The 62842-nt window shown below is 42.1% G+C and overlaps 5 protein-coding genes across 5 annotated transcripts; 3 read left to right on the top strand and 2 right to left on the bottom strand.

Annotated features, from left to right (window-relative positions):
• Positions 1 to 4080: 4080 nt before the first annotated feature.
• Positions 4081 to 6501, top strand: LOC119723455 (beta-4C adrenergic receptor-like). Its single transcript, XM_038194120.1, has one exon. It carries the CDS (start codon positions 4153 to 4155, stop codon positions 5161 to 5163), a length of 1011 nt encoding a protein of 336 aa, XP_038050048.1. The 5' UTR covers positions 4081 to 4152; the 3' UTR covers positions 5164 to 6501.
• Positions 6502 to 10435: 3934 nt separating this feature from the next.
• LOC119723454 (UDP-glucuronosyltransferase 2C1-like) lies at positions 10436 to 13819 on the bottom strand. Its single transcript, XM_038194119.1, has 4 exons — positions 12672 to 13819; positions 11903 to 12125; positions 11186 to 11405; positions 10436 to 10725 (listed from the first exon to the last, which is right to left on the bottom strand). The coding sequence occupies exons 1-4, from the start codon at positions 13611 to 13613 to the stop codon at positions 10449 to 10451; spliced, it is 1662 nt and encodes a 553-aa protein (XP_038050047.1). The 5' UTR covers positions 13614 to 13819; the 3' UTR covers positions 10436 to 10448.
• A 4741-nt stretch (positions 13820 to 18560) lies between these two features.
• Positions 18561 to 23508, top strand: LOC119723451 (UDP-glucuronosyltransferase 2C1-like). Its single transcript, XM_038194115.1, has 4 exons — positions 18561 to 19582; positions 19849 to 20071; positions 20744 to 20963; positions 21701 to 23508. The coding sequence occupies exons 1-4, from the start codon at positions 18641 to 18643 to the stop codon at positions 21957 to 21959; spliced, it is 1644 nt and encodes a 547-aa protein (XP_038050043.1). The 5' UTR covers positions 18561 to 18640; the 3' UTR covers positions 21960 to 23508.
• Positions 23509 to 27217: 3709 nt separating this feature from the next.
• Positions 27218 to 31293, top strand: LOC119723452 (UDP-glucuronosyltransferase 2B20-like). Its single transcript, XM_038194116.1, has 4 exons — positions 27218 to 28242; positions 28509 to 28731; positions 29188 to 29407; positions 30140 to 31293. The coding sequence occupies exons 1-4, from the start codon at positions 27301 to 27303 to the stop codon at positions 30396 to 30398; spliced, it is 1644 nt and encodes a 547-aa protein (XP_038050044.1). The 5' UTR covers positions 27218 to 27300; the 3' UTR covers positions 30399 to 31293.
• Positions 31294 to 31814: 521 nt separating this feature from the next.
• Positions 31815 to 48214, bottom strand: LOC119723453. Its single transcript, XM_038194118.1, has 4 exons — positions 48130 to 48214; positions 47672 to 47747; positions 36430 to 36543; positions 31815 to 33087 (listed from the first exon to the last, which is right to left on the bottom strand). The coding sequence occupies exons 3-4, from the start codon at positions 36541 to 36543 to the stop codon at positions 32425 to 32427; spliced, it is 777 nt and encodes a 258-aa protein (XP_038050046.1). The 5' UTR covers positions 47672 to 47747; positions 48130 to 48214; the 3' UTR covers positions 31815 to 32424.
• Positions 48215 to 62842: the final 14628 nt, after the last annotated feature.

Genomic DNA, 62842 nt, shown 5'->3' with positions numbered 1-62842 from the left:
CAGCCACAAAATAGGGGGCCCTTTTTGAAACTGAACGGACATTATCTAAGGACATAATGGGACTTGACGCGATTGAAGAAGGGGCTTTTGTAGCCGGCCGGCCCTCGGAGTAATTTCGATGATGGCTTGGGGAAATGATGGTCAATCTCTGTTCTGATTGCTACTAGAATAATGGACGGACCTACCCGCTTTTACTTTCAGGGTTAAAGCATTTTGACCGAGGCTCCATCGACAAATTCAGATATTAAACGTTTGTGACAGCAACTTTAAATTATGGCTCATAATAATTATTGTATGCTGGAGAAAGTACTGGTCTACATCATAAATAAACGAGTTATTTTTTTCATAGCATACAGGGTGGCCTGAAAAAAACACCGGAACGGCATACTTCCACTACCTTGAGACTCAAACCACCTGTACCAATGGATGGAGAATCTTTTTCGAAGAAATATGATACCAAGATCTCCCGTTTCGGTTGGTCCAGTAGTTTTGCTGCAGAGCCTATATTTTGTGAAGCACACATCTTTTATGCAGGCATTGTTACATAACAATTAATCCCTCCATCCAATTAAGTCAAATTCGGTTAGTAATTTATCGAGACAACTGACTCCTAACTTTTTTTCCACAAAACAGGCTCTAGATCAAACTTGACCGAATCGGGCGATCTTTGTATTTCCCATGCATTGATATAGGTTGTTTGGTCTCATGTAGGGTAGCAGAAGTTCGCCGTCCCGTATTTTTGGGCCATCCTAGCCTTTGACGTCATGTGATGCATAGGCCTATTGCTATGATATCGCTGTACTCTGTGGACTCCCTATAAACCATGTTAAAAAATTGTTTACAAATCGGATGTTGTTATTACGTCATGCCAACGTTCAGTCCTCTTTTGCACATGACATCTCGTAAGATGTGATTGGTGTAGAAGTGGTGACGTAAAAAGTTTAATGTGGGCAAATTAAACAACATGCAAAAGATGCTGGTCGGTTGCCCGTTGTGTATGACGTCACTGGTCTACATACAAAGAGAGAAAGCCAGAAAGTTAAAGGGTTTATTAGCAGATGTTTGCCTTCAGAGGCGGTCCTTTCGAAATTCTTGAGCAAAATATCTACTATATTAGATCCCGCCATCAGTTTGCGTTCTCTTCGTGGTCGTCAGATTATTTTCTTAGCGATATCGTTCCTGCTTGCGGTGCGTGTTCGTCATAAAACTGCGGAATTAACGTGAGCCAACTTTATTGAAGGCTGTTTCTTCCGTAAAGCGTTTGCATCAGTCAAGACATATAGGCCCTAATGTGTGTGTGAGAAAAAAATATGCTTCATTTGTGCTTAATCCCGCAATGTGCATGTACTCATCCAATCAAGCGAGGAACCTTACTTGAAGAATGCATTCTTCCTCGCTTGATTTGAATGTGGGTAAATAAATAGATCGGAAGATTGCTCAAGTAGAAAAACTGGACATCACATGATTCCAAAAATCATGGGTTAAGTTGAAATCGATGTGGTTTGTTGTTTGGCTGTTTGTTTGTTTGTTCACTTGAAATATTTTTGGCCTGTAAGTTAGTTCCTCCATTGTCATCTTAAACGTCCGCCGTCTACGAGAAGTGTTCAGTAAATGAGGCACTCACAGCTCCGCCCCGGATATAGTGTGCCATGGTTTGATCATGGAGGAACAAGCATTTCTCCATGGTTTGAGAGTTCTCGTGTTATCTTCAGAATCATCGCATTCGCAAGAAAATTTATATGAAGACGATCGAGGCGGTGAATGGTTGCCTCGTGTAGGTCATCCAACCAAGATAAACAGCTCGCATCTGTTTGCTTCCAGATAATCAATTATGGTTTTTGTTAGCCGCAGTCGTTGATATCCGGAGCTTCTGAGAATATGCCGTCATTTTTTTAAAGAATCTGCTAGGACTGTTTTGCACACTCACTTTTTTTTCTTTCGCAACAGCCTGTCTCCATCCCGCCTCGCAGCAGCTATTCGTACGTGGTGTAGGCAACTTCGTTTTCATTATCAACGTGGCCAGCTCGCTTGCATGTTTTGATAACACTGGGACCCATTAATTTCGTCGAATATCTCGAAGCAAGCCTTCCGCAAGAATACACGTACAATGATGCATTGCCACATCACGACAGTTTGTTCAATGGCATTTTAAATTAATATGGATTTATCGAAAACTAATTATTTAGTTTTATTTTGCTCCTATTATAATTTATATATACAGTGTAAATATATCAAAAATGTTCTGTTTTGACATTTTTGTATAAGAACTAGAAACATTTTTTTTTTGGGGGGGGGGGGGTCTATAACAATCACATTGTATATAGTAATGCGCTGACTCTGAGATGGCGCACATTTTATTAACACATAAGTACGTGCTGGCTTTCTTGTCCCAACCACCGCGCAGACCTATTCTATCCTGATTTTATTACTAGCCCGTAATAATAGAGTCGACCGTTAAAAGCGATGATTCACGGCAGCAATGTCTTTGAATCCTGCAATAGTCACGGATAGAAATCAGAATGCAGCGGCACGTCAAACAGGAGGATATGACTTCGTCATCAAAAGCTTCCGAGAAAACAGCCACCCCTCAAGACTTAGGGAAAATGGCGATGCCGAGCCGAGCGTTGTGTGTTTGCCTTGGGGCATAGCTTGGTGAACAATGGGGTGCAACTTTCACGGACCTTGGGAACTACTTCACGTGCTTGTATTCGGGGACCCCTACTGTGGAACCGTCTCGCCTCTTCTTATGGCTGGCGAGTGGCTAGCGGACAATCAGATGATGTTTAATCGATGGAGAAGCACTAAAGACGAGGAAGTTTTTTTCTGCTATTCGGATTAAGTTGGATAATCTGTGTAAATGGTCCGAAGATTATCTATTATGCTTGTTTATCCGGGGGCGTTTTTTTTGGGACGGCTGGGGGATAATGGTCAGGCGGCGAGTAGTATATGGTTACTAATTCCATGCAGCTACTTTTTTCTCCATGTGATTCTGAAGACAAAAAAAGTTACAAAAGGGTTTCATTTACCTGAATCAGCAGCCCACCCCACAACAATCGAAATCGTTACTGGTCTTTGAAAGGCATGGATAGGGAATGACGTCAGCTTGGTCTCGTGACGTCAGAAATGACAGGCCACATAATGGCATCACGACATTTGAGATTTTAATTTTTATGTAAGACAAAATTAAGTAGAAGAACTTTCCAAACCGTGTTTCTTTTTTTAGAACATCGTGCACTCGTAATCAGTCATAATCTGTGATTCTGAAATCTTACAAAATACACACATGTACATTTTTTGTCTTCACAAAAAAAGGGGAATAAAGCCCATCCAAGAAACGTCCCATAGTTTGGCAATTTTCAGGATATTGCCATGCATGCATTTTCCATTTAGGGAGAATATTGATCAAGAAAAAATGCCTTTATGCATGGCGATGGCAGAAATAAAGGCTTTATGCAACTAACCAATTTAAATACAATTTAGACATCAAGTTCATTTCAGGCCCATTGCAACTGGCGTCGAGTGCGGCTGTAATAAGCAACACGCAACCGTTGCAATAAAGCAATTATTATATGAAATTGCACGGCAGATGGGGACATCAAATACTCCGATAAAGTAATTTGCTACAGACTGTGTCTCTCTACAGTGCTCGGCATTAATCAGTTGGGACAAATGAGAAAGAAAACAGTCCTGATTCACCCTACTCGAACTCCCCGAATTCATATTAAAATTTATCTAGCTTTCTTGGAAGACACAAAATAACGTGTGAGCCGCAAGAACAATTTCACCTCAGCCAGAATCGTTTATTTTTCTTGTAAATAAATTGCCTGCATAGTGCGTTGCAAATATAATGGCCGTCAACATCACTTTATCGACCGGCTTCCCATGAAAAAGAGCTATCTCTTTCCAAGATCTACTTCCGATCTAAGCGGTAACAAGACTTTTTTGTTGTGATTCCGCGGGTGATGACGACATAACTGATTATCAGACCCTAACAGAAGTGTGCACATGTAATAAAGGGGCGTTTATAAACAAGAACCAACGGAAACGCCGCCACATGGGTCAACTACAGCTTACTACACACAGGAGCTCTTGCTGATACCTGTTGCACACAGTAATGTCAGTTTTGTGTTACTGTGGGAGTTGCAAGGAAACATGATGAACGAAACAAACTTAACTCTAGTCGAGGATGATGTTGGCTTACGAGTGATAGAAGGCATAGCCTTCGTGAGTATAACTCTCCTGATTCTCACCGGGAACTGCCTTTGCCTCCTGGTCTTAAGACTCGCCCGGGACATGAACCATGTCACCCGGGTGCTACTCATCTCACTGACCGCGGCAGACCTGCTCATGGGGACGGTAGTCGCTGCGCCGGTGCTGGGTACTGTCATCACCCACGGCTGGCCGTATGGGTACGTCTTCTGTGCCATCTCAGCCTCCGGGAATCAGATCTGCGCCACTACGTCTCTGTTCTCGCTCCTCCTGATCAACGCCGAGCGGTATATCTGCATCTGTCGCCCGTTGAGGTACCCTAGTATAGTCACGGTCAACCGAGCCCGGGTTGCTGTCGTCTGCGTGTGGGTCTTTGCTCTGTTCCTTGGTCTCTCCAACTGCTTCCTCCCCGGCAGAATTGCCAACTATCATGAGTACCTCCACTCGTGTTTCTTCGACCCTTTGTCCGGTGAGCCGGACGTCATGGGCACGCTGTGTGTAATTCTCTTTGTCTTCGCGCCCTTTCCAGTCCTCATCTTGATGTACATCCGCATCTTCGTGATCGCTCGTCGTCACGCTAAGGATATGGAGGCTCGAGCCATCGCCATGTACGAGCAAGCTCAGCGACTCAGCCTACAGGAGAACGGCCGGGTCAGCTTGGACCAAGGACGACGGAGATTCTTCCCCGAATACAAAGCCGCCAAAACATTCGGCATCATTACTCTCACGTACGCAATGGCATGGATGCCTTTCTTCAGCATCGTCATCTACGAGAACCTCACAATGACAAAAGCCCCACGAGGTTTAACCGTTACAGCATCGTGCATGGCGTTATCTAACAGTTGGTTAAACGTTCTCGTCTATTACGCCCGCAATGCAATTTTCCGGACAACGGCAAAGAGAATGTTGTCTGGACGTCGTCACCGTTATTCAGCTTCTAGTAATAGATTCTGACATTTTCAGTGTACGTATATCAATTTCAGACTGAGCATTTTAAATATTTAGAATTCATAACATATATTCTTCACTTCACCGATATATCTGATTGTCGACTTCTGAATGGCCTCCTTCACTCTCCTTGACAAATTTGTTTTCAGATGTGTCCGTTTGGGTTAACTTCATGACAAAATAGATGCAGTGGATGCAATTGGTTGTTTTCAATAGTTATTTGAAGAAAACAAAATCGGCTTCCGTACAGTATGTATATGAGACAATGCAAAATATGTGACAATTAACTGCTTGGTTTTCAATAGAACTAAAGTTGCTTTGACCAAATTAATGTTTACTTACAAGCCAGGCTGTTCAAACATTAAAAAGACGTAGACCTAAATATTATCTCGATGTATATCCCAACAGAATAACAAAACTTGAAAACCAAACAAAAACACCTCCCTAAAGAGTCAAATTACTCTACCATTTAGCCTGCATTGGATATTTTGTGCATGGTAAATCGTACCTAATGCGGTTCATTGACGAGTCACAGGAGGTTAATAACGTTGTACTTACCAAGGTTACTTTAGATTGGCTTCCTAATTCGATTTTGATTAAATATCTTGTTAGGTAATTTAATGGACATGATTGTGTTATTCTCTTAAATGACTCAGTGCAAGGCCCATTACTGTGATGACCCGCTCATTTTGGTCAGGCTTTTACCGAGCTAACGTGGATGTCGCACCCGCTATATAAAAAACATACATTTTTCGTAAACTTTTTTTCCTTTCTTGACTTATTCAAGTTACGCTGCCTGGTAACTTTAAACAAAAGACTGGTATCATCAGTAAACACAATATACTGTTGAACCGTGTAGGATGATATTCTGTGCATGTAAATGTTAAACAAAAATATTCCCATGGCGATCGAACGCTTCTTTTTACGTGGTTTTACCTTTGCAAACTGCAAGTTTATGATTGTCAGTTCTGGTATTGTATTGTGGCTAGCTATCTGATACAGTTGTACAGCGATCGGCGTAGGCATATCAGTAATAATACATGACCTCTACACCTGATAGCTGTTGACAAGAGATACATATTCCTGTTTTATTCGCAGAACAAAACTAAAGATCATAGTCATTGTCGTAACAATAATACTACTGTCCTTTGTTGGCGTGTTCAGAAACAGCGAGTTAGAATTGATAAATATTTAATACCGTACTTACTATGGTGCATTGACTCTGAAACTTATCATCTGTCACAGATGTGGTAGTATTTTTGCTCTTGATAACATTCTGTCTTTTTGGTTTTTACTGGTTAGGCCCTATTGATTTTTGTTGTCAAAGGCATATTTCTTATTTAATAGCTTCACAGAGTTCAAATTGTTCATCAAGATTATTTTTAAAAACAAGCTTCAGTACAATTGAAGTTTTAAGTATCGATATCAAATTCTGACTACCTCGTTCTGGGATACAACAGTAATATATCTTCTTGAAAACATGTTTTTAAAGTAGTTTCTGTTGTCTGAATATTTCGGTTTTAACTGCATTTACCCAATTTTGTTTTTACTGACATGTGAAAAATGATAACTCGTTATTTCCGTTTCTATACGCCTTTTAAAAGATGACAGATTACGTCCTTGCAAATTTTGTGACTCGAGGTTCTATTTGCAGCATATCCGGCTCTTCCTCTCATTACACCAACAGCCGGTACTCTTGTGAAAGCACAAACGGAATTCTGAAAACAAATATTCCATCGGCAAGCATTCCAAGTGATTACGGCACACAGGTATCTAATAAATGTCTGTTTTGTACCAAACGTCTTCAATCAAAGAACGGGGAATATCCGTCCAAAAACAATATTCTGGCCCATAATATCCAATGGGCACAGTAGACGCTGTGTGCCTAGGGCGCCCACGAAAAATTCGGGGCCTACGAAAAATTTGAGGGCCTACGAAACATACCACACCGTGCCAACAGGCTTTTAGGATTGTACCACTTTGGACTGGCTTGCTTAATTAGTACAGCTTATCATCATCGTGAAGTTTACGCCAGTTCGGACAATTAATCTGGCCCTGAAAATATTGTGAAGGAAAAGCAAAGCATCGTGGGTATAACTTGCTGCCAAGATCCATGCCATATACACTCCTACAAAAACGGGAAAATATCTTTCCCCACCATGACAAAAATGACTATTTTGTTTGATCTATTCGAAACAGCTGACAGATTTGAAAACAATTATCGTAGGCCTCCCTTAATTGCCCAGAATATCATCAGCCTGAAAGCTTCAGTGGTGCATGGTTTCAATTTGCCGGCTATTTCCTGGTCTCAACGAATGAAGTGAACGCAATAGACAAAACATTATTTGCATTTTGATTGCAATTATTGCCCGTAATTATGTTGACTGTTACATTTTGCCTTAAGGAGCCAATTTATAACACAAAAGCCACCTTAATTGATGACGGGACATTGCGTCAATACTGATTGAAAATACTTTGCCACTTTATTATGTCGAGCAATTTATTCTACACCTCATAATGAACTCCAAATTAGTCTACGTCGAACACTAAAACAGAAGAAGCTCCTGCTCTATACATTTACTCTGTGATTGAAGCCAAGCAATTTCGCCTCAAGCGTCTTTTTATAGCACTTCTCCAATGTGATTGGTTGAGGGCGCTACAACCGAAGGCCGGGCTGCATGAAGACCGCTTTGCGACAACAAAAAGGATAGGACACTGAACTTAGTAGGCAAGCAACCCTCATTTTTGCGTCATATTTATGCACTAGTGCGTTATGATTCAAGGCCATTCTGTGTGTCCAACAGCAAGTAACGGTTGCCACAACTCTCAATGGACATAAGGAGCTTTCCTCTTCCCAACAGCTGCCAAACGATAGAGGGCGCTAATAAGCAATTTGACTTTAACTTCTTTTGACGGACAGAGGGAGTGGTTGTTTCTTGTATTTGTTTATAATTGAAAAGTGAATGTGATATCGCCAAAATACCGATTCTTCGTGAATTTGCGTTGACCTGATTGTTGGGTCATAACTGTGTTGCTATTGACCCTACACAGTTGACACTGTAATAAGTCACACTAATAGACCTATTCGAGTCCAATCATGCCCCTTGTGTTCTCGAACAATGATTGTCACGGCAACGTCTCAAGGAGTTGTCTGGATGATTGGGATGATGTAGGAAGAAAAATCGATGATCATTAAGTCAGTATCAGACAAGTGGTGTTAAAAAATAAATGGATTTTGGGTGACACTCAATATTTGTCGGATCACTCGTTTGGAGAATTTGCAGACCAAGGTTAATGTCCTCATAACATGTCGCAGAAAAGTAATCGTGCTCGCGTGAAATTTTAGTTAGTTTGTAGGGATCGAGGTATGCATTCTTGCACTTAATTCTGGCGTCGCATGAAACAGCCGTATACCGAACTCATTCACACTGAGTAACACCATGGAGCTATATAGCTCCATGGCTACACATACAGACATATTCAAAAACTTCACCCCAATCCGAGCATAATTTTCTTTCACCAAGCCGTCGAGAACAGATTTGCACAGATGTTCGTTAATGCGACACAGCCCCGGGGAAAGTTCCGGGAATTATTCCATCAAACACGCCAATAGTTCATTGAAATCTGTTTTTATTACTCGAGTGAATAAAACATCAGTCCAGCCAGGGGCGGATCCGGGGGGGGGGGGGCGTGGGGCGCACCCCCTTCCCTTTTCATTAAAACAAACAATTAAAAGGGCAGTTGGTGTCAGACCGTAGCCTGCTAGGATTAATTGCACATAAGACAACAATCGTTATTGGGGTCTATCATACTTTCACTCAAATTAGAAAGCGGCGGGACAAAGATAACTGCGACGGGACAGAGGGCGCACGCCACGAGACAGAGGGCGCGCACGACGAGACAGAGGGCGCAAGCGACGAGACAGAGGGCGCAAGCGACGAGACAGAGGGCGCAAGCGACGAGACCAAAAAGGAAGCGACGAGCGAGAGGAGACCTATGCTGTAGAAATTAATATGCGGTATATTACAGGAAAATGCACACAGACTCCTGTAGCAGGGCGGCGTGGGTGGGCACGCCTTGGGCATGGGTGTCTATCGGGGGGGGGGGGGGGGGGGGGGCTTTTTGTCGTGTCCCCCCCCCCCTTTTTTTCGTCCCCGAATAAATGTTGTAGGCTTCAGTTTTATGATAATTCAGGGTAGCTGATTCTATGACTCCAACTCAAAAATGATGTTTAAATGATGATCTTTTGCTCAAAAAATGGTTAAAGTCGTCAGATATTGCCTGAGATTGCACCATAGAGCATCTAGAATCCAAAAATCGGACCCCTCGCCGTTAGGGCTTCGCGCGCTACGCTCTCGCATTACTTTCAATGACATTATGCCCCCCCCCCCGGCCTTCGGCGTAGGCGCCACAACTTGCCCTGACCACGGCTGCATGTCACATTTCACGCCCCCTCCCCTTTTGGAAAATCCTGGTTCCGCGGCCTGCTAGCGTTTATTAATGGAGAAATCATTCAGCCTAATAGGTTATGTGTACACGCAAGAATCTGAAGGAGGAAGCGTGGGGGAAGCGCGGGGAAGTCACAACCCCAGGCAAACTTTTATTAGTGGAGTTTTGTTCTGGGAATTATACAAACAAACACGCAAATAGTTCTTTAAAATCTTTTTTTATTACTCGAGTGAATAAAATATCAGTCTAGCGTGGATAAGATGGAGAAATCATTCGAACACTGCTAGTTTATGTACAATGTGTACCCGCAAGAATCTCAATGGTACACTCATCAAAAATAAAAGAAAGTGTTTGAAAGCATGTCATGCAGCACTGATTTTGTCTACCAGCAAGTTCGGTTCAGTGTGTAATGGGGGAACCAGTCAAACGGGACACAGGCTACTATAACCTGTTCAAAGTCAGGGTACCATACAAAAATCGCGCCACGCTTGGATTTTATATGAGATGCTATAAAATTTATTGCCGCGGCCAAGAGGGTTAAGGGCCGCAGCAAAAACAGTTTATGCTGTCTACAGTGCGTAAAGGTATTGTAGCATAATTATGATGTTGTAAGAGGCAAAAAGCCATTCTATTGTCGAATTTCAGTACCGAATGTTGTCATTAGTGCCATATGCCACTGTGTGGCATGGATATTTTAAGTCATTGGTCCTCTGTTTCAATGACAAAATTTAAATTCATCTTTTCGTCTGTGGACTTCATTCCCAATTTAATCAATTTAAACGAGCAATGATGTATCGAAAAAAAAATACCCAAAAAACTTCATCAAATGTATTTTTCAAGTTCTATTTCTTTATTCGCACTTCTTGGCACATCTTTCTGCCTAGACCACAACACAATTTGGTAAGACACCAGCATATGGCGACCGCCATTGCGACAGTGACGCCAATTACGTCCAGCAGGTAGTACTGAACGGACGACAGGTGCATGGAGCGTGGCTTGAGATGATCGGTGCCGTGTCGGACGGCGTACTCCACCCAGTAAGCGACCTCTTCCAGTGGGGTCATCGGCATGACGCGGTCACGAGCAATCCCAGATAGATGCAAGGCTGCTAATTTGTACCTTTGTAACCAAATTAGGAAGAAGAGATTTCAGTTGCAAAGATAATATGTCATATCAAATATTGTTGTGCCTTAATCTCAAGCAGTTGCATATAGCGAGACATTGTTTGCTGTGAGGGGAACGTTACTTGAGAAAAATCATAACTTGTTCTGACCAAGGGCGGATCCAGAACACATTTTTTTGGGGGGGGGCCAAAGAAACTTTTGGTCCCCAAAAAGTGGGTCCAAAAAATTACAGAGTGGGGTTCGGGGTTCTGACGACAACAAATTAAGCGAAATTGGTGTTACGCCAACGATCGCAGATATCAATACTTCAGAATATTCAAAAGTTTTTGCGGGTCTAATTTTTAGTGAAGCTTTTTGGGTGCTTATTTTGACGGATTTAAATAAATAACAGAAAATTTGCAACGGTTCAAATGCATTGTCACAAAACTCTGCTTTGTAGTAAGCCTTCAACTCACGTTTCGTTATAAATGACTTCCACGGCAGCGTCATATATTGAACGTTCAGTCAGACGACGAATATCGACAAGAACCGCCATCCCCTTGGCGCGTAGTCTGATGACGTTATCGGTTTGGTCACCAAAGACTGGGATTCCCACGATCGGTACGGCGTGGTAGATGCACTGATGAAGGCTGCTCAAGCCGCCGTGGGAAATAAAAGCCCGCGTCTTCTGGTGGCCTGTAGATAGAAAGGAGAGGTACAAGGTAATTTGGTGCACCGAGTGCTGATCAGACATTGCAATCAATTAACTACATGTAGTTATAACCCATACTAATTAGTCATACTTGGTAGTATGGTTAGTAATATAACAGTTAACCATAACTAATTAGTTTTAAAAAGTATTGCAAATACGATATATTAATATTTCGTTATGATACTTTTGGTCACCTTTGTTACATTGAAGATTATTATGAGCGTGGTATAATTTAACCATGGGTAGGCTTAAACCTGGTTACTGTCTGGTTGACAACCACTTAAACTCCGCAATCTGCGTAAGTTAATTACTTCACCATATTTTCCAGCTTATTAATAATGGTTAGTAAGAGCTACACCATAACCTTTCCTACCATATAGTTTTGGTATTCCAAAGATCAATAGTCCAGAGCAAAACTAACCTGTTAATAAGTTACCATTTTATTTTTATTTAAAGTTACGTTAGGCCTACATGATCTTACCAAGCAGGTCGTTTTGCGGCAGCCATTTGACAACCTTGGTGTTGTTACCGAGAGCCTTTGGTAGTTTACCGCCGTAACTCCAAGCCACCTTCTGAGAGAGTAGAGCCAGACTGGAGGCGATGTTCTCAGCTTGTTGCTCCGTCAGTTCATCGTTGATGAGAGTTCCCAGTGCTAGAATGACTATGCCGTGGTCGCCCGAGCTATCAACAAACGACTGCCACTCCTTCCACGAAAGTAATACAATAAAATATTGATACAACTATGCATAAATTATACAACTAGCCTCAAATATAAAGCAAAGGGCAATTAGGCCTAGTTCGGATTAATTAGGAGACATATCATCAGTACTTGGTATAGAAGTAAGACATGATTCGATTTAAAGACGTGAAAAGTCAAATGAGACTCCGTGGGTTCCCTATGGGCCCGAGTCCACTTTGAACGCTCCCGAAACTTGGACTCGCGCTCCTCCAATTTTCAGCGGAGGACGAGAGAAACTTCATGATCCGCATTTTCTCAGCTGATAGTTTAGCACTCGTTTTTGTTGCTGGCTAGCACTGCTGTGCAACCGGCCCTGCCCTAGCCAACGGCGCTGGACACCTCAATTTCTTTCTAAAATTTTATGAGGGAAATGCTGACGCTCAACGCATTATTTACCGCCTATCCCGATGACATACTGCTTGCTCTATTGCGCCGCGTCGCCATCTAACGATTACTTCCAGTCCTCTAAACGATACCTTGAATCGTGGCATATAATATTCAAGTCCAATACCTCATTCAGTGGTTTCGACGGACCCGTGAGGACACCCCCGACGAACTTGACATGAGGACTCAGAGGCCGGGGGAATTCAAACGCGAAATCCTCGTTGAAAATCCACATGGCGGCCTCCGAGAGAAGCTGCCCAAAGTTCGCATCTGGGCGGATGTTCCGCTTTTGGAGGACCTCGTCCATCGGCGTCAGCATGAACTTGTAGTAGAAGTAGCCGGTGATCCAGTACAGGAGTGTGTTTTTCCTGCGCTCTTGGAAAGTCATGGTATCGGTGAGAGAGCTGAGACGCTCGGGGACGTAAGCCGGGTGGATCGGATTAAAAGCAAATCGGTCGTGCTGCGATGGTACCATTGAAGTGAGCCCAAAATTAATGTACGGTACCTTAAGAACCTGACTAAGAAACACTTGATATAAAGTCACCACATCACCGATGATCATATCGAATCCTACTGTCTTTAGCTTCTCGATGAGTTGGGTGTTTCCCAGCATATCATCGTTGACGAAACTGGACGCCTTGAAGACGTCCACTTTCCGTCCAGCCACGCGTGCTTGTATCTCACGATCCTCGGCTTCGATGCGGTATTGCAGGGCCGTGTTGGCGCGCTCGTCTCGCAACTGTTTGGAGACGTACCGCCGGAGGAACGTGTCGCCATCTTTGTCGGTGAGAGAGGTCTTGAAGAGCGCGAAGTGTATCTGGTCCGGGATCTCCATGCGGCCCTGCACGTACAGGCGATGGGTCTCCTCATTCATGACGACCCATACCTTGTTCCCTCGCGAGGACAAAGTTTTGGCGATTTCGATGCCCGAAATCATGTGGCTGCACATTCCACTTGTAGCAGCCACCAAAATCTTGCATCCCAGAACCGGCTTGAGGTGCAGCAGCATTATCATGCTTAAAGCAAGGAAAACTGATACCCCAAAACATCCCATTTTAAGTTTATTCATCAGTTCAAATGAGGACCAGCAACTTGAATGTCTTGGATGCAGATATGCCCATCCTAACACAAAATTCTCTTAGCGATGGCTTTAGCTTTTGTAAATATTATATTTTATAGATTGTGTTTTTATGATCATATTTATTGCTGGTAGACCCTTAAAGGGAGTGTCAATAAATGTGTAAAATCATATCTCAGTTCATGATTATGCATGGATTAGTATCCGGTTCGTAATTGTGACGTCACTTTCGTTAGTAAACCACGTCCACTGCATTAGCATTGGAACCACTGGAATCGGAAGGATAGTGCAAAGTTGCGTGTTAGCCAATGGGCGCCAGTAATCAGTGGTGCGCGCGCGTGTATGACGCAGTCACTTTACGAACTGGATAGCCAATCAAATTAAAGGGGAGGCGCGACCCAGCCATGATACACAGCAACCAATAAGATAATAGAAGCACCAGGCCATTGCCCGTCTTCAAATACTCGTGTGCTACTGGTCAGGTCTTCAATTTCAATTCAATTCAGTTCAAACTCACATTTATTTCCGTACCCAATAAGAAATATATTAGCAGAGAATACATGAATAAGTAAACGAATAAGTAAAAGTAACAGTTCAAAAGGTGTACGAAGCGAAATTTTATACAGGTAGGTATGGAGGCATTCTCTAGAAGCCTAGGCTTGTGGCGAGATGCCTTGGATGGACTAACACAGAAAAGAAACACTTAGATCCAAGGGCGGATCCAGGGGGGGGGCGGCCAAAGGGGGCCATGCCCCCCCCCCCCCCCAAAAAAAAAACGAAACCAATTTTTTTTTTAATGTGACATCGCAATAAAGGCAGGCATTGAGTACACCACCATCTTTTCCTCAAAAAACATTGGTTAAAGTGGTCCGAAATTGCCTCAGATCGCACCACAGAGCATCTAGAATCCAAAAAATTTTCGGGGCCCTTAAGCGGGCCCCGAACCCCACGCCGTAATTTTTTTGGAACCACTTTTTGGGATACCAAATTTTTTTTGCCCCCCCCCCTGATTTTTTGTGTTCTGGATCTGCTCTGCTTAGATCAAGTATACACGAACAGTTGGACCAAGACAAAAGCTAAGCATGAAAACCTACGGATAAACCAGAACAGTACACGTATTGAAAGAGAAAAAATGCTGATAAACAAAACAAATGAGAAGCAAGCTTTGGCAGACTATATTTGGAGATTAGAGCTGTTTTACAGGCATGTTTGAATCGACTCTCAGTCTACCTGATCTCTAAATTCATAAGAGTGAAATTAGGGACCGGACGTTTTAGAGTGAAAATCACCCTCATTTTCGATTGAAATAGTCTGGAAAAAAGAACCACTTAATCAGTCAAAGCTCGAGTGAAAACTCGATCTTTACGATCGAAGAAATTTCACTCTAAAACGTCTGGTCCCTAGTTTCCGACTGTGGGAGTGAATCTTCAACTCGAAAGGAATGAATTTTCACTCTTCAGAATTTAGGGAGTGATGTTATGCTTCTCATAGAAGCTTGCCTATACAGGTTCATGTTTATTTGCTGGAGTAGGCTGCGATACGTAGTACAGAAAAGGATGAATTAAACGCCCTGTCTAGATTGAAGAGGACACGAGGGGATTTAGGGGATTAAGCTGACGGAAAGGGGGTTTCACAGGCCGATTTAAAAACTCTCATAATGCACCTTCGCGCTATCGCATATAAAAGACGAGCTCGCGCTCGAAGATTGATCCCAGGGGCATCCTACGACCGTGTTCACTAACGTATCTCAATTTTAATCAATCTGAAAATAGAAATTGGTAGAAAAAAAGTATATTTAGTGGACGAAGATATAAATTCTGCGCGACGGCTGTTTCATGTTTGCTTTTATATGATTTAACCCTTTGGCTCCCAGGGAAATAAATTACTGATGACTCTCCGGTACCAGGAGCATTTGGAGAAAAATTTTTAATTGTGTATAGCGCCCTCGTACATGCATGGAGGACAGAGCCCATTGCTTGCCCAGCAAATGTAAACAATATGTGAACTATTAAACCGCCTGCATGTTTATTACCCTTGATGTGTTTGCCATGATTATGTAAACGGACACGCGCTAATGCAATCTATTTAGGAACTACATGTAGTTCAAGCCCCCCCCCCCCCCAGTTCAATGTTGTTGGAAATCGGGCGTGCAGGCAAACTGGCCAATTCCCCTAGCAACATTGCAATGGGGGGGGGGGCGGGAGGAATAATGTTTATAATCACATAATTGAGTAGTCTGTTTGATATGCTTCAACCATGGAGTTAGATACACAACGCATAATAGGAGACATTTCGTCGAGAGGAGGCGCTATTTACATTGTCGCAAAATGCAGAGTGGCTTGGTGCCAAAAGGAAGAAGTGGCGTTCGACTTTTGGTGCCAAATGGCAAGGGCGGATCCAGGGCGGGGGGGCAAAGGGGGCCATGCCCCCCCCCCCCCCCAAAAAACGAAACCATTTTTTTTTTTTATGTGACATCGCAATAAAGGCAGGCAATGAGTACACCACCATCTTTTCCTCAAAAAAACATTGGTTAAAGTGGTCAGAAATTGCCTCAGATCGCACCACAGAGCATCTAGAATCCAAAAATTTTCGGGGCCCTTAAGCGGGCCCTGAACCCCACGCCGTAATTTTTTTGACCCACTTTTTGGGGGGACGATTTTTTTTTGGCCCCCCCAAAAATTGTGTTCTGGATCCGCCCTTGCCAAATGGAGCCCATGGAAGTGAATGGGTTAATGACACAGCAGTCATGGTTGAGAGCCCTATATTTGGAATGGTATCTATGCTATGAGTTTTATCTTGAACATGTTTCATTAATTTTTGTCGGTTCCATCATTTATATCACCAGGCACACTGGTGAATTCACCAAAAAGATGTAAAGTGTCAAATAATTATGTGATCTAAAACACTTCGGAATGATGGGCAAATATAATGCAATGTAGAAAAAAATCCTTATAAAGGGATATTGTCCCAAGTCTGTTGGCAGCCGCGGTACTCCGCCCTTTTGCGTCAAGTACGTGCTTAGTCTCAAATTAGTCGCATGCGTTCATAATTATGCAAAATCTGTTTCCTGTCCTGCTGAACATTCACGAGGCTACCTGTAAAAGTGCAGGTACCATAGGCTTTCAAACAAATCACAACACTATACTTGCAAGAACAGCTACACTGAAACGCAATGTAGCATCAAATGAGAAAACCAAGATTTTGATTTTTTTTGCTGGTAAATCAACGTGATGGTAATCGCACAAACTACAAGGCGAATATTTCGATTACTTAAGTACAAATCAGTGAACACTAAATTTCATCATCAGATCTTAGAAAAAAAAATTTTGAGGGGGGTTGTTTTCGCAACTTGCCGCCTTACCCCCTCCCCGTACAAATACAAACAATCTTACCACGCATAATGAGCTAAGCTATCACCGACACCATGAAGTACTACACTCCACGTGTTAAACCACATTTTTTTCCCGGTTTTCATTCATCAAGGCCTGCCATTGCACGAAATTTTAAAGCTTCAAGAGCTTTACTTTAATAATTACGCTTATTATCCATGGCAACTTTTGCGCGAAAGTGACAATTTTCGTTTTCACCATTGTAATGCATGGCGCGCACTCTGCTCAAATGCTAGTCTTGGTTCCAAGACCTTCGTTGAATACTTTTTCTCCCGGCGTGCGAAAATTATATTGCACTAGTACAGGCGCAGCCCGCGATGAAAAACTGTTATCGATTCTGCAATGTACTCGATACTTATTCACTGTGTTTATTCAACGAGTATCGATTCTAGCGCAAACGATTCTGTACTTCTGTAATGTACCGCGTCAACCTCGTCCCCAGGGTGTCGAGCAGTACGCGCCCACCACTACCTGCTCTCTCACCCTGGTATTGGATCATTTGCATTTGCAAGATTTTTGAACATGTATGCAAATGAGGAACAGTCTGGTGCCTGGATATGCGTTACACATTAGCGTTTGTTTTTGTATGCGGTGTCTGGGGTAAAAACAGAGTCAATTCGTAGCAGCGCGAGCACGGCGTGAGTTACGAAAACACGATTTTTGAAATCAAACTGTAACGATCTTATCGAGACAACATGCAGTATCATATTTCATATAAATATGAGCAAATTGGAAAGGAAATTAGTATTTTCGAGAAGGCGTGGACGAATGATCGCAAAAACACGTACTGCACGTTGTGAATAATAGCACCAAGTACACGGTAAAAATCCATTACTAGCCAATTGCAGTATCCAATCAGGATACAGGAAGAACGTTTACTATCCAGGGTTTACTACTGGAAACGCGGTTGGAAATAAAGCACTGGGGACGAGGTTGGTACCGCGTATAATATATCGTCCGTATATGCGCGTTGTGGTCCTGTGAAGTGCGCCCTCTGTTGAGTGAAAACAATTGTTTTACAAAAGTATTCATTGGTATGATTACACACGTACACAAACAACGCAGATAGTAACGTCTTGGAACCAAGACTACTCAAATGCGAGCAAAAGCGTTTTCACGAAGAAACACTCATCTTGTTCAGCGCGCGCGCGCTGACCTCCGTTTCCACGAAGTAACACTCTCCTAGTGTTGTAATACATTGAAGCGTGCTACTTCGTGAAAACGAAACAATTTCGCAGCTTTTTTTGGTGTTACGAACTAGCACTAATTTTTTTCTATTATTCCTTTTTGTTTTAATATACAAACGGGTCAAAAACAGCAAATTTAATAACATAAATACATCAAGTGTCCACAACGAGAAACCCAACTGAAAATACTCAACTTTAGATGCCGTTTTCTCCGATTGCTAGTTTTTACTGGTATGTACATGAGTGTTACTTCGTGGTGTCAATGACGTTCAAACATTCTTTACCTAATTGTTAGGCACTGGGCAGCAAAATGACGAGGCTACCAGCAATAAAGGTGATTAACGACCACTTCTATGTTATATAAGTCAACACTTCGAGCATCTCATGATAAGATGTGCATATCTGGTGTCGAGACATCAATTGACGGACCTCACTCGCACTAATGGATAAACCTAAAATGGGATGTTTTGGGGCATCAGTTTTCCTTGCTTTAAGCATTATAATGATGCTGCACCTCAAGTCAGTTCTAGGAGGCAATATTTTGGTGGCTCCTACGACTGGGATGTGCAGCCATATGATTTCCAGCATCGAGATCGCCAAAACTTTGTCTTCGCGAGGGAACGAGGTATGGGTCGTCATGAATGAGGAGACCCATCGCCTGTACGTGCAGGGCCGCATGGAGATCCCGGACCAGATCCACTTCGCGCTCTTCAAGACCTCTGTCACCGACAAAGATGCCATCACGTACGTCCGGCGGTACGTCTCTAAACAGTTGCGAGACGAGCGCGCCAGCACGGCCCTGCAATACCGCATCGAAGCAGAGGATCGCGAGATACAAGCACGCCTGGCTGGACGGAAATTGGACGTCTTCAAGTCGTCCAGTTTCTTCAACGATGACATGCTGGGAAACTCCGAACTCATCCAGAAGCTAAAGACAGTAGGATTTGATATAATCGTCGGTGATTTTATCTCATGTCACCAAGTGTTTCTGAGCCAGGTTCTCCAAGTGCCATACATTCATATTGGTCTGACGCCAATTGCGCCGTCGCAGCACGACTACTTTGCCCACACGCCGAGCAATCCAGCCTATGTTCCCGAGAGATTCAGCGCGCTCGCCGATACCATGACCTTCCGGGAACGTCTTAAAAACACCTTATTGTACTGGTTCATGAGTTACACCTACCAAAAGTACATACTGACGCCAATGGATGAGGTCCTACAGAAGCGAAACATCAGGCCCGATGCCAACTTTGGTCAGCTGCTGTCGGAAGCTAAACTGTGGATCTTCAACTCCGACTTCGTCGTGGATTTTCCACGTCCGCTGAATCCACAAGTCAAGTTCGTTGGTGGATTTCTGACTGGTCCCGTCAAACCACTAAACAAGGTTATTTTCGAAACCTCATTTGACCAAACAATCAATGTAGAAACAAATAGAGCTGTAGTCAAGTTAATCACAATTATGGTCAAAGGAATATAATAACAGGACGTCTCGAAGACGAGACGTCCTGTAAGGACTCGACTGCAACACTGGAGACGAGTGATCAGTGTTTGCCTCTTCAGATCAACACAACGCAAAATAGATGACGAAATAACAATAGTTGTTATAATCATTATGTTTTAATATAAAAAAATCTCTTTTCCCCAACAAAGGAGTGGCAGTCGTTTGTTGATAGCTCGGGCGACCACGGCATAGTCATTCTAGCACTGGGAACTCTCATCAACGATGAACTGACGGAGCAACAAGCTGAGAACATCGCCTCCAGTCTGGCTCTACTCTCTCAGAAGGTGGCTTGGACTTACGGCGGTAAACTACCACAGACTCTCGGTAACAACACCAAGATTGTCAAATGGCTGCCGCAAAACGACCTGCTTGGTAAGATGAATAGTAAATATATTTTACAATAGTTTTGAACAATAGTAAGTTGGCAACTAGTTTTACTATGCATAACAATGTACAGGTACCGATGTACCAAACGTATAGGCATAGTGGTGGATTTACTCTCTAAATTTCAAAGAGTGAAATTAGGGACTAGACGTTTAAGAGTGAAAATCACTCTCATTTTCGATTGACTCGAAGCTCGAGTGAAACCTCGATCTTTACGATTGAAGAAATTTCACTCTAAAACGTCTAGTCCCTAGTTTCCGAAAGTGGGAGTGAATCTTCACTCGAATGGAGTGACTTTTCACTCTTTAGAATTTAGAGAGTACCTTTGTCAAATATGACAGCCGCAAACCGATCGGCTTGATAAAAGCCCTATATTAAAAAGCCAGTAGGCCTATGCTTTGCATTTTTAAAAACTTAAAACTTACGCAGGCTGTACGTTACATGTTAAATTCGTGAATGGGGCACTGGACTTTAATCATTCGGCACCTATAGAAAGGCAGCATTCGGCGAGCTTCAAAACAAACACTTATTTACACGTTGTAAAATATCTGTAACAGTGCTTTATTCCGATACAGTTGTAACGTAAATGCAAGCAAGGTCTCATAGATTGTTTGTTTTCTTTCTTTTTTCTTCTCAAACCTCGACTTTGTCCCCCTTTAGGTCACCCGAAGACCAGAGCTTTTATTTCCCACGGTGGTCTGAACAGCATCCATCAGTGCATCTACCACGCCGTACCGATTGTGGGAATCCCAGTCTTTGGGGATCAGAAGGATAACTTTATTCGTCTCGGCGCCAGAGGAATGTCCATCTTACTCGACATTCGTCGTCTGTCTGATCGTTCCATCTACGACGCCACGGTGGAAATCATTTATAACAAAACGTGAGTTGTAGGCTGAATTCAAGCCCATTAGAAACGGTTGCTGTTTCTTTTAATATCGTGCGCTCGCTTTCGCTTTAGTTTATACGCCGCGCAAAACTTTAGAGGTAAAGTGATCAAATTGATTTCCATTGCAATATTTTTGTTAGAAATTGCTTAGGCCCAAAAAAAGTCTCCGGTTTCTGGTATGGAGCTTGCCCAAAAAGTGGTGCGGCGACGTGGCTTTTTTTCTTTTCTTTTTTACCTGATTTTTTTGCTTCAAATGTCGACTGATGACCGCAAATGGCGCCCGACTAAACTTAGTGCAAATATATGGGAGTCCAGAGAGGCCACATAAAGCTTATTCTCGACCATAACCCAATCTAAAAACACGTTAGAATTGTGCAGCAGCAGGATTCCAGTCAAACCAGTGAGTTTGGCGGTTTTGAGACATCATCTTTTATTGAAAAACAAACTTTTTCATTTTGCCGACGCGCATGGCTACGGCGACGCGCGCGCATACCCGAAACCGGAGACTTTTTGGGGGGCCTTAGCGTCTTGTTTTTTTATCCGTGTAGTCAAGTCCATCACAAGTCCGTTTCAAGTCCAGTCACAAGTCAGTAGGAGAAGATAATGAACAATACATAGAATGCCTTTGAAACGTCTTTTGTGACTTGACTCGTTACTTATAATCGATGACTTGTGACAGACTTGAAAATTACGTGAGCCAAAAACATGTCTTTGCGTCCACCATGTTACAGGTACAAAGAGGCAGTCGAGCGTTACTCAGCGATTGCTCGCGACCGCGTCATGCCGATGACCCCACTGGAAGAGGTCGCTTACTGGGTGGAGTACGCCGTCAAACACGGCACAGATCATCTCAAGCCACGCTCCATGCACCTGTCGTTCGTTCAGAACTACCTGCTGGACGTAATTGGCGTCACTGCCATCATGGCTGCAGCCATATATTGGTGCCTTACCAAAATCTGCTGTGGACTATTTAGAAAGTTAAGTCCATAAATGGGTTCATATTTGTAAGACTGAGACAAATGTAACAATGATGAACAGTGGAAAAACGATGAACATCGAAGACGGTATTATTACTCCCAACATTTCAGTCAGAATCGTAGGTTCTGCGTGCACGGGCGTCGCTGAATTAATTCAAGTGTGGGGTTGGGACCGGGAGGAGGGGGGACAATGAAATTTTCCAAAGACGGGTCCGGGAGGGTGGTTATGATAGCCAGGCATTTCCCCCGTTTATTTGGCCGCCGCGAAATCGAAACGCTGGGGAAGGGCGCTTAGGGGTGTATAGGGAGGAGGATTTTGACATTAGCTGACGAATGGGGGGGGGGGGCTCTATTCAAGGCGGACAGGACTGGACGTCTTACAAAAGTTGCCGCTAGGTGGCGCTGTTGAAAGCGGTTTATTTCCCGACACGATTTTTGTCGACAGGACAATATTATGCCAGCTAAAATGACTCACCCCCTCTAGTGACGCCCCTGCCTGCTCGAGAAGATAAGCTTCGAATGTTTTAACCGTTGATTTTCCAGAAAAATTCAAACGTAGGATCACCATATGCTTATCTTGTTATTAATCAATTAACGATATTAAATACCGGATTATCCGAACATAATGCCTAATGCCAACGAAGCATTCGAGAATATACGGATTAAAGCTTAAAAAAAAAGAGAATATTAATTTAAAGATGTGAGATTACAGTTCTTATTTCTGCACCTTTAAGTGCATCCTATCTTCAACTTCATTTAGGTCAATAGAGGGCGCTATACGCGCACCAAGATGGTACACCGTACAACCATCCACTAGGATTATTATTGCCAGTTTGTTGATGCGTGAGCCTGTCATTATTAGTAATTAAGGGGAATGTTAATTCCCGGGTGTATGCGGGTATAGCAACGTACAGAAGATTTGTATACGAGCAAGTCAACGGACTGAACTTACTCAAGATAACACAATTTTTTTATGTATTCTATAAAAAAAAATGAAAAGGGAAACTCCGGAGGTTGCAGGTTTAAACCCCGCTTTTCAATTACTTCGTTCTCCAACAAACAAAAAACCATAAAATCTTGGAACACGTATAAAATCAGACGGATGCCTCGGGTTTTTTTCCTCAGAAGTCAAATCATTTTATTTCGCAGAATTTCACAAAGTCTAGCAGTTGATATTTTGTGATTTTTTTTTATGTTCAAATCGGATCTGGAAGGAAAAAATAATTTACTTCCATCTCTTGATTAAAATGCTAGCATGGAATGCATTTTTTTGTCTTTATTAATCTATCCTTTCTAAGGCATTTCATGTTTTTAAGATGTCCACTAACATTTGCTTTCGACACATTGATTTCACACAACAGGTTGGTTTTTTTTCTTCTGGTAATTACAATAAAGTCCGACTAGAATAGGATTATTGTCTCGTAACCGACTTTAATAAAAATCATCAAGCCTAAAGTAAATACACTAAATCCTTCTTGATATTACTGTTGTTTGCTTTAACACCTTCTACTGTAACTATTATTAATGAAGTAAATAAATACAATTGGATGATTTGCCAGGGACCGGACGTTTTAGAGTGAAAATCACCCTCATTTTCGATTGAAATAGTCTGAAAAAAGAACCACTTCAGTCGAAGCTCGAGTGAAAACTTGATCTTTACGATATTGAAGAAATTTTACTCTAAAACGTCTGGTCCATAGTTTCCGACTGTGGGAGTGAATCTTCAACTCGAATGGAATGAATTTTCACTCTTCAGAATTTAGGGAGTGAAGTAATACTTCTCATAGAAGCTTGACTATACAGGTTCATGTTTATTTGCTGGAGTAGGCTGCGATACGTAGTGCAGAAAAGGATAAATTAAACGCTCTGTCTAGATTGAAGAGGACACGAGGGGATTTAGGGGATTAAGCTGACGGAAAGGGGGTTTCACAGGCCGATTTAAAAACTCTCATAATGCACCTTCGCGCTATCGCATATAAAAGACGAGCTCGCGCTCGAAGATTGATCCCAGGGGCATCCTACGACCGTGTTCACTAACGTATCTCAATTTTAATCAATCTGAAAATAGAGATTGGTAGAAAAAAAGTATATTTAGTGGACGAAGATATAAATTCTGCGCGACGGCTGTTTCATGTTTGCTTTTATATGATTTAACCCTTTGGCTCCCAGGAGAATAAAGTACTGATGACTCTCCGGTACCAGGAGCATTTGGAGAAAAAATTTAATTGTGTATAGCGCCATCGTACATGCATGGAGGACAGAGCCCATTGCTTGCCCAGCAAATGTAAATAATATGTGAACTAGTAAACCGCCTGCATGTTTATTACCCTTGATGTGTTTGCCATGATTATGTAAACGGACACGCGCTAATGCAATCTATTTAGGAACTACATGTAGTTCAAGCCCCCCCCCCCCCCCAAGTTCAATGTTGTTGGGAATCGGGCGTGCAGGCAAACTGGCAAATTCCCCTAGCAACATTGCAATGGGGGGGGGGGGGCGGGAGGAATAATGTTTATAATCACATAATTGAGTAGTCTGTTTAATATGCTTCAACCATGGAGTTAGATACACAACGCATAATAGGAGACATTTCGTAGAGAGGAGGCGCTATTTACATTGTCGCAAAATGCAGAGTGGCTTGGTGCCAAAAGGAAGAAGTGGCGTTCGACTTTTGGTGCCAAATGGCAAGGGCGGATCCAGGGCGGGGGTGCAAAGGGGGCCATGCCCCCCCCCCCCCTAAAAAAAAAAAACGAAACCATTTTTTTTTTATGTGACATCGCAATAAAGGCAGGCAATGAGTACACCACCATCTTTTCCTCAAAAAAACATTGGTTAAAGTGGTCAGAAATTGTCTCAGATCGCACCACAGAGCATCTAGAATCCAAAAATTTTCGGGGCCCTTAAGCGGGCCCTGAACCCCACGCCGTAATTTTTTTGACCCACTTTTTGGGGGGACCAATTTTTTTTTGGCCCCCCAAAAAATTGTGTTCTGGATCCGCCCTTGCCAAATGGAGCCCATGGAAGTGAATGGGTTAATGACACAGCAGTCATGGTTGAGAGCCCTATATTTGGAATGGTATCTATGCTATGAGTTTTATCTTGAACATGTTTCATTAATTTTTGTCGGTTCCATCATTTATATCACCAGGCACACTGGTGAATTCACCAAAAAGATGTAAAGTGTCAAATAATTATGTGATCTAAAACACTTCGGAATGATGGGCAAATATAATGCAATGTAGACAAATCTCCTTATAAAGGGATATTGGCAGTCTGTTGGCAGCCGCGGTACTCCGCCCTTTTGCGTCAAGTACGTGCTTAGTCTCAAATTAGTCGCATGCGTTCATAATTATGCAAAATCTGTTTCCTGTCCTGCTGAACATTCACGAGGCTACCTGTAAAAGTGCAGGTACCATAGGCTTTCAAACAAATCACAACGCTATACTTGCAAAGAACAGCTACACTGAAACGCAATGTAGCATCAAATGAGAAAACCAAGATTTTGATTTTTTTTGGCTGGTAAATCAACGTGATGGTAATCGCACAAACTACAAGGCGAATATTTCGATTACTTAAGTACAAATCAGTGAATACTAAATTTCATCATCAGATCTTAGCATTTTTTTTGAGGGGGTTGTTTTCGCAACTTGCCGCCTTACCCCCTCCCCGTACAAATACAAACAATCTTACCACGCATAATGAGCTAAGCTATCACCGACACCATGAAGTACTACACTCCACGTGTTAAACCACATTTTTTTCCGGTTTTCATTCATCAAGGCCTGCCATTGCACGAAATTTCAAAGCTTCAAGAGCTTTACTTTAATAATTACGCTTTTATTATCCATGGCAACTTTTGCGCGAAAGTGACAATTTTCGTTTTCACCATTGTAATGCATGGCGCGCACTCTGCTCAAATGCTAGTCTTGGTTCCAAGACCTTCGTTGAATACTTTTTCTCCCGGCGTGCGAAAATTATATTGCACTAGTACAGGCGCAGCCCGCGATGAAAAACTGTTATCGATTCTGCAATGTACTCGATACTTATTCACTGTGTTTATTCAACGATTATCGATTCTAGCGCGAACGATTCTGTACTTCTGTAATGTACCGCGTCAACCTCGTCCCCAGGGTGTCGAGCAGTACGCGCCCACCACTACCTGCTCTCTCACCCTGGTATTGGATCATTTGCATTTGCAAGATTTTTGAACACGTATGCAAATGAGGAACAGTCTGGTGCCTGGATATGCGTTACACATTAGCGTTTGTTTTTGTATGCGGTGTCTGGGGTAAAAACAGAGTCAATTCTTAGCAGCGCGAGCACGGCGTGAGTTACGAAAACACGATTTTTGAAATCAAACTGTAACGATCTTATCGAGACAACATGCAGTATCATATTTCATATAAATATGAGCAAATTGGAAAGGAAATTAGTATTTTCGAGAAGGCGTGGACGAATGATCGCAAAAACACGTACTGCACGTTGTGAATAATAGCACCAAGTACACGATAAAAATCCATTACTAGCCAATTGCAGTATCCAATCAGGATACAGGAAGAACGTTTACTATCCAGGGTTTACTACTGGAAACGCGGTTGGAAATAAAGCACTGGGGACGAGGTTGGTACCGCGTATAATATATCGTCCGTATATGCGCGCTGTGGTCCTGTGAAGTGCGCCCTCTGTTGAGTGAAAACAATTGTTTTACAAAAGTATTCATTGGTATGATTACACACGTACACAAACAACGCAGATAGTAACGTCTTGGAACCAAGACTACTCAAATGCGAGCAAAAGCGTTTTCACGAAGAAACACTCACCTTGTTCAGCGCGCGCGCGCTGACCTCCGTTTCCACGAAGTAATACTCTCCTAGTGTTGTAATACATTGAAGCGTGCTACTTCGTGAAACGAAACAATTTCGCAGCTTTTTTTGGTGTTACGAACTAGCACTATTTTTTTTCTATTATTTCTTGTTGTTTTAATATACAAATGGGTCAAAAACAGCAAATTTAATAACATAAATACATCAAGTGTCCACAACGAGAAACCCAACTGAAAATACTCTGCAGTTTTGGCGCAAAGTGTTGTTCTAGAAGGCATTCAACTTTAGATGCCGTTTTCTCCGATTGCTAGTTTTTACTGGTATGTACATGAGTGTTACTTCGTGGTGTCGATGACGTTCAAACATTCTTTACCTAATTGTTAGGCACTGGGCAGCAAAATGACGAGGCTACCAGCAATAAAGGTGATTAACGACCACTTCTATGTTATATAAGTCAACACTTCGAGCATCTCATGATAAGATGTGCATATCTGGTGTCGAGACATCAATTGACGGACCTCACTCGCACTAATGGATAAACCTAAAATGGGATGTTTTGGGGCATCAGTTTTCCTTGCTTTAAGCATTATAATGATGCTGCACCTCAAGTCAGTTCTAGGAGGCAAGATTTTGGTGGCTCCTACGAGTGGGATGTGCAGCCATATGATTTCCAGCATCGAGATCGCCAAAACTTTGTCCTCGCGAGGGAACGAGGTATGGGTCGTCATGAACGAGGAGACCCATTGCCTGTACGTGCAGGGACGCATGGAGATCCCGGACCAGATCCACTTCGCGCTCTTCAAGACCTCTGTCACCGACAAAGATGGCGACACGTTCCTCCGGCGGTACGTCTCCAAACAGTTGCGAGACGAGCGCGCCAGCACGGCCCTGCAATACCGCATCGAAGCCGAGGATCGCGAGATACAAGCACGCCTGGCTGGACGGAAAATGGACGTCTTCAAGGCGTCCAGTTTCGTCAACGATGACATGCTGGGAAACTCCGAACTCATCGAGAAGCTAAAGACAGTAGGATTTGATATAATCGTCGGTGATTTTATCTCATGTTATCAAGTGTTTCTGAGCCAGGTTCTCCAAGTGCCATACATTCATATTGGTCTGACGCCAATTGCGCCGTCGCAGCACGACTACTTTGCCCACACGCCGAGCAATCCAGCCTATGTTCCCGAGAGATTCAGTGCGCTCGCCGATACCATGACCTTCCGGGAACGTCTTAAAAACACCTTATTGTACTGGGTCATGAGTTACACCTACCAAAAGTACATACTGACGCCAATGGACGAGGTCCTACTTAAGCGAAACATCAGGCCCGATGCCAACTTTGGTCAGCTGCTGTCGGAAGCTAAGCTGTGGATCTTCAACTCCGACTTCGTCGTGGATTTTCCACGTCCGCTGAATCCACAAGTCAAGTTCGTTGGTGGATTTCTGACTGGTCCCGCCAAACCACTAAACAAGGTTATTTTCGAAACCTCATTTGACCAAACAATCAATGTAGAAACAAATAGAGCTGTAGTCAAGTTAATCACAATTATGGTCAAAGGAATATAATAACAGGACGTCTCGAAGACGAGACGTCCTGTAAGGACTCGACTGCAACACTGGAGACGAGTGATCAGTGTTTGCCTCTTCAGTTCAAAACAACGCAAAATAGATGACGAAATAACAATAGTTGTTATAATCATTATGTTTTAATATCAAAAAATCTCTTTTCCCCAACAAAGGAGTGGCAGTCGTTTGTTGATAGCTCGGGCGACCACGGCATAGTCATTCTAGCACTGGGAACTCTCATCAACGATGAACTGACGGAGCAACAAGCTGAGAACATCGCCTCCAGTCTGGCTCTACTCTCTCAGAAGGTGGCTTGGAGTTACGGCGGTAAACTACCAAAGACTCTCGGTAACAACACCAAGGTTGTCAAATGGCTGCCGCAAAACGACCTGCTTGGTAAGATGAATAGTAAATATATTTTACAATAGTTTTGGCAACTAGTTTTACTATGCATAACAATGTACAGGTACTGATGTACCAAACGTATAGGCATAGTGTAGGATTAATAACCTTTGTCCAATTTGACAGCCGCAAACCGATCGGCTTGATAAAAGCCCTATATTAAAAAGCCAGTAGGCCTATGCTTTGCATTTTTTAAAACTTATACAAAGACTACGGGCAGCCGAAGGCTGTTACATGTTAAATTCGTGAATGGGGCACTGGACTTTAATCATTCGGCACCTATAGAAAGGCAGCATTCCCCGAGCTTCAAAACAAACACTTACTTTACACGTTGTAAAATATCTGCAACAGTGCTTTATTCCGATACAGTTGTAACGTAAATGCAAGAAGGTCTCATAGTTTGTTTGTTTCCTTTTTTTCTTCTCAAACCTCGACTTTGTCCCCCTTTAGGTCACCCGAAGACCAGAGCTTTTATTTCCCACGGTGGTCTGAACAGCATCCATCAGTGCATCTACCACGCCGTACCGATTGTGGGAATCCCAGTCTTTGGGGATCAGAAGGATAACTTTATTCGTCTCGGCGCCAGAGGAATGTCCATCTTACTCGACATTCGTCGTCTGTCTGATCGTTCCATCTACGACGCCACGGTGGAAGTCATTTATAACAAAACGTGAGTTGAAGGCTGAATTCAAGCCCATTAGAAACGGTTGCTGTTCTTTTAATATCGTGCGCTCGCTTTCGCTTTAGTTTATACGCCGCGCAAAACTTTAGAGGTAAAGTGATCAAATTGATTTCCATTGCAATATTTTTGTTAGAATCTCTTAGGCCAAAAAAAAGTCTCCGGTTTCTGGTATGGAGCTTGCCCAAAAAGTGGTGCGGCGACGCGGCTTTTTTTTTTTTTTTTACCTGATTTTTTTGCTTCAAATGTCGACTGATGACTGCAAATGGTGCCCGACTAAACTTAGTGCAAATATATGGGAGTCCAGAGAGGCCACATAAAGCTTATTCTCGACCATAACCCAATCTAAAAACACGTTAAAATTGTGCGGCAGCAGGATTCCAGTCAAACCAGTGAGTTTGGCGGTTTTGAGACATCATCTTTCATTGAAAAACAAACTTTTTCATTTTGCCGACGCGCATGGCTACGGCAACGCGCGCGCATACCCGAAACCGGAGACTTTTTGGGGGGGCCTTAGCGTCTTTTTTTTTATCCGTGTAGTCAAGTCCATCACAAGTCCGTTTCAAGTCCAGTCACAAGTCAGTAGGAGAAGATAATGAACAATACATAGAATGCCTTTGAAACGTCTTTTGTGACTTGACTCGTTACTTATAATCGATGACTTGTGACAGACTTGAAAATTACGTGAGCCAAAAACATGTCTTTGCGTCCACCATGTTACAGGTACAAAGAGGCAGTCGAGCGTTACTCAGCGATCGCTCGCGACCGCGTCATGTCGATGACCCCACTGGAAGAGGTCGCTTACTGGGTGGAGTACGCCGTCAAACACGGCACAGATCATCTCAAGCCACGCTCCATGCACCTGTCGTTCGTTCAGAACTACCTGCTGGACGTAATTGGCGTCACTGCCATCATGGCTGCACCCATATATTGGTGCCTTACCAAAATCTGCTGTGGACTATTTAGAAAGTTAAGTCCATAAATGGGTTCATATTTGTAAGACTGAGACAAATGTAACAATGATGAACAGTGGAAAAACGATGAACATCGAAGACGGTATTATTACTCCCAACATTTCAGTCAGAATCGTAGGTTCTGCGTGCACGGGCGTCGCTGAATTAATTCAAGTGTGGGGTTGGGACCGGGAGGAGGGGGGACAATGAAATTTTCCAAAGACGGGTCCGGGAGGGTGGTTATGATAGCCAGGCATTTCCCCCGTTTATTTGGCCGCCGCGAAATCGAAACGCTGGGGAAGGGCGCTTAGGGGTGTATAGGGAGGAGGATTTTGACATTAGCTGACGAATGGGGGGGGGGGGGCTCTATTCAAGGCGGACAGGACTGGACGTCTTACAAAAGTTGCCGCTAGGTGGCGCTGTTGAAAGCGGTTTATTTCCCGACACGATTTTTGTCGACAGGACAATATTATGCCAGCTAAAATGACTCACCCCCTCTAGTGACGCCCCTGCCTGCTCGAGAAGATAAGCTTCGAATGTTTTAACCGTTGATTTTCCAGAAAAATTCAAACGTAGGATCACCATATGCTTATCTTGTTATTAATCAATTAACGATATTAAATACCGGATTATCCGAACATAATGCATAATGCCAACGAAGCATTCGAGAATATACGGATTAAAGCTTAAAAAAAAGAGAATATTAATTTAAAGATGTGAGATTACAGTTCTTATTTCTGCACCTTTAAGTGCATCCTATCTTCAACTTCATTTAGGTCAATAGAGGGCGCTATACGCGCACCAAGATGGTACACCGTACAACCATCCACAAGGATTATTATTGCCAGTTTGTTGATGCGTGAGCCTGTCAATATTAATAATTTAGGGGGATGTTAATGAAGGCCTGCGGGTATGAAAAACGTACAGAAGATTTTCATACGAGCAAGTCAACGGACTGAACTTACTCAAGATAACACAATTTTGTATATATTCTAAAAAAAAAATTGAAAAAGGAAACTCAGGAGGTTGCAGGTTTAAACCCTGCTTTTCAATTATTTCGTTCTGCAAAAAAAACCCAAAAAACAAAAACAAAAACAAAAACATACAATCTTGGAACACGTATATAATCAGACGGATGCCTCGGGTTTTTTTCCTCAGAAGTCAAATCATTTTATTTCGCAGAATTTCACAAAGTCTAGCAGTTGATATTTTGTGATTTTTTTTATGTACAAATCGGATCTGGAAGGAAAAAATAATTTACTTCCATCTCTTGATTAAAACGCTAGCATGGAATGCATTTTTTGTCTTTATTAATCTATCCTTTCTAAGGCATTTCATGTTTTTAAGTTGTCCACTAACATTTGCTTTCGACACATTGATTTCACACAACAGGTTGGGTTTTTTTTCTTCTGGTAATTACAATAAAGTCCGACTAGAATAGGATTAATGTCTCGTAACCGACTTTAATAAAAATCATCAAGCCTAAAGTAAATACATTAAATCCGTCTTGATTTTACTGTTGTTTGCTTTAACACCTTCTACTGTAACTATTATTAATGAAGTAAATAAATACAATTGGATGATTTGCCAAATATGTGCAATTTGCACTTCATAGTTTATCCAAAGTACGCAAATAAAGAAGTACTTTATCATCACATAGCTATAACATAACTCCCGAGTAGAAACACTATTTAAGGGATCTGAAAATTTGGCGAAAACTTTAAAAGGAAAAAAGAAAATATATTTTGGTCATAAATTTTAATGACCTTTCTTACAAGAAATCTTCGTCATTTTCTAGTATAGATTGTAACTGTTATCTTTATTTACAAACGTATTCCATGGTCAACTGTTTAGTTTTCTCCTTTTTTTTCTCTCTCCTGTATTAAATGTCCCTTGACAGGGCTAAACTATTTTAAGGCTAAAAACTGAATGACCAGCATTCTGGTCTTTTCGTAAAAACATAAACCAGTGGTCAATCAAACGTGAGTTGAAATAATAAGAATAATAGTGAATCTGTTACAAGTGTTGGGTATGCGATAGGACGCCCTCAGTGTTCTATCGTTCACCCGCCCGCTTGCCGAAGGTGAAGCTGGACAGACCGCTCCGCTTGCCGAACGAGAAGCTGCTGCCGAGGGCGCGCTTGTTGTCCTGCAGGAGGGCGTCCTCATCGGCGAATCTGTCCACATCCGGGACCCCTCTCTTGCCGAAGGTAAAGCTGCTGCCGAGTCCCGCGCGTTTGCCGAAGTCGAAGGAGGAGTAGCCACGCTTGCCGAAGGCAAAGTTGCTGCCAAGGGCCCGCTTGCCGAATGCGTAGGAGCGGAACAGATCGGCTCTCTTTTCCGGGCTCCACGCGTCTTCACGCTTGCCGAAAGTGAGCGAGCGCAGCCCGCTCATGCTATACGGTCCATTGGACCGTTTGCTGGCGTCAAGCTCCTCCTCCAGACCGGTCAACTCGTCGTCTCGCTTGGCTACGCTGTACGGGTTGACCTCATCTAGTTCCCGCTTTTGATACTGGTAAGGGAGGAAGAATTGCCCTCTCTTGCCGAATACGAAGCCGCTGGGCCGGCCCGGTACGTCTGTTCTCCTGCCGTACGGGTAGAATGGCTGCTGCGCTGCCAGATCAATCTCACGTTGCCTGTCGCTAACATCTCGCTTGGTGGCGCTGTGTAGATGCTGGTCATCACTGTCCCTGATTCCTTTTAAATTGTCAAAACCATTCTGCAAAACAAGGCACACACAAAAAAGAAAGCATGAAATAATACACGTCAATCAACAGGGTCAGATTTTTGGAAGAGGAAAGCAACTTTACGCACGATTACCGGGGAGCTAAACCATTTTTGTCCAGTTCCCCGACTTCAAACTGATATTTGCAGTTTAACCGGCATCCCAGGTACCGTATGTCACCAGTCTATTGGACGTCAATTGCTATCCAAAAAGAGCTTAAATTCATCACGTTTTGCGCAACACTTCAGAACATTAACGCAGTTTGAGATGCCTATCACCATATTTTATCTGTACAGTATGGACTGTGTTATTTCACCGTTATACTTGCAGTTGTTCCTTCCGCATTCTGCTCTGAAATAGTTATAATTATTCGTTGGTATCTGTCAAGCCCTAAGCGGTTCCTTTTATGTGACGAGTAACTGTTTTGGTGTCGGTCTATCAAAGCCCGGATGTGTTGGCTAAACCTGAGGGAGCCAGACTAAAATAATGGCGAATGTAAAATGAGTCCCAGGGCCTTTGTCGCTTATTAACTTCTCTCGCAGTCAGTACTTATGCCGAAGGGTACTTTAGCCGACGAGGTGTAGTACGTGTTCAGCTCGTCAAATAATTCTTATTGAAAAAAAACCCGGATTTTAACAAACATTCGAAGGGTGATAAGAGCGAGTTCTGCCGCCTGAGGGCGTCTGAGGCGCTCAGTGTTTCTGAGGACTCCGGAATGACTTGATTAAATTTCGGAGCAATCGACAATTGTTTTGCTTTGGAGATAACCTAGATGATAGCAGTAAATAGGAGGGATAGCTTAAATAATAACACGTTTTTGCCCCCTCCAACACCCACGGCATAACGTTATTACTATAACACGCCGATCTGTTTTATAATGACTCGCGAATAGTCGTCTGGTCTAGTGGGAGTTTCTCCACCCGGGGCCCCTCGGACCTCGTTGGGAATCGCCGGGAAATTACACGCATTGCCCGGGCCGCGCCGCCGCACCACGCCAATTAAAATCAACACAATATCCGTCTGGGCCCCGCTGGATGCTAGCGGTGCTTTGAATTAGCCTCCAAACCTATTTTCATTTGATCAGCAAGCATCCTAAGGTAAATCCTGTTCCTCTAGCTCTAGAACGAATGCTTTTAAAGGATGTGGGCCTATAAGTAGAGAGAGGAAGTGACCCCAGTTGACCCCACTCCATGGTTAAAAGTGGCGGCACATCAGTGAAGCAGTCGACAGCTGTTAATAGCGCACGTGTGTTTGTTGCTTGATATCATTGGAATGAATTGAATTCTTCGCTGGTCAAGATGGCAAGAGTGGCCAATAACATCACAATTTGACTTCGGGGAACCTGACCAAGATGCCGGAGGTAAGGACAATCAATTAGGTCCAAAATTACTTCCGCCGAAAAAAAATATATATTTACTTACTTTCTCTATCTAGGGATAAAGATTTTGTAATGACGAAGGGGCGCAGAGATACATCTCAGCTTTAATAATAAACAGTTCTTATATAGCGCATAATACATTAAGTCTCTATGCGCTTCTGGTGAACAGGTGAGTTTTAACAAGTTGTTTGAATTGATCCAAGGTGGGACAGGTTTTGATATGGTTAGGGAGATCATTCCATAGTTTGGGAGCAGTGAATTGAAAGGCACGTTGACCGTATGATTTGGTGGTAAATGGGTAAGGAGTAAGAAGATCTATGGAACTATACTAGCGGAGGGTTCTTGTTGGTTGATATTTGTTGATTAATTCTTGGAGGTAAATTGGTGCTAATCCATGTATGCATTTGTAAATCAGAACCAGTAATTTGAAAGTTGTCCGGGATTTAACTGGTAACCAATGCAGCTCATGTAGAACTCATGAAAGTGGGTTCATGCAAGCGTGTGAAGTGTGTTTATTTGTTTTGTCTACATCATGGAGTAGACCCTGAACGTACCCCACCCCACCCCTCCTCTTCTTTAAGTGCAGATAAATGGACGTAGGGCTATTATTAAGGGAAAGTTTACCCAAACAATTTGAAAGTGAATGTGTCATGGACACCATGGTCACTTTTAAGTGTTTGTCCCCGGCTGGAAGTATGCATAAGAGCACTTATCATTGGTTTCATTGGCGATTTATTCACTTACTTCCACAGTTATTAGCGCCTGTACGCGCCGCTAGGCTTCCCTGGCTAATAGAGAGTATTACAGAACAAACACTGAAATGATATAGGCCTAGGTTCATTCTGTTATTCGCTACCTTCATCCTTAATACGAGTATTATTGCTCCTTAATTGGAGAAATATTAGTTACTGTCGCCGCTGAGAAATAACGACATAGGACTGGTCTAATTTGTTCCAGACCAACTGTTTTCATTTAGCTTAGTTAGTGAGTCCACCCACATAATTATTTTCATTAAATTTTGGCGCATTACAGTCGCCCTGAATCATTTAGTCTGCCGGTGTGAATAATTTGTGACGATTAAAATGTCCTTCAAGGCTTCAAGAACTACTAAATTAATAAGAGATGAAAGGATTGTTTTCCTGATTGAAACTGGAAAGAAATTAGCACTAATCGATGTGTTGTGGTCGCGGATTCAATCGAGGTTTTTTTTTTCTGGCGTGGGCGATCGACAGTGAAACAATAGAGATTAAAACTAATAGCGCATCTGGACCGTTATATTATGTGGAAAGATTAAAGGGTCAAGGGGAAAAATGTACCATGCGCAGTACTTCTCTGGGAGGGACTGCCCCTACTTTCCCCGAGAGAGATCCGTATTCGACATGAGATCTGCAATCATTCCTGAATGACCCTATCACATATCATGCCTCGAGTGACTATAGAGAGCCATTGGGGTGATTATACACACTCCACCGAAATGTCATGGCGCGTTGAAGTGATTAGTACACTGTTATCATATCATCGATGGATAGGCAGAAGCAACTGTCTTGGTTTTGCAAAACATTATTTTGTCCGTGACTCGACCAAATGCAATTTCGATTGTGTTTGCAACCATTAACCAACGATTTCACAATTTCTTTCGACATGGGAGAACTCTGAGCTTTCTAATCGAATTTAGCACGGCTAAATGTTCTGCAATCACCGCATTACTTTTATACTACATGTGCCCATAAGACCCTTTTAAGCTAATTAGGTGATTTTATGTTATCCCACTTCTGACACCAATTGCGATAAAGGTTTGTGAGCCTTCAAAGTAAAGTTTCCCGGTCGCAAAAAGATCTCTGCTGTTATAGACCGCATATAATTTGTGTGTGTTGTGTGTACTACTTCGGAGGACCTGTTCTTGTCTATTTCACATGCGAGCCTATTATATCAAATCCCACTTCTGACACCATCCTTACCGTCCTCTCAGCAGGGTAAAAGTCTTCTTGTTCCTCCGCGTTTGCAGCATCCTGACCGGCCGACTGGCATACTAGCAGACTAGCTATTCCAAGAAGGGCTACGAGTCGCAACATCTGAGAAATAAAAAAAAAGGTGAAAGAAGGTGGATTGGTGTTGTCAAGTTGGCAACAATACCTGTAATAAAGCCATTAATATATAATTGGCAAGAGCAGTTCCGTTGTGGTCCGCATGGACAGCTCTGAAGTCCTGGAATGAATTTTCCTTAGTAAAGAGGAGGTTTCATACCGGCTAAACACGAAAATGAAGAAATATTTCTTAAAACGAATTTTTTTGTGTTTGTTTTTTGTTATCTCGTGCCACACATCAACAATATCATGAAGGTATTGATTCAAAAAAGTGAGCAAAACAACTGAGCGAAACTTCAGAGTAACCATGAAACATTAATGTCAAAATGTATCATTCCTCGGTCACAAATACATCTCCGCGCCGCTTGTTTTGGAGGTTGCCCGCATGTCACACTTAGTCAGCCTATCGGCCTTCAGGTCTTCCTGTAATATTTCGCTTATCAGCTCTCGACAAGTCACGCATGACTTGCAGCGATAAATGTGGAGCTTCTACACCGGTAACTTTTAAGGTTGTGCCCCAACCCCTCACACCGGGGTTTTCGTCTACCAAGCCGCGCCGGTGCATCCACGCGTAATCCGCCCGCCAAGCCGATCGATAGTATCGGTGTACCACTCGCGCGTGGTTGTGAGTGCTACAAGCATTATTTTTATATTTAGATACCAAAAGAGGTATCAACAAGAGTCAAAGGAGTAGGCAGGAAGCAAAAATGACACCCAATGACGTCAATGAGATATACACTTGGCGAACATTACCCTAAAAAACTGTAATGTTAAATGACTTTTGTCACGAAGAAAGGCTTATCAAATACCAACATCACGAGAGTTTGGCGAGGCGACTCCAAATGGTATCACGGCATACTTAAATGATGGGAGGTGATTTTCAAATCGCTTCCTTACTACTTGAAGCACGTCCGTCACGAACTTGTAAAATTGGAATGTGCTGTGTCTATCGATACACTTGAAATGGGAGCTGGCTTTTAATGCTGTTTGGCGAATCTTAGCAGCTGAATGTGCAACTCACTATACGTAGCATGTTTGAATGAAGAAAAATGAGGCTGACAATTCTTTTTCACTGTTTTATCATTCAGTGCACAATGTCAAGTTGCAATTTTGAATACCGATGCATTCTGTATGTATGAGTGTTCCAATTGAATAGTGGACCTGGGTAACCATGACGACGCCCTAATAGATGCAAATGTGCACTTTACCCACATCAGCATTATTTGTACAAATTCAATTATTTTTTTATTCCCGAACGGTTGACGCTGAGAACCTGTGACCTATTTTTCGATTAAATGAAATCATTGTTTTTGCTCTGCTTTTTTTTCGGAAATCGTCTCAGGAATTCCCAAGCTCAGCGGGCGACAGAGTGAGAACCGAGGCCGACAAAAAGCTCGGAGCCACCGCGGGAAATCCTGGCAACTCCGCGCTGAGAACCGTGCTCGGCATCCAAATCAATTCCCAGTTGGTGTTAACTAAGTTTCTTTCTTCTTCTTTTTTTCCTGACAAATTTAATAAGGTGGTAGATGTTATCCGACACTGATTAAATTGTAATTTTACCGTACGGGTTGTGTGTTAAATGCCTTTGGTGGTGTTACTATAATTGGTGGGTCAAGAAGAAGAAATATATGATTAAATAATTGTTCCAGGTTTTATACCATTATCATTTATTCCAACAACAAGCAAGCGTTATTTCGTTTTGGAAAGTTAAATAAAAGGGAGAATATCGGTCCAAAATCAAATTGATCTGTAATTGTTATTCACGGTTTGACTACTCCAACATTGAGTATTTTTATTAAAAAAGGGAACCTGTGCTCCTGGCTAATACCAGGGGAACACGACCTTTAAAAAGACGGGACCGTTGTTGTTGGATAACTAGGGCCGTGTTTTGATTGCTTGCGCCCAGTGTACCTGTCCGACTTTACCGGCGACAAACCTCACTGCTTTCTGGGGAATTGACGATATTGCGCTATCTGGATTAATAAGTGCAATGACATGATTTTTTTCTCAAAAATTCTAATCTTTGGTGTCAGGTTTCACATCATTTTTTTTCCGAGGGATCCGGGAAGGAGTGTTGCTGGTAATACGGAATGAACATTGTCCGTTCCAGTTGCAATAACCTCCAGCGTGTTCGCGAGTTTCCTCGGGGATATGTTCCAAATAAATTACGATAACAGAGTACGATCACAAGATCAAGTGCAAGCAAAAACGGAGTAGTGTTCTATTTCTTCAATAGTGTGAATGTTTGTGAGGGGTGGCTGTTATCCTGTTCGTGATACAGCAAGGGTACACTGCTCGTAAACGTCTGGAACAACTTTGATTTCGAGAATTTGCAACAATCTACGGGGAAGGTGTCCCATCAGTTCAAAGCCTGAGTGCGAGCTCGACAAAACTATTGTTGAGAATACAGCTGTCTGGTTCCTGATCTCAACAAAATGAATACATACAATCACTTCAAAACACATCGGCATATAGGAGAAATTGCCTTAGTCATTAGGCATGGTCATGGGCCAATTAGTTTGGCCTGTTGCCAAGTGTCCATTATGGAGATAAAGACTTGTGATCAGAGGATCAAGGGTTCGAATTCAGCCGCTGGCCCTTTGTGTCCTTGGGCGAGCCACTTAATCGTAACTTGCCTCTCTCCACCAAGGAATACAAATGATTACCAACATTAGCCGGGGAGTAACATGGGGAGTTACCAGCGATAGTGGACTGGCATCCCATCCATAGATATAGGGAATAGTATTCTCAGTCTTGAAAAAAAAAATGTAAACACCGGCCTCGTGAGCCATATTGTCTCGGAACAAACTTGACTTTACTAACATCAGGACAACAAAATAACAACAATCCATCTCTCAATGTGTCCTCTCTGTCTCTCAATCCCTAGTCATGGTCGGTTGATACCGATCGGCCTTATATTGTAGCCTCGTATATACTCGGGGAGCCGTAAGCGCGCTGAGATGGCTATCGCTTGGGCTAGCGTTACACAATCGATAACGGCGATACGATCAAAAGGAGAAAAAGAAAGAAGAGGGAAAAACCTTTCAAGAGAGCAAACATGTTGTTGCCGAGCGGCTGCCTCTTTTTGTTAGTCTCGCCTGGCCAATCAAGCGTGATGCGCGGAGAGTGAATTTAAGGCGAAAAGTGTATCTTGAACGAGGACAAAAAAAATAATCGTTTGCGGGAGCTCTGTCCTCCTAATAATTATTGCAATTGCGACACTTTCACCCCTTTTTTGGCTAGAAATTATTGAATAAAACTCTTTAAACTGAATGAAACAACTCGGATACAAAACTGGTAAAGTACTTAAATTTTAATTCAGTTATTAAATGTTTTTTTCGTGTTTTTTTTAAATAATTCTCATTGTTAGTTCATTAAAATAACTGTGATAGGAAATGCAAAATATCTGCCGCCGTACGATAATGAAAAATAATATTTTACTTCAAAATTTCTCAAAATGTAAAATAAACGCTCATAATAGTGTGCTATTAAACAGTTTCATAGATTGTGCGTTGTAGGGAGAAAAATTTTCATTCACGGAGCGAAGTGTGAATTGACGAAGATTGCAAAACACTCTGTCCGATTTGGCTAAATGTAAATGCACCAGGCAAGTATTGATAACACTCTGTGCGTATACACCGACATTCAGACAAGTCTGTCATCAACAAGTCGATGTCTGTTCAAGAGGAGAAATCCACCCCAGCTTGAGAGTGTCAACAATTCCTTGCTCACTCGGGATTACAATCACTTGCTATAAATGATGAGGACCGGTAAAACATTTCCCACGCGTCTGTACCATGCCAGTGTATGTCAGACTTATTTTTGTTTCTATCAACGGGATCGTTCGTGAAGTAAGTGCCGGAAAGCCGTCCTTTAGACGAGGGGACATTTCCGTTTACGCCTGAGAAGCGCACGGCCTCACTTCACTCATCCATTTACACAAGGTGACTTTATAACTGGGGTGAAGCAATGGCCGGAATGAAATGGCGGAGAAGAAGAGAGAACAAAAAGTGCCGCTGACTTTTGGCCTTTTTTTTTCATTTACTGGCTTGTGATATAACCACATTTTGATTTGATAATGATTTAATGCAGTAATCGAGAAAGATGTCATTGGGAATTGTTTTTGTCGGATTTCAAATGGATGCTGTTCGAGGAATGAGCAGGTGACAGTTATTACGATTGTGACGAGGGTCAGACTAATTTGAAGGGAGGGGTGACCATACCACCGTGCAGCCTAAATACAGGGAGGGCTGTGACGGGACATCAGCTGACACTAGGTGGCGCTGTTTAGGGTGGCGTTTTGTTGCCCACTGTGAAACGAGTTTGTCCACGTGAACAATGGTTTTGTTTAGTGAAAAAACATGGCCAAAACGTCATCATGAAACTATGGCCCCGTGATGTAGGCCTACAGTATGATACTTTTCGCTATACTTAAACCAGCGATGTAACCGATTTCGGTATAGGTTATCCTGAAAATTGGCTAGACTAGTCCAACTGTGGTTGACTATAGCGTGGGTGATAGCGTACTCTGCTCAAAGCTGACAATTGCAGTTCTGATCAGTGATGACAGAGCTAACGACAACGCATGTTGCTCGTAAGAATGTTGCAGACTCCATAATATACCAAGCGAGAAAAAAAAACCTGTAATTGAGTGATTGGTATGATTAATTGTACAGTGAGTGCTGATTCCGCCAACAACGCGAAAAGCGTCAACACAATTACAAAACGAACAGCTTTGCTGACGAAACCTGCGATCCCGCGTCGGGCCCTCAATATGAAGCAATCGCAAATAGGGTGCCTATGCTTCTAAAAAAAATCTACCTCCGTTTCAACCTGATCGCCGCCTGAGTGCTCGAGACACATACGTCGGGAAAAATTAACCGACACACGCTCAGACCGCCCTTCGACATCAAGAAAAAAATCATTGAAGACCCAAAATATAAACCTAAGCCTACACGTGAGATTTTTTTTCACGTCCTTTCCATTAAGCTCTGTGTAATTATTCAGAAACAAAGACAGCATGCAAACGGTGTTGGCACGATGCATCACCTTCAACCTCTAAATTACAGAAGGGGGACTTCTGTCGGGTAAGGTTGATCCTTTCTAAGCCCCGTGGCGACAAGTAGTTTCGAACCCGTCAATAAAGAGGCTTTAGTAGAAAACGATCGGTCTACAAATAAGAACTAACAGCATGGTAGGAGGATTTTATTTTAGGTTTTACTCTCTTTTAGAATAATTATTTGGTCACATGTTAAAGTCTCCTTTAGCAGGTTGAAGTCCATCACCCTTCAAGTTTTTATTTCTTGAAAAAAGTCTACTTCATGCGATGTCATGATAAAAAGCTCTCAAACAATAAAATATGTGTTGGTGATGATGTTTTGTTCATCCGTTGATGGAATGCCCAAGGCTCACCAACGACAGTCATTATTTTCCTAGCTCGCAAAGCTTTTAAAATGTCCTTCTGGTAAAAATTCTACCATTACCAGATACATAAATTGCTGCCGATCACAAAAGTGGAAAGTTAAAGATGGCGAACAGTACAACATGACACTAACAAATAGCAATCGCTGCGTTGGCGTCGTCATACAGTCATCAAAATGTAAAAATTATGCAAACACTTATATTTTGTGACAACCTAACACTCAAAAGGACTAATGAGCACTCACTGGCACCGAGCTTCTGAACAGAAGGAAATGCGTCAGATGTTTTTATGAGGGGAAAAAATTGTAACAATGACCATTTATACGCGTATAGGCCTAATGATGTATTGATGTTCGTTTCCAGTACGAATATGCACACCTGTTAAAAGTCGGTTTCAAAATTGATTGAAAAAAAACAGGTGTAATAAAAACATGCGAACGGTTTATCAATAACTTTTAATCTGATCATGAAATTCATAACGACCTCGTCATGACCCAGTTTTCCAGACAAGACTAGACAATTTAATTTCCAGGCGTTTATTAAAAAAACTCGTGGAGAGGGCGTTATATTAGCGCTTTGTACCAACCCTCCGCCCCCTCCTCAAAAGCTGGAGAAGAGTTTATCGACAGGTATTACGCCCCGCACTCAACTCGAGTGGGCAATAAAACTGGCGAGACAATATTTGTTGGCGACCTGCGTGCAGGTTCAGACTGGTAGTGCCTCTCTCAGAGTTGGGCCAGGCTTTATTATATGACGCAGGTGGACAGACAAGCATTTTCTGCGATGAATGCTTGCGATACGGCGAGGACGCCGTTACTCATGTTTTGGTTCGAGGCCTTCTGGGCCGTGAAAGACAACGCTTCTGAAGCCGCGAACGTGGGCCCTAATCAGATGCCTTGCAAATTAAAAAATAACATCTAGTTACCAAAGGGAAAAAAACTGGCCAGATTGGTGACAATCCAAGCCAAACGGCTGAACCTACCGTCTTTATTATCCCTTCTCGAATAAATATTCTAACTTAGTGAATATTATTTACATTGACGATGGCGTGTAGTGATTAGGCCTATGGGTGATTTGTTCATTAACTTTTTGCGGACATTTTTGTGTGCTTATCTTCAGCAAGCAGGATTCCGCGTGACACAAACTAGAATTAATTTGTCTTTTAATCTTCAATAAATTGTATGACCCAATGTTGAAATTAATTAACGATAATTATCAGATGTGGAGACTTTTTTTCAGATATAGTCAGAGTTGGATTTCAGCTGCTAGGAACTTGTATTTTGCACTTAAAATTATCCAAAAAGGATTAATGCTTTACCAAAAGAGATGGAAAAGCAAAACAGCAGATCTCGCGTTTCATTGACTCGAATGAAGGGAGCTATAGTATTGACATCAGCAAGGTACACAGAGGCACCATTGGCGAAACAATACTATGACGACGACAATGCCAAATTACCCAACTTCAGACGGTACCTATATGCCACAATGGAAGCAACGGCCAAGTAACCGGAACAGCCACACGGTCAACAACTTCTGAGACAACGCAGAATCAAAATAATCCACACCAAGAGACGACGTCACTGCCCTTGCAAGGATTTTCACTGTCACAATAATATATCAAAACAACAATTTTTGCAAGCATACAGAATGTGAATAATCAGATATGTCATTCCGAAAGCAGAATTGTCAGATAACATGAGTGAAAGTGAGAAAGGAACACATGAGTTTGCCCTTGACATTTTAGCTGTGAGTCCGTTTTAATCTCTTCTAGGGGAAATAGCTGAATAAATCCAGGGCCGAATTGAGGTTGAGAAGAAGAGGATCACCTTGCTCGAACTAAGTCATCAGTCCTCCAAGCCTCGGCACTTCCAGGACTGATTACATGATAAGAATGAACTGAAATCCTAAAGTCTAGGTCGCCTGATGGGTGAAGGTAAGTCACATAGCTTCTGGCCTGGAAAGGTGATTCTCGGGCGGATGAACAGCCAATCGCAATCGCACTCAGTGATCTGATTTGGCGTCTGGTCAAGAAGCAAGGATCGACCAGTTTACTTGAAGGCAGTGACACATCGAGCATGAGACCAAGAACATGTTTGCTTTCCTCTGACGAGACATTCAACCTTGAGTGAACCACGAGATAAGAATTGAAAAACACAAATTACTGTCTCTCTTCACTTAAAATTTTACCTTTTTTCAAATTAAAAAAGATCAAGCACACACAATCAGGCAAATATCTGAGATTGACAGATTTGATAATGTCATTGATAACGAGAAATCCCTGCGACAACCAAAAGAACAAACAAATTTGACAAAAGAACAAACAAATGTGTTTCTCTCAATTGCTTAGATACCGATTATCGTTTGTTTGTTTTGTTTTTGTTTTTGTTTTGTTTTTTTGAGAATTTCTTCCATTTATTAAAGTTTATAAAGTTTCTTGTGATAAGGTATTCGAATGAATACATTTAACTTTTCTCTGCGTGGGCCAAAACTCGTCTCACGTTCAATCAATCAAGTGACGTACATCTCTTCCCAAGTTAACCACCACCAAAAGTGTCTGTGAATCTCGACATCCTCAAATAACAAGCTACCAATGTGAGCCTCTGCACACACAACGCACATCCCCACCAAAGCGTAATCAAAAAGTGGTCTGGTCTACGTGCGGTGATCGATCGCACGATCCGCACGCGCGAATGCAATTATGTCTTTTCATCCAAGGGTGTTAAGGCATTGCTTGTTTGTACGAGTCCTCACCAAGATGCCGCAGTACAAACTGGTGGTGTTTACAGCCGACAACACGCCAATTGACCAAGTCTGCCTCGCCAAGTGGGGGGAAAAAAGCTCATTGGGACTTCAATTTTCCCCATGTTCTCCAGTTAAGACCAGAATAAGAATCAGGTCAACACGGCCTATACTGCATTGTTGTCATTACCGGTGCGTGTTAGTTATTACCAATCTCCCACTAACGAGAAATATTCACTGGCCTTTTGCTACCCCCTTCGGGCGGGATATTGTAAATGGAGTATATTCCCTTTGGGTTAAGACGTGTAAGACGGCCACAAATCTCTTGTGAATGTAGGTAAAAATACTTAAAAGGCGAAGCAAGCAACCACCAATCAACCGAGAGATTGCTGAACATGCATAGGGATCTAGATCTACTTTAAACTCAAGACAAGAAAGAGTTTTTTTCCTTGAGGAAACTAGAAGCCTAGGGATGGTCCTTTCCCCGTTACACACATAATGACTGCGATTCGAATCGAACCTGGGCTGGCGTAAGGACTGATATAGTAGCAGACACTGTAAGGCTCTCTGACAGATTACTTGTCTGCTATTATGCAGAGATCTCACTCTGAATGCAGTCTGACCGAGTCAACTCGGTCTATTTCCCGATCGTCATCCAACTCATAACATCAACAAGCTATACCCCAAGGGATTAACCGCATTCGCCCCGCCTCTACGGTCGGGATTTCCTGGTCCATTTTGTTGAAATTGGGACTAAGCTAACGAAACATAGACTAGGATCACGGCAGTTGATGGAAAAACAGAACATTTACTGAGTGATCTCTTAAGTAGACAAAACTTTAATTCCTTTCTGAAAACAAACCCTGAGTTTTTATCAAAGCCTCTATCGTGGTTGGGAAATAAACTCCTTTCAAATTATAATTTGTCCAGTTTATCCCTGTCTCATCAATATTGTGGTCTAAACGTTTACGATGTAATGCTTCCACATTTCATGTAGTCACGGTCTCAGCTCTAAACACGAGTATAATGGTTCGATAAAACCATACATTTCACGTTCTTCTCATCCCTTTCTGCTTTCGCAATACCAATACTATCAAGCAAGATATATAAACCTAGAAGGGAGGCAAGGTTTAGTTCCAAACCGAATAAAACTTAAAGGGTCATTGCGATGTAATTTCTGTAATGCCATCCTATAAAATTTACCTTTATGTCCCATTTGGCCTTATTATCAATTTTCATTTTGCCATTTCCAAGGGTATTTTGGTGCATTTTCGTTGTTTATGCTAATGCCTATTTCCATATTCATGAAAATGAATATGGAAACTGAGATGCCGTTCCAGGCAGAAACCTCATCGTTGCAGCTATTTCAGCACAAAAAGTTGCTAGAATTTTGGCGATTTTGCTGTCGTAAATGTTCAGTTCTTTGGTGATTCGCTGTTGTGTCAGTACATTGCAGTAAGCCAATTAGCCTTTCTCACAAAAAGTTTTCAATGGGCAAATTTTGGGTTCACAATTTGAATAGAAAACCCCTAAACTGGACAGTGTCTTCCTGAAACGAATCCCAGCAATAGCGCCCTCAGTTGTCCGGAGTGCACTTTTCAATCAAATTAACCAAAAAGAAATGTCAATTAGTTTTCATACATTTAAGAGGAGTTGAAAGTTGCACAAAATGTGTTCCTAAAACAATTCATAGCTTGGGCCCTTTAATAAAACTCATTAAACAAGTGGGCTAATAGTTCGCTGCACCGCACTGGGAGTTTTGCCAAGTCGTCGTCTTACTTTCTGTAGCACAGTCGATGTACAAGGATGAAAGCGACCCAAAACGACCTTGCCTTACGAAAACAACCACCGGACTTTGGAGGATGTACAGACGAGGTTTAATTGCTTAATTGGTCGCTAAAATTACAAAGCTTAATTGCCAGGGGAACAAATGCCAAGCTATGCAAACAATTAGGTTAATTAATCCCTGGGGTGCACTGTTGAAATATTTAGAAATGTATCTCGTATAACGAATTATCAACTGATAACATAAGCTGTGTTTGGTTCGAAGATTTGTTTTATTAAGGAGCTTCACAAAACGAAGAAGAGGGAAACGTTCACCATTAGGCTGCCTCCAGACATATTTTAATTCCATAGAGTAAAAGTGAATAGGACAAATGTTAAAAAAAAAAATTATAAAACAAAATTGAGACTCAAATTGTCTCAATGTTACTGGAGTGAATGATTGTTATGAACACGTTATTGAGATTCATTTCGTTCTTTATATTCTGCAGTGTCTGGCTTGCGGACAATGCGTTGAACGGAGAGAATAAAAAAAAAAAAGAGGAACTAGGAATTGTAAGGAAATTCTATAAGAACATTGGGGTTGGCCGTTGGGTCTAATAGCCGGATCTGAGATCTCTTGGGATCATGTAAGAGGTTTAGTACAATGAGTCTCAAAATAGACCACCTGCTTGTACCGGGAGGCATATTTAAAATGCATAAATGTCTTTCCAAGCTATTACGTTAGCAGCATTTGATTTCAAGTAAACTTCAAGCAAAGGGCATACCGATTCAATATGGTAACCCGTACCCAAAGTTCATTCGCGAGGTAGCGTTTTAGCTATCAGAAGTGCTTCTAAAAGACTTCTCTCTAATTAAAGTACCAAATTTCCGGTGTGATAGATCATTTTTTGGCGGGCTCTGCATGTGCGATCGGAACCTGTTGAAAGCAAGCGAAGCGGCTTTGGGTCTCCTTCACTAAAAATGCTAAAAGCGTACACAGTGACGCCAAACGTTCCGGGGGCACACTTTGCTCACACATCAAACGCGTGCACCGCCCAAACGTCAAGTCCGCTGACTTTATTATAGAGGAACTGATGCAAAGCTTTGTATTAAGGCTACAGATTGTTCATCAAAAACAACTAGGCTAAAAGGCTTTTAGTAAAGCTTTAAAAAAAAAAAACAGGTTTCTTACCTTTAACTGAAAATTTCCCCTGTGACGTCTCTGATCTTTTTTTCAACGGTGACTCGATTTCCTTCACTGTCACAATCTGAAATTGGATTTAAAATTTTGTCAATGGGTGTAACGTGGATGTTGACCTATTATAAGATAGCCCACGAAAGGCATGATAAGCTTGACTAAGGCATGCAGGCACCCAATATCTATTTGAACAAACGCTTTTGGGTTATTTATCAAGAGTTTGATGTGGGCATGCGCAACAAAGGTCTCTTATGGTTGCACAGAGGTAAAAACAGAACGCGAAGCTTAAAATTGGACGTGGCAGCTTAATGCGGGAACATGTGGGGGAGTGTGAGAACATCTGACGTGCAGAATAACATTTATTCACAAATGCAGCGTTGTGAAAATATCTCAAAGCTAGGAAAACATTCCGTTAAAACAGCTTTGCGCACTGAATATTATGGAAGACGTACGGTACATTCTGGAAAGAAAGATGTGAAGATGTGAAATGCTCGAGCCTGTCAATGTGTTTTCACGTCAGAGTCTGACTGACTACAGGGTATATTTGCATGCAACCTTGACTTGCTGGGAAGGCGAAGCATCCTCAATAATTGACACTTGATGAAGCTAACACGACACATCTAACACAATTTTACAATTACAAAATGTTGGGAGACGGGAACGTTGGTCGCGTGATGAATTAGCACTAAAAGGCCCGTGTCAGGCCGAATTAATAACACCGTGCCGCGTTTAGGAGGAGCGCGCCACAGCTGGGACCACGCGGCCCGATCTCGTTAGTCCGCCGAGAGTCCGCCAAGCGGGCTTGCTTAATTTCATCGCCAAATCGACGGACTGCGAGACGACTCATTAGCGACTACGAAACCACCTGATTCCTGCCAAGATTGTTGGACAAACATCTGAGCGTGCCCCTGAAGACCTTTTCTATGATTTCTTTTTGGGAGAAGCGCCTTTGGCGCCAAAATCAGCTAAAGATTCGCAGAATCAAATCAAAGGGTCTTAAATAACATTACTTCAGATTTTTGAGCATCTCATTTCATCAGTCTCAACGAAAATCTGATTGTAGTTTCTGGCGTTACAACAAAATAATGATGAAATGTGCCTCCAGTGGGAAAAAATGAACCAATGGCTGAATGAAAGTATCTAGTGTCAACAGAATATATCAGATTCTTGGTAAGTTCATTATGTCTAGTCGCAAAACGTATTTTGTCTTTTCAAGAACTCAACCACACTCGATAAATTCCGATCATAATTATTTTCGGTTGGGTGTGGGACAAATTGTTACTTTGTACAGTGATGTTGAGAGGACATACTGACTAAACTCCAATTGCACTCTGTTTACGAAACAAAACAAAGCAAAAGGAAAACGAGAAAAATAGGGGAAACATCTCTGATACTTTAAAAATAGAAACTATGAACGGCACACTAAAAGATCCAGAGAGAAAGCAGAATATACAATAACTTTGAGAGTTGAAATCCTTTCACTTATGTTTATATAAATGTATATGTAGTCACTTAATGAGTCAATCATAAACCACTTTAGCTTGATCACATTCAACTCGATGGTCCAATCCAATCATATTGTGGTACTAACCACCAAAATACGCCATATTTGATGACGCGACATACCATACAAAACGTGCTTACGCCAACGCGACATCGATTTGTGAGGAATTGCAAATGTTATTTATTCCAAAGACTCGCTGTTATTACTGCAAACGAGCCAGTATTACGGCTTTAGGGCATGATTTGTGCTGATCGTTTGACTCAATCGCCAAATAATCAGTCCAAATAGGAAACCGTTTGTCTATATACAGAGTGAAAATACTGCTGAATGTTCAGATGATGCAGTCAATAGTGGACAATTGCTGTCAGTTCATTTGCTTAGTTCAATATTGGCGGGCTTCAGCAAAACCGACGCCATTCTTTATCATCGTCAGGAACAGGCCTAGTTGAGAAATAGAGGCAGCGAATGACTTTGATATGCTGTAAATCTTTTACCAACAATGTAAAACTTCAAAATGCTTGCCCTGCCAAACAAAATTATCGTCGATTAGTTAGGCAGTTATTTGTATATTTAGTAAAGTCAGGTTTAACTGTTCAATAAAGTTTCGGTATCAAAGACAAGCTAACGGTAAGATGACCACGATTTAGCACGCATAGTTGTAATTGTTGTCGTCTTGAATTGAAATGTATATCCACATTGCTTTTATAGGCCTATAATTATTACATCTCTTTTTGCTTTTGGAATGCTTCAACAGTCAGAAGATCAAGAATGGGTCAGCAATTCATCTATCGGTCTTGAATTGGAGAAATTGTGGAAAGATTAACCATTTTTCAGGAATCCATGCTTGAAAGTTATTTTCTATGATGTATTGATAAAAGCACAACTGACATTAGCAAGATAAACATTTAACCCGCGGCCCGATTCAGTCTTTGCCGTATCCAAATTCAATGCGTGCCATTCAGGCACCCATCCATGAAGTGGTTTGATATCCCATGCAGCAGCGGGAGGATTATCCCGGCAGCAGGGGAATTCTAAACGGTTCAATAACGCCTCTCCCGCCCCATCCATCACCCGAGTGATTGGAGTCTAACGCCACGTTAATTCGACACCGGGGACAAAACGCCCGAGTGCGAACATTATACGTTAAAAGCTACCAGAAGGACTGGCACATACTTGCGTGTCTGACTTTAGGTGGAGGGGGTCTTACGCGGGAACGAAGGCACCTGTGACGTGCTTCAAATCGCAACTGGACAATTTCGAAAGCTGAAATAAAATCCACTTGGGCGCGAGTCCACGGTACGGAAGAATGTATTTACCCGACTCTTGAGGTGTCTTACCCTCGACGTGTCAATCCCAATTTGAAAATCACGTTGATGGGGGCCAGCTATTATTTCAGCAAGCGCCAACGAGTTGAGAACATTCATTTGGTAAGTGGATGTTTGGATCTCGTGTGTAAGATTTCACAAGTGCTAAATAGAGTCGTTTTGGCAAGGTTTGCTCTTAATGTTTGGAATGCACTTCTCAGGATGTGTCTTACAACACGACACTTGTCAAGTTCTTAGCAACGGCGTCAGTAAGTGCGAAAACTCCCAGTTGACATAGGTTGCTACAGCTGATACAAGGAGTGACTTACACTTTATCATTTCCCTCCTTCTATTGACTCTTCTAAATGAATACGTCTATAGTTTCTGTCAGGATATATATTACAATTTTCGGAAAGACTGCTGTCTGAAAAATAAAAAGTTGCTTTGCTTTCGTGTGAAATTGGATGGCGTTAAAGTGGTTTTGCTGCAACAAAACATTCCTGAAATGTATATTTTTCCGGCGTCGCAGGGGGCAAGTCTTGTATCCTAGCTCTTTGTAGCTATCTCAGTCACTATAACCAGTGGACCAGCTTCACTGGCCTAGCCCTTTTTCCTCAACACAACTGCTGACTGATATTAAATTCGGATTGAATCAGGCGTGCCCTGGAAATTGCAACATGAGGTGAACGTGTACTAACATCCCCCCCCCCAAAAAAAATGTATTCCCTTTGAAAATATCAAATACCCATTATGGCAATAAAGTGAAGTCGTAGCTAAGAAGACTGGCTCCTGTGACGTAATTAAGCCCGTGACGTATGCCGATTCACCACGAGGAATGTCTGAGCATGCCATTAAGGGTACTAGACATCGATGACCGCTTACATTGTATCCAAAGCAGCCAAATGCGCTCAATTATTGCTTCATAACGAGACGTGTATTGCTACGATGTTTGTGACAAGTTACCATTATTTTTCATTAACTTCCTTCCGTCTTATGGCAGCTGTATCAACGGCGAGGTGGTAGGAGGGTGTGAAGACTCCTACAAAAATATCGGATGAGGATGATGAGGAGACAAGGTTTCCATGGCAACAGTGATGCTTGCCAGACAACTGCGACGCCCTGTAGTAGTTTTCATTATAATGGACCCAGATATTAAGTCTATACTGTCAATTATGAAAAGCTTATACCTCTATTATCACAACAGGATTCAAGCGGAAAACATTTAATATCTCTATTGGCTGTTATCAACTGTTCAGCTATAGTTGTCGTCATAATGCATGACGGCCTATTTTAATAACGCCACGAAACGGACAGCCAAAATGATGCACAGTCATCTTGACATTCAAAGAAAATGCCCTCAGGTTTAGGATGGTACTAGATGACAATTTATAAAACATTTTTATCTCAATGCAATGTGCTACTTTTGACAGATTTATACACCATACACCTATTATGAAACCTGGGTAGTCTAAAACGTGTAGGTGCATATGTATTTGTTAGGCCTATTTACAGTTTTGGTGCTTAATCGTTAGTTTTATAGTTACCATTTGAAGTGTTCGTATAATAAACCATTATCATGTTGCGGCCATTTTCCCCCATTCAAATCAACGTAACCAAAGCGAGGCTGGAAGGGAAAATAGTCTGGTTCCTTTTTGCACAAAAAAATATCATTCAGTACTGTTATTGGATACAGGGAACATGACTGAAATGGTGGCAGTATGAATAGGTGGAATCAGATTGGCGTAAAAGGTACTTTCCTCGCCTTCCTTTCACTGCTGTGACCCGGGTTCGAATCCCACCTGGGCCAATATGTGGATTGGGCTTTCAATACCTGATTTCATGGGTTTTCCCCAGAATATTCTTCTGGGCTTTTCCTCCCACCTTTAAAACTGTACGTTCTTCTCACTGTCTTCTCTCTACAGGTTTCTTCAGGCTTGCGAGCTACAGTGCCCAGGGCACTTTTGAGAAATCCTTGGTTTCATTACCAGAATTAATGATAATAATAATAATAAAGATAATAAAAAGGTATATTATGGTTAACACATTTCAGCTCAGGACGCTAATTGGCCTATAATATTTTTTTAGAATGAATCAAGGAGCAAAATCTCAGCTCCGCTGGAGCCCGTCGCACCCTACCGCACGACTGCCCAAGCCATACGTTAGACGCATAAATCGAGAGATTTAACGGGATTGTTTTCGCTCCTTAATCGGCGAGCGAATACGCGACTTGCCTCAGCAAACATGTATAGGCCCTATGATATGACACGTTTTCTTGGCTGAAAATAACATGACATAAAAATGGTGTGGTGCGGGGTAACGTTGCGTGAGATGGTTGTAATGGACGCGTCGCGAATCGACGCCAATAGAGACACGGCCTGAGACGGTATAGGAAGTTCTCCAGAAATTGCAGTCTTCACACCTGCGAGATTGACTACTTGACTTTCCCTAAACATGCATTTTGGATCTTGGGTTGTTTTTTTTGCCTTCAATACACTAATCAATTTCTGAGATCGTGACTACAGTGATATGAAACGCTCCTGCATGTTGTTCCAGTCCGTTATATTCGCGCTGTGCAAGGAAATGCCATTTTCGAGCGAAAGTGAGGCAAACCTTGCAAAGACTCTTTGGCGTCGTTGCTTTGAAGGTTGCTAAGCTATTACGTAATTTCGCTTGCAAGTGCAGACCTAAAATGAAAATAACGTCTTGGAAGAATCACAAATGTTACAGCAAACTCTGACAGTCCTGGTGCAAGAATTAAGTTTCTCTGAGAGAATTTACCCCCAGAAAGATGACGCTTCAAGGACTTTTTCACCATTACCACCAAAATGCTCTGACTTGCGTGACTGAAAAAGTACTTGAAGGATTTCTCCTCTCCCTCGCCATAAGGAGTGACGAGACTCGTTGACACAAAAAGAAGAAAATTTAATCAAGAATTCCCCAGGCAGCGCCTAATTCGAAGCTTTACATGATTCTACGGGAATTACCAGGGATGGTTGTACAATTTGTATCCCGTTATCATGACCCAATCAGCGAGAAGAAAAAAGAGCTTGTGGTGAAAGACAGTCACATCAAACCCAATACGTCCTCGGTGATGGTAACACCTGATTAAGCACCGAGTACGGGTTTTATCAGCGTGTCTTAGCTACTCGTGGATGGGTTATCTGCGCCTTAGGCCCCGGGGCGAGATCATGCTGCTTGCCACGCTGTTTAATTGAAGACAGCGTCATGTGATCTTTCTGGTTTGAAATGTGCTCCTTGATGCCAATTTACTTATTTTATTGATATGTAGATCCATAGAGGAAGGTTTAGCTGTAAATTTGGTTTGCATGAATCACATATTTTACCCCACGGTGGTTTAACTAAATCAACATGTTTTAGATCGGGAATCATTTGAATCAGCTGCCACTGGCCATATACAAAAAATATTGCGGTTTGCACAGTGGCACTGTCCTCGCCTTCCACCTGTATGACCCGGTTAAAACACTGCCGAGGATAATGGTTTGGATTGGGTATGGGTATCCATGGAACATCCATTCATGGCTCTCCCTCCCACCTCTTATATACAGATGATACCTCTAGTTCATCGTGTTCTTCCTTCAGGTTTAATCAGGCTTTCCAACCACAGTGTCTATGCACTTTTGAGAACCCCTTGCCTTCATGACCAGACACAATTTAAAAAAAAAATGATAGACTCGAATCTACTTGAAATCCGTCTGAAGAAGTGTAAAGCTAAATTCTACGGTGGAAAATAGAAGTAACAGAATGCAGTGCAAACAAAAAAAGGCAATGAATTTCACGGGAATTCTACTGCGTAAAAAAAAAATCCATTTCGCCATCGTTATTCCTTTTTGTTGGTGTCACGAGGGATGACTTTTCTATCAAAAATCTACGGCAGAAATCGATTTGCTCGCATTCGAACTAACCTCCAATTTGGTATTAAAAAAGTGCGCCAAAGTTGAACGACACAAAAGAATAACCGTTGGACAATAGGGCCGGACCCGTAATCTGATAAGCTGTATGCAGATGTAATTTCACACTGAAATAAATCTAGAGCGTTTACCCCTCTGCACCTTGGGATTGCTTTTTTGTTTTGTTAATGAAAACCCAAGCAAAATAACAGGGTTGCAGTTAAGTATTGCGCAACGGTTACAATATTGGTATGGACGTACACTCGCCGGCCATTCTTTTATTAACAGGAAACGCCCATGAAATTGCCGCAGGGCAAAACGATTGGACAGTTTACCCGGCACACTTCAAACACTAAATCCGGCGAAAGGTGGTTGCGAACAGTGTGGCTACCTGGACGGTAATTATATTAAACCAGGGACCTCAATCTCTCAGTGAATTAAAAAATATTTTAAAAAAGTCATTTTATTACTAACGTCTGAGTTGCTTACAGTAATTCCTCACGTTCGTGATCTATTATTACGAAGAAGGGTTTTCTAAATTTGCTGTCCAACGACCTTCTGTATACTAGGCCTATGTTAATGTGCCTTCCATACAAAGTAATGTAGCACTGTGCAATTCTTCTCCCCCTCCTGACTAAATTCAATTTCTGTTCCATATTTGGAAGAAGGTGGTTGAAGGTGGAGCGGTTAGGATGTAAGTTGATAATAAGTACTAGGTGGAGGTAAATGACATCGAATATATGATTTTGTTTCTTCAGCCAGTGTGCGCTGACTTCGAGAAGAATTTAAAGCCTCTTCGTCAGACTCCCATTAGGAGTTCTGAAGAGAATAACCACCAAGTAAGAACAAATATTTGTTTTTTAGGTAAAGAAACTTCATTGTTTTATCTTGGCATCCTCACTCTACTTGTTAAGACAGAAGACATCTTTTGTTTCATCACAGAACTTTCTCTTAAAAACTATGGCACGGAAAAAAACCCAGCACGACTTGTTCTATCCAATCGAAATCAACAGTGAGAAAAAAAGGTATTCGAAAATGACGTTACTGGTACCGTTACATTTTGGGGGCTGCTTTTGCTATAAAGCAAAATCATGTTTCGTTTCTGAACCCACAGTGTTTAGCTGTAACTACAGCTAAAACACACGATGACCAAGCTGTAATTGACCTTCGCAAGGGTACTCTCTCTCTCTTAGTGTATTTGTCGTCCTTTCAAGCAGCCACCTTTTTATCGCACCTGCCACACGCGACTTAGTAGCCCGAGGCAAAACACATTGCGTGCCCTGAGAGAGGCTCTTCATTTTGAAGTAACATCTGGACAAGAGTTTCCGATCTTACAAGAGCCGCGAGCTCTTTCCTCCTGGACCCGTAATCCGCACGGGCATTGCACTAGAGAGAGCTACAACCCCTTCAGCTTGTCCACTTGTTCTCTCTCCTAAACCGCTCGGGAGCTTGACTTTGCTGTAAGCTCCCGTTACATCAAGAGGATGAGGTGGCATCCTTGCGACATTCTTGGCTCGGATGCGCGCATCAGCCGGATGTTCTAAGGTTCGCGGAGACGAGTGCACCGGGCGAAAAGGCCGTCCAAAGATGTTTTGTCAATAAAACACAACAACCGTGAAAGCGATACATGAAGTTCATATTATTACAGCTGCGTACTTTATCGAAGGCAGTTTCATAGGAACATGGTGTATGTGCAAGTCCTTGGGCAATAGACTTTACTCGAATATTCCATCTTCGCTGAAATTAGTGTAGTAGCTTATAGCTAATTTAAATGCAGCTTATTTTGGCTTCTGAGCTGATGAAGAACTACGAAAAAGAGATGTGTTGCAGAAAAGGAAGCAATTGCATCAAACAGGAAAAAAATGCAAATTGATGATAAAAAAGAAGGAATTTGCTTTCATGATTAAATCAATCACATCACCACTGGAACAAGACACATAACGTAATGTGTAGCTGCACCATATGAGTCAGAGTTTATTGATAGGTCTTTGGCCGACTGAACGTGAGGAACATAAGGTCCCAAAACTGTAAAACTCTCCTCTAGAGGTTTCTAGTTCAGAATCGTGCTTTGTCCAACTCCAAACTCTACCCATCTAGGTGCCACACGCGTGACTCTTGTGAATGTTTCACAGTCACTTTTCTTCAGACAGAGGATTATGACCCTTACCGGATGAAGGAGCACCTTATCAGCCAATCGGCACCGGAGGGGACCACACCATGAAGCAGAAAGTAAGAAAAAGAGAATTACCGAGTTAAGACTGAGAGTGAGCGCGGACTGGTTCGATCGTCGTGGGGCGATTCTTATCAAAACCCCCGGCGATGGCAAGGGATCGAGCACGAATGCCTTAAAGAGGCCGTGGGAGGACACGTATTCAATGCTTCCCCCGAAAATAACTGCGTTTTAAACAAAACCGGTTTGACAGTAAACGAGAAACAAGAACATCATTTTATTAAAAAGGAAGAAATATAGGAATGATCGGGATGTAAACTTGTAACCATTGAAAAGCGCACAATAACCATATTCATGCGACTTATGTGAAGAGTGCACTTAAACCACAATCCACTGTGTGAACTTTGAACTTTAAATTTTAACAAACACATATTGCGCTAGTTTCCACAATAACATCAGCTTTATAGCACTTCAAACGAGTGCTGTGAGTAATGTCTTTTGAGAGCTGTCTGGCATCTTTCTCTGCTATCATTGTGATGAAATTGCTTTATTTAATAAAACATATACTGTCTGACAAAATATCCTGCTTAAAGTGGTGTTCAAATATTGATGCAATTGCTACCGAAGGCACCGATGTATGTCGGGGTTTTGATAAATGTCTCCACAGCATAGTTACGATTTCAATAGTCGAAGAAGCACACAGATGTATGCTTACATTGAAATAATGTTGATGAATTACCAAATGCACATTGTGTGGTCGGCTTTTGATATAGGCCTTTCTCAAAATATTAAGAACTCAATTCGTCATAGATGCACAAATTGTCAAGCACGCTATATACCGTACACAAAGCACCAATTTGCATTAGTAATATAAATGGGCTTGGTGGATTTGTACGAAAAGGGGCATTTTCACAGCGCGGCGGCGGGTACAAAAGTACCATTAATGTTTAATTCAATATGCATAGGCCTACATGTTATGTTCTTCACCATCAGACCGGTACAAATAACGCAACGCTCAGTGAACATTTGTTTGATTGCTAATGATACCAGCCATTACAGACTGCTGCACCGAGATCGTTTACCACCGCCCACATCACAAGTTTCTGAAAATTGTGAAAAAGGTTATAAAATAACCTATGAAGTCTCCTAAAATTTATGTTTGTTTTGTTTGAGAAAGTGAACGGAGTCAAAGGCAGGTATTCCAGACCATTGAGCACTCTATGTTCACACCAAGTTTCATAGCTCGTATATTCATGAGCTCCAACGACCGTAACACAAAAGGAACTAGAAAGCACTCAGAGAGCGCAAACCTCCGCCAAGGCTAGACAATTCCCCGCCATATTGTCAGTACACCCAAAAGAAATACTCGCATAAATGGTGGAGAATCCTTTAAAAAAATCCTGAATCCAGACCCAGATCCGGATCACTTCCAAAATCTAATCGATTTGTACTTTTACCAAGAACCACCCGTAAATTATTTGTCATGCAACCAACAAACTAACCAAATCCGATAAAAACATAACCGTCAAACATTTTAATTAACATAAAACCTTATCAAAAATGATTCAATTAACATTCATCCTATCTCGAAAATAACAAATATGACAGCTGATTCATAAGTGACATTTCATTAAACTTTCAAATTATTTTTTTTTTCCGAAGACGACATTTCAACACAATTGTAATTCAAAATGGAAAGGTTTCCCTCCACAGCGTCGTATGTTTGAAAAATCATTTTTATAAACCGGTTTGTCACAAAAAATACTGACCCGAATCGATGTTTTCCCTCAACTAATCCGGAGTCAAAGGCCCTAAAAGCAGCCATTCAGAAGATTTCCCCCCCCCCCCTGTTTTTACTGCATACAAAGCCCACCAAAACTCCTGTATCTTAAACCGACGTCCGTTGCTTCATGCCCACGCAGCACCGGCGGATTTTTAGGTTTGAAACCCAGAAGAACGAGTCGGTATTCAACAGTGTCTTTTCCACGTATCTACGGATCAGAGGGATGTGACTTGGTCGACGATATGATCGATCGTCAAATGCCCTGCTTCGGGCGTGAAATTTTGAGGAACTTTAACTGGGGCCATTCTCGACTCCCAACGGCGCAGGAGCTTAATGCTAAGGATCAGAAGTGCTGAGACTCTATATGGAAACAGAAATCAGCCTCCGCAGTCTTTACCGTTCCCTAAAGGTATAAGAGATGATATTTTTAGTTGGAGATGACTGTGCCAGCTAATCTTGAAAATGTCGGGCCCTTCAGGGAGGCCAGTGTCTATCGAACGCAACGACACGAAGCAACGGGGTGAATTGTAGGTTCTCAAAGAAAGTACCTTACGTGGACTTATGTCGCTATCAAGATTAATGGGTTGTTTTTTTCATCAGATGAAGCGTCGGGTATTTTGCCTGCTTTCTCGGGATTAGTGTGTGACTGAGAATTCAAAATTGTTATAAAGATATCATCAGCAGTGTACTAGATTTTGGACAAAAGCTTCTTAAAGTTGTCTGTCTTTGACCATATCGCCTGCACTTTCGCAATTGTTTGTGAATCGTCATGAATCAAATAGATATTTAAAAGGGAAAAAAATGGCAAAACAAAACATTCAGAGGTGCAACCTAACTTGAGTTATAATACTGCATAGTAACATTTTCATCCAAGTCATTTTACAGCGCGTCCCAAAATACCCGCAACATTTCTTACGAGGCTCCAGCGTCGCCGCGGAAACACGTACCGCCATTATTTTACTTTCTGTGTTTGCTTTTCTCTTCGATCCACGTAGACTACACCTTAAATACATTCACAATATTGTTCGTAACGAGTTCAATGTGTTTTTAATATAAACCAACTGTTTGTTTTTGTTATTTCAACAGCTTGTTGACTCGAGTTTGCATCTGATGTACCGCATCATCGATTTTCCTTAAAATCGGTTGAGTTTGTTTTCGACATGCCTTTAACACGAAACATTTTAAACTCTTTTAAATATCAAACCAATACTCGCCAGGGATAAAGTTAAGATTCCAAGCTTTAAAATGGTATAAAAATAGTGGCAGTATACGTGTTTCTGCGCTGACGTTGGAGCCTCGCAAAAACATATTATTTTTTTTTAATATCATTTTTATTCTTTTTTTATGTTTATTTTCTATTGTTAGTAATATTAATTGTAAAATAATCCCTCTCTCTCCAATTTCATGAAATTATACATTTCGTAGTCTTTAAAGCCATGTAAATGTTATCTCCCCTTTTGTATCTTCCCCCTAAGAATAGAGCCTCATAACTCTCCAAAGTATGCGATGTTACTCTCATATGGTCTAAGTGGACAATCCGATACCCGCTAGGCTAAGACGGTCCAATAAAACAGCGGCTGTTCAAATCCTTGGAAGGTTTCCATTAGTCATTCGTGGTTTTAGCAGGAAGAGGATCTGACATGGGCACTTAAGAGCCTGATACCTATTCATGCTTTTTCATACAATTGTCTGTCTCGATATATTTCAATCGACATAGTTTTTGTCTCCGTCGATCTAAGTACATGCCCCACTGAGTTGATGGTTATGAGAATACGTTTAGAGATACTTGCGAGATATTTGAAAATGGTACAAGAATGGTGGGTCGTATTATCTTTCTTTCTTTCCCACTGATTCTGTTTAGAACTTCGAGGTGAGATCACAACATAGTGTGAGACAAAGCGAGGTTTTGAAAAACAGTTCAAAATTGCCAGTTGAAAAAAATTGAACATCACTCAAAATGACGTCAATGATGTTTACCAGTGTTGTGTGTCGCTGCATTAGGTAAAGTATTTTTCTCGACTTCTGGGAAAAGAAGACAGAACGACGCTTGTGTAATAGGCAACACACTGAACACAGAAGTCAGGCTCTACATGTGTTTTTTGGGGCAAGTGTTCAAATGCGATTTCAAAAAGCTTCATAACCATACAAATCCATTATCCACTGCTTATGTTGTCCTTATTGTCTTGCGATTGAGGTATCTCACAGACGCTTACCGGTGACAAGCAAAGTGCTCCCGAACCTTTCAATAAAATGTGACTGCGGGCAGGTGGAACAAAAAGCTACGACGGCTGAGACTCCTTTAGACGATGACATATTGCATGTCGTAAGTCAGCGACAACAAAAAAAGGGGGCTCTTGTGTCGTTAGGACGAGCGTGCGTGATGGATGATCGGGTGATCAAACGCCAGGTGGGTAGGAAAAGGGGAAATGGCACTACCCTCGGGCTACAAAACAGACGGAATCATGCCGGCAACCTGTTTTAATTTATCTCCAACCATGGCTTATACTTCGTTCGGTTCCAATTTTAATGGAGAAAATCATACGCGCAATAATAGTATTGAGTTCGCGTGACCTCTCCTTTTTTGTAAGATTTGAACGCGTGCATCGGTCAAGATGCATACGCGCTGTCCGTTGGGATATTAGCCTAATAATACTCGGGTATACACGAGTACTCTGCGCAAACGATATTGCGTAAAGTGCACGCTTACACGTCCCAGAGGAGATTGACAGAATTTGGTGGTTTTGTAGAATCGATACGCAGTGCTTCAGGGCATGTCAGTCGCGATATTCAAAGACTTATCACGCAGTTTGGTGCCCCAGATTTATTTGATAAGGCCGACGTGACTTGCGAGTTCCAACAGGTAGTTGCTAAGCCGCCTAAATGGACAGGTATAAACACGGCAATTCGTCCCTTTTTCGTTATGGTTGATAGAGGTGAACAGCAGGTACCTCAAAGGGCGCTCTATGTTATCTTGATTTAACAATGAATGCACAAAGCTCCTACATATGTTTATCCAAACGGTGCAAAAGCAATCCCAAATCCTGAAGGTGATCCTGGACTAAGTATTTACAATATCAAAGTCTCAAATTTGCGTCTGAAATGCGCGCCATCTGGTTTCCGTTCTCTGCACTATTACTGATCTTAACTTTGATATTTCTGTTAAAAAATCAAACAATCTTCCAACAACTGCAGACTGTATTTCTTTCCTGAGGACTCATAACCATGGCTACCGTGAAGTCAATAATGTTCAAGATATTAGGCATGCCAAAGTAGAGGGAGAACAATTTTGACTGTGACATTTTACAGGCTCCTCAGGCATCAATGAACGCTATCAAATTGCGGGCGTCCATTCAGATTGATGGCCCGAAGCCACGCATCCGAACGACGCAGACGAGCTAAAGAGGAAGGATTGAATGTGTCTCGACGGCTAACAATCACAAAATAATGGCCAATTTCGACCATTGAGGGCAGGAAATGTCACATCGATGTCTGTTTTACTGACAAGATTTCTGCTTCCCACACAATCTTAGATTACAGAATATTTCGAATAGACAGCACAGGACATTGTGAAGATTCTTCAGGCAAAATGTCCACTGACAACCGCGATTCATGTCAATGGTTGGATTCCCTCTGACGAGGCAAGTGGGCGTTATTGCCCAAAATGCCCAAATTAAGCACGGTCTTGGTCAAGTGTATCTGTTTTATGTCCGTCGCTCTTGCGATTGGAAACGTTATTCAGTTAAGCTACTCCCGTTCAGTGCCGGAAGTAGTGTGTAGTGTACGCGCAGATCAGCGTTCGCTCGTACAGGGCAAACAGGGCGCTGGTAAGGGCTGATGAGCTTCACAGAATCTTGTGAAGGAAGTACAGATTGACCTTCGCATGCAGCTAGCGCGCGCTACGCCTGATGGACACCGGAAGCTAGTTTGTGTGACGCGTTCTACGTCACATGTCACGCAAATCTATCCAATGAGAGCTCAAATGACGTCAGCCCTGACCAGCGCGCCTTGTTTCAATCTAACCCAGTCAATGTAAACCTTTCATTTCTAAACGACATGTTGAATGAATTTATATCTGCGTATATGACACCGAAGATTTCGGTTTTAACATCATAGCTTCGAAAAAATGACAGATGAAGATGCAACCTATACTCTCTAAATTCCGTGAAAATTCACTCCATTCGAGTGAAGATTCACTACCATAGTCGGAAACTAGGGACTAGACGTTTTAGAGTGAAATTCCTTCAATCGTAAAGATCGAGTTTTCACTCGAGCTTCGACTGAAGTGGTTCTTTTTTCTGACTATTTCAATCGAAAATGAGGGTGATTTTCACTCTAAAACGTCTAGTCCCTAATTTCACTCTTTGGAATTTAGAGAGTAACCGCAGTTCAAGCCCGGGTTTCGTGAAAGGCTCTTTGAATACCAAATGGCGTCGTCCAACGTAGACGCGTGTCAGCGCTCAAAAAATTCTATTCATTTCAAATTCTATTCAAATTAA

Source organism: Patiria miniata, unplaced genomic scaffold (assembly GCF_015706575.1).
Source record: "Patiria miniata isolate m_02_andy unplaced genomic scaffold, ASM1570657v1 HiC_scaffold_17, whole genome shotgun sequence".
NCBI classification, from domain to species: Eukaryota; Metazoa; Echinodermata; class Asteroidea; order Valvatida; family Asterinidae; genus Patiria; species Patiria miniata.
This window is presented reverse-complemented; position numbering and strand designations above follow the sequence as displayed.

Bases quoted from the DNA above. Each gene is read 5' to 3' on its own strand.
- LOC119723455 (XM_038194120.1), top strand. From the start codon at position 4,153: ATGATGAACGAAACAAACTTAACTCTAGTCGAGGATGATGTTGGCTTA.
- LOC119723454 (XM_038194119.1), bottom strand. From the start codon at position 13,613: ATGAATAAACTTAAAATGGGATGTTTTGGGGTATCAGTTTTCCTTGCT. The intron at 12,126-12,671 runs GTATTGGACTTG...CTTTCGTGGAAG, and splicing joins CGTCGAAACCACTGAATGAG to GAGTGGCAGTCGTTTGTTGA. The intron at 10,726-11,185 runs GTGAGTTGAAGG...TTGGTTACAAAG, and splicing joins GAAGTCATTTATAACGAAAC to GTACAAATTAGCAGCCTTGC.
- LOC119723451 (XM_038194115.1), top strand. From the start codon at position 18,641: ATGGATAAACCTAAAATGGGATGTTTTGGGGCATCAGTTTTCCTTGCT. The intron at 19,583-19,848 runs GTTATTTTCGAA...TCCCCAACAAAG, and splicing joins CCGTCAAACCACTAAACAAG to GAGTGGCAGTCGTTTGTTGA. The intron at 20,072-20,743 runs GTAAGATGAATA...GTCCCCCTTTAG, and splicing joins GCCGCAAAACGACCTGCTTG to GTCACCCGAAGACCAGAGCT.
- LOC119723452 (XM_038194116.1), top strand. From the start codon at position 27,301: ATGGATAAACCTAAAATGGGATGTTTTGGGGCATCAGTTTTCCTTGCT. The intron at 28,243-28,508 runs GTTATTTTCGAA...TCCCCAACAAAG, and splicing joins CCGCCAAACCACTAAACAAG to GAGTGGCAGTCGTTTGTTGA. The intron at 28,732-29,187 runs GTAAGATGAATA...GTCCCCCTTTAG, and splicing joins GCCGCAAAACGACCTGCTTG to GTCACCCGAAGACCAGAGCT.
- LOC119723453 (XM_038194118.1), bottom strand. From the start codon at position 36,543: ATGTTGCGACTCGTAGCCCTTCTTGGAATAGCTAGTCTGCTAGTATGC. The intron at 33,088-36,429 runs GTAAGGATGGTG...CTTGTTTTGCAG, and splicing joins TTTACCCTGCTGAGAGGACG to AATGGTTTTGACAATTTAAA.